This window comes from Takifugu rubripes, chromosome 14, assembly GCF_901000725.2.
Source record: "Takifugu rubripes chromosome 14, fTakRub1.2, whole genome shotgun sequence".
Taxonomy (NCBI): Eukaryota; Metazoa; Chordata; class Actinopteri; order Tetraodontiformes; family Tetraodontidae; genus Takifugu; species Takifugu rubripes.
In genome coordinates this window covers 14503471-14564418 of record NC_042298.1, presented here as the reverse complement: position 1 = coordinate 14564418, position 60948 = coordinate 14503471, and the positions used below count along the sequence as shown (strand labels likewise).

At 51.3% G+C, this 60948-nt stretch overlaps 2 protein-coding genes and 1 long non-coding RNA gene across 4 annotated transcripts; 1 reads left to right on the top strand and 2 right to left on the bottom strand.

The window, feature by feature from the left end:
• Positions 1 to 5393: 5393 nt before the first annotated feature.
• Positions 5394 to 6337, bottom strand: LOC101072486 (complement C1q-like protein 2). Its single transcript, XM_029846894.1, has 3 exons — positions 6130 to 6337; positions 5873 to 6001; positions 5394 to 5803 (listed from the first exon to the last, which is right to left on the bottom strand). The coding sequence occupies exons 1-3, from the start codon at positions 6320 to 6322 to the stop codon at positions 5532 to 5534; spliced, it is 594 nt and encodes a 197-aa protein (XP_029702754.1). The 5' UTR covers positions 6323 to 6337; the 3' UTR covers positions 5394 to 5531.
• Positions 6338 to 7920: 1583 nt separating this feature from the next.
• ankrd50 (ankyrin repeat domain 50) lies at positions 7921 to 33131 on the top strand. Its single transcript, XM_003970664.3, has 5 exons — positions 7921 to 8148; positions 9751 to 10789; positions 18037 to 18269; positions 28021 to 31565; positions 31655 to 33131. Exons 2-4 carry the CDS (start codon positions 10284 to 10286, stop codon positions 31560 to 31562), a joined length of 4281 nt encoding a protein of 1426 aa, XP_003970713.2. The 5' UTR covers positions 7921 to 8148; positions 9751 to 10283; the 3' UTR covers positions 31563 to 31565; positions 31655 to 33131.
• Positions 33132 to 33240: 109 nt separating this feature from the next.
• On the bottom strand, positions 33241 to 38771 carry LOC115252289 (uncharacterized). Of its 2 annotated transcripts, XR_003890692.1 has the most exons (4): positions 38340 to 38771; positions 34194 to 34373; positions 33765 to 34103; positions 33241 to 33668 (listed from the first exon to the last, which is right to left on the bottom strand). It is a non-coding gene; the product is annotated as an uncharacterized lncRNA (long non-coding RNA). The 2 variants fall into 2 exon arrangements; XR_003890691.1 differs by lacking the exon at positions 38340 to 38771 and having other exon boundaries at positions 34194 to 34492.
• Positions 38772 to 60948: the final 22177 nt, after the last annotated feature.

The window sequence follows — 60948 nt, the reverse complement described above, 5'->3', positions numbered from 1 at the left end:
ATGTAAGCTCGCTTCATACGTGTCACCCACCCACGGGTCTAAAACCCATCAGCAGATGGTGTACGGAACACCGAGGACGCCCGACGTGTGAGCCAAAACGGCCCGGTCTGACTTCCGTCACAAGCTTTTCCATCGTAACGCGCCCTAACGAGTTCAGAGCTTCATTACTGGATGAGCATCTGATCCGACTTCTGCCACAAAAAAAGAAAAATTGGAGGGAAAAATGGCCCGCTATAAAGATCCGGTATTGAATACTGGGAGGGCTCTTTTTTTCCAAAAAAAAATTGCCCCGTCTTCATTTTCTTAATGAGCGGAAGAAGCGAGAATGACTAATTATTTTGTGCCAGGGCTCAAGCCGACTCTTGTTCATGATGCTTGGTTATTGTTATTGTGAAAACTGCTGTTGGCTACATCTCTGCACACAATTAGCACCCGATAATGACGTGTTTAACACGTCAGGACTGCACCTGCCCCGGGGGTTAGCCTTAGGTCCAACTGAACTGACTCATTTAGTATCAAAATCTGAATTTGTCAAAAGCATCACGCACACAGAACTTCGTGAATATTTAGCTCTTAATGTTTTGTTCAAAATCCACTTAATCTTGTGTTTGGCTAGCCGACTGTCATATATTTGAAAGCCTGAAGAGAATGTAGCATAAGTAAGCTGTGCTACGCTAACCCCTGTACTGCTGTGGTATCTTTTCAACGTAGCTGGTTGGCGTTTCTGGGGCTAGCTTTTGCGATACGTGTTGTGACACCGCTTCGTTTAGGGTTGCCACGATGTGTACAAGGAGCGGTAATGCTAACACGGAACTGCTAATGATTTCTCCATTTGCCTGTTTCGTTTCGTCTAATTTGAAACCAAATGCAGCAGTTTTTCATGGCGTCGCCTCCACCCACGACCCAACACGCCTGTCAAAACTGCTGCCTCAGTTCAGAGCCCAGTTTAGGTGGTAACTGCATATTGGTTGTGCAGAGGAAGTGAGCGTCACGCTGGGAATCGCTGCCTAAAGAGGTTGACGGAGCAATTTTCTCTGAAAGCTCAGAGCTTTCTCTGCGTTGGAGGAGTGTTGAGGCATACTCGGAGAGAGAGGGAGCGAGAGAGGGAGGGAGAGAGACGGAGAGAGGGAGGGAGGGAGAGAGGGAGCGAGAGAGAGAGGGAGGGAGAGAGGGAGGGAGGGAGAGAGGGAGGGAGAGAGAGAGGGAGGGAGGGAGAGAGGGAGCGAGAGAGAGAGGGAGGGAGAGAGAGAGAGGGAGAGAGAGAGGGAGGGAGAGAGAGAGGGAGAGAGAGAGGGAGGGAGAGGGAGGGAGAGAGGGAGGGAGAGAGGGAGGGAGAGGGAGGGAGAGAGGGAGAGAGAGGGAGGGAGGGAGGGAGGGAGGGAGAGAGAGAGGGAGGGAGAGGGAGGGAGAGAGGGAGGGAGAGAGAGGGAGGGAGAGGGAGGGAGAGAGAGAGGGAGGGAGAGAGGGAGGGAGAGAGAGGAAGAGGGAGGGGGGAGAGAGGGAGGGAGAGAGAGAGAGGGAGCGAGCAAGGGAGGGAGCGAGAGAGAGGGAGGGAGAGAGGGAGAGAGAGGGAGAGGGAGGGAGGAAGAGGGAGGGGGGAGAGAGGGAGGAGAGAGAGAGGGAGAGAGAGGGAGGGAGAGAGAGAGGGAGGGAGGGAGAGAGAGGAAGAGGGAGGGGGGAGAGAGGGAGGAAGAGGGAGAGGGAGGGAGAGAGGGAGGGAGCGAGAGAGAGAGAGGGATGTGTTGGAACAGGAAGTTCAACAACTGTCCTGAGATGGGAGTAACATGGCAACGACCCACCTGATGGGCCTATTTCTTCAGTTCAACGAGGGTAATTGAGGCCCCCCCCCACCCCTGACCCCTCCCACCCCCACCACCAAAGCAGGACAAGGGCAGCTCGTCTCTCGCTGCCACGTGTCTCTATAACTGATGTCGAGCGTATCGATCCGGCAGCAGCGAAGCCTTTAGCTAATGAGTTCAGCCTGGAATTAACGGGCAAATGAGCCAAATACAGCCAAAGCAAATCTAACGGATCCCTCCGCCTTCATGAGGAGATTGAGTTCTAACTGTAAAGGTATCGTCACTGGGTTGGTTTTACGTGATCTCTTTGTCGGATTGCGAGTGTAAGTCACTTTTAAACGCTTTAATTTGCGTGAAAGATTTCGACTTCTCTGGCGGAAAGGCAACAAAGACGTCTTTGTCGAATCCGAACGGAGTCTTTATGGAGCATTTTACAGCTCTGATACACTTTGGTGAGTATTTACGAGGGATTTTACTGCGCAGCTACCCCTCAGCTACCCTCAGCTACCCCTCAGCCACCCCTCAGCTACCCCTCAGCTAACCCCCCACCCCCCCCAGCACCCACCCTCGCATTAAAATGCCAAATCAATCCGAGTGGAAAAGAGAGAGGAAAAGTTAAGACCCTGTGCTCTAGGTGCAGTGACCCCTAACCCCATCAGACTCTGTGTGTGTGTGTGTGTGTGTGTGTGTGTGTGTGTGTGTGTGTGTGTGAGGCAACAAGCGGTTAAATAAAGAATGTATGGAGAACATTGGTACCTCATAATTGAGCCATTTGTTCCAAGGCCTTAGCAGTGCAGCCCCCCCCGACACACACACACACACACACACAGCAGAAGAGCAAATTCTGCGAACAGAATGACAGAAAATACTGTTTTTGACAGAAAAGTTCTGTCTTTGCATCAGAAACAGGAAGAACAGGAACAGCGAATCAATCACACATTTGTTCCACTAATCACTAATTTTCAATGATTTCCTACATTTCAGACGATGATGACGACGCTGGGAGCATCATTTAGGGGTTTGTTTGTTTATAAAAAATAAGCCATTCGCCCACCTTTTTCCTTGGTAACCGTGGTAATTCAGTGGAAGTCCAGAGGAAGTGAAATTATCAGCATGCTGATGCGGCAAAAGTTAAAAAAAATTATAAAAATTCCAACATTTAAATCCAGTTACAGTGCCCCTCCGATTAGCTTTATTGCCCCCCCTGGAAACACAAAGTGCAGCTTCGGCCGAGCGCCTTCCCCTGAAACACGACGTCCTTCTCCACACAGGGAGGATCATTAGAACAAGGTCAGCAAATGTCCTAAACACAGGACAAATACGCCTCCTCTTAAGGGTGATGTCTTAAAAATGGATTATGCTAGCTCAGGTTTCCATAGCAATTCTGCTGAACAAAAAGGATTTAACAATATTTTTGAGCTTTTACAAAATTTTATTTGAATCTCTAAAACCGTATCTTCCCCTAATGATGACAAACTAGTTTATTTTGGCTTTTTCTGTTCCATACTAACGAGTTTAAGCACAAAGATTGCAGTTGGGCAGCTAGCGCTCGTTAGCGTTGAGGCTCATACACCACTGCGAGAGAGGTCTTGTGTTGTTTTAGCATCAATCATTCAAAATGTGGGTTATGAATTTATAATAGCGACTTTGTGAAAGTAAAACCACAGGGAGAAGCATTAACCGACAGCCACACTGACACTTAGTCCAGCCGATGTCTCCATTTGTTTGACTTCAAACCAATAAAATTCGCAGCTGTGCTAGCTGTACCTAGCTGTACCTAGCTTAAAGCTACAGTCAACGTTTGTTCGATTCCATTGATTGTTTGAATCGGCGAGCCTGCTGATTGTAACTCGCAGATTGTCTATTAAATTTACATAGAGTTTAATTTTAGAACAATCAAATCTTAACAAACGTTGTCGATATGTGAGCCGAACACCCCCCCCCCCCCCCCCTCGCTTTGTCTCCCTCCCTCTGGGGACATAAATATTTCAGGGGGCTGTTGTTAGTTCCAGTCTGCTGGGTTGGATCTGCCTGGAGAGACGGAGCGAACACCAGTTTAGAGAGGAGTTCATGACCAGTTTATGATCCATACAGAAGAAATAAAGCGGGTCGACATCTGGCTTGATGACTTTATATTTTCAGGAAAACTTTGGGGAAAAGAAAGTTTTGGAAAGTAATACTGACATTGAAAAAAATATTTCTGAGCTTTGCCTGGAATGAACTTAACCTTTGACCCCTGTACAAGACACGATTGTTGGTGTGCCCGTGTTTGTTTCTCTTAAACTTACAAAACATTAACAGTGTGCAAACTGTTTACTTTTAATGGCTCCGCCCCTTTTATCAAGGACTCAGACGTGCCCTGTGTAGACTTGGGACAGCTACGTATCCCACAATGCATTTCACCTCAGCTAGCGCCAATGGCCGAATGTACATACTTTTTAAAAACAAATCTCGATGCACGAACCCCAGAAGTTCACAAGTCAGCACCTGTGCACGTGGCGTTCAGGACCTTCTAAGGTTCCCAGGCTCAGAGAGGAGCGAACAACTGAAAATGTCGGCCGGTCTTTAAACGCCACGTGTGTAAAATGTGGCGACATCTGCCGGTGAGATCACAGATTAATTAAAGACAGCACATAAAACAATCAAACATTTAAATGAAAATGTAGATGAAAAGTGTGTGTGTGTGTGTGTATACAGATGCTGTTTTTCCTAAAAGGTTGGGGGGGAGGGGGGAGGAACCCTTCTAAAGATGCGGCTGCACGCCCCTGCATCCTATTCAGGCCCCCGCCACCAACGCGATGACCCAGAAAATCAATATTTCACCGAGCCGGAATGATAATGTGGCGATAATAAAAAAGGAAGAAGCTGACCACGATGACAGGCCGCCGCTCGCCCTCCGAATGCAGGCGCACCAACACATAATGGGCAATCACGGAGGCCCAGGCCACGCTTGTGTTGTAATTTGTAATCACAGGCTGAGTGTGTGTGCTTTAAATCTAATCTAAAGATGAACAGCCAATCAGAGCTCTGTCTCTGGCCCACAGGCGCCATCGCTAATTCATGTTAAAGTCAGTGATGACAGGGCACCAACACAGCTGAGGTCCGAGGCGGTAACAATCCGAGCTGATTACTGGCGGCGTTCATTTAGCCAATAATGTCTCACGCGGGCGCCGCCTCATTGGTACTGTTATGTTTAGATTCCATTTTGTAATTGTAACTTTATCCACAGATTTTTTTAATTGTTTGTTTTACCCCTTTTCTGATTACCAATCCATCACACACGTGTTCGTATTTGTACCTTTATGTGGACCCTGACTGAAATTATACATCCCGGGGACTCAACATCTTCTGAACCACTGATCCGAACCTTAACCCAATTCTAAACTGAACCTTAAATCCAACTCTAAAACCATAAAGAGATGTTTAAAGATGTGAGGACCAGTTGCACGGTACTCACTTATCAAAGGTCCTCACGTTCAAATACCTAATGTGGTCCTCACTATGTCATGTAGACAAGAATGCAGACACACACACAGTATCATTTTTTTCTCTCGTTATTTTCAGCTCTTAAATTATCCAGTCACACCCTCATCATTGTAATGCAGGTTTTTTTTTTATTTTAATTTTGAACATCACACGCTCAACACAGTTATTGTCGACTTCAGACTGTGTGGTTCTCCGACATGATGCGGCAGGACGCGACGAATCAAAGCTAACATTTGTTTACATCAGCTAGAGAAGGGAGCCGCTGATGGTGCTGTAGTTATTTAAATCGTCGTAGAGACACGCGCCTGGTGGCACATAGAAGTGAACGGTGTCTCCTTCGTTCAGCTCTGAAATGAAGGAGTTGGTGATGTACGTGGCAACGTTTTCTTGGTTATGCTTCCAGTTATTCATGATCCTTTCGTTGTTCTTGTACACGTGAAAACGAATGGTACATGAGTTGTACCCAAAGGCCGTGAATTGGAAACGGTAGACCCCTTTGACCGGTGCTGTGAAGACACCTACAAGATAAAGTGGAAACCAGTTAGAGGCGATGGGCGGCGACGTGACCGGGCGCCGCGGCGACTCACCTGTCGTGTTGTCGTAGGCGTTGCCGACGTTTGTGAAAACTTTGCTGTATTTCAGTTTCAATCCCTCCTTGGGCGCCACGAGTTTTCCTGAGTCGGTCAGAGCTGCGTAAAAGGCCACCTTCGTCCTCTCTGTTAATACACAAAAGTAGCACAATGGTTACTGGAAGAACTGTGGAGGAACTCAAAAACCAACCACCTTAGTGTCATTTTGACATATTTTGGTCAGCAGATGAACCAGCTACTGTGATTTTGCTTACCAAGAGTCAGCTCATCCTTCAGGTTGTTCACCTCTGTCTCCAGGATCGTTTGCTTCACCAAGAGCTCTCCCAAAAGCTCTTTGAGCGCCTTGACTTCGGGCCAGATGTTGGAAGGCTCGGTGCCACCTCCATCATGAGCCTGGGACCCAGACAGGCTGATCAGCAACAGCAGCAACCCAGTGATAGCCCTCATTTTGTGACCAAAGTACCGTGGTAGAGTTAGCCCTCACTTATATAGGCTGTCCAGACTGAGGTTGAATGACCATCTGGGTAAATCTACATGGACTTTTTGCATGTGATGTTTGAGAATACAGAAGATCATTTTACATAATCAGACTGTTAATGTCTAACAGAGTCACTTATTATAACAGGGATGCTCATTATGTCGATCGCGATCTACCGGTCGATCGAGGCGTGACATTAAAAAATATCAGCCTATCATTCACCCCGTCACTTGATTGATATACAGGGCAGCCAGTTAGATGACAACTGAATTTTGACCTTTAGGTCACCGCTCATGCGCAAACAACGGCGCTAAACGCTAAGCTAGTCAGCGAATTACTTCTGATTTTAAGCCAATTAGTTCATTATTATGTGTGTTTTGCAATATTGGCTCATTCGGTTATGCAAGGTACATCAACACACATTGTAATTTGAGTAAGGTAATGACCAAAAACATTTTGCACAGATTTGTATTGAGCAATATGGATTCATGTAGCTATGGGCGGTCCACCAACATATATGGATCATATAAAGAATTCTCGATATATTTATGAATAAATGTATGTTTTGCAAATTTATAGTAGGTAGATCTTCTTGACTTGGTCATTTGAAAAGTAGCTCGCATGCTAAAAAAGTGTGGGCACCCCCGAATTATAACATTCAGGCCTTCAGAAGTGCAAAAATGAAGGGACAAGCTGACAAAAACCAGCGTGATAAATGAATCCACCCTCAACTCTTTACATTTCCATAAACAGTCACATTTCATGGTCAAGCCTTACTGAATACTTTCACCTTGTCCATCAGGTTGATCTTGGACAGACTTAGGAGAACTTCACCCTTGCTGCTCTTCAGGCCTGGAGGCCCCAAGTTTGGGAATAACGGAGAATTCTTCAGCTCGGTCTTTGGGTCGTCCACCGCCCTCCGAGGCTCCGACAGTCTGATCTCCATGACCATCAGCTCCTACGACCACGTCCCAGAGCGTCCCCACCTCGCCCGGGATGTAAATGGTGGGCTAGCAAAGGCGGATACACCGAGCCAAAAACATGTTTTCCTGTCGTGTTGATTGTTTTGTTAGGTCTTTTTCACCCCTAGGGAAACACTCAACAGAGAGAAAACATACTTTAATTTATCTAAATGGTCACATCGTTATTTAATTAACACATACTTTATGTTAATGCTTATGCAAAAAGTGTGTCCATGCAGACTAATGCTTATATTATCTGTAACGGTGATAACATTTAAAGCTGTGTTTCCTTTCTTTAAATCACTTTGCGCAGTTTACCTGATTCTGAGATCTTTATGCTACGTCATTAGCGTGTTTAATTACTTCTCAAAATCAAACATTGCCCCAGATCGTACTTTTTAGCATCGTTCATTCTTTTTTGAATAGTATGAATCCCGTTAGAAACACATGAAAACACTGTTTCCATAGAAAGCTTTGTCGCGGTTTTTTTTTGTGAGTCATCGTAAAACTCCAAGTCCCAGATGGCCTTGCGCCGCTCGTGCGTGTGCGTCGCATGCGGCGCAGGGAGGACCGGAGAGTGCTCGGAGGCGGAGAGTCAGTCGGCTCGCTGTGGAGCTGTTGTCGGGCTGCAGGAGGAGCCGACGCCGCCAGAGGAAAAGAGACCGACCAGGAGACGCCAGCGCCGCTCGGATGCGCACCGTCGGCGGCTGAATTCTGTCGCTTTGCCCCGCCTCAGCGTGGACGGAGCCGGGACCGAGTCCACGGACGCGGCAGCAGCCCCGAATTGAACAAACAGCCAAAAAGAGAGAGAGAGAGAGAGCGAGCGTCAGGAGGTAAGGATGGAAACCCCGACACAAAACTGCAGCGGAAACCGTGAATTGGCTAAAAAATGCGCTTTAACGGACAACCGGTAGACGGCAACAACTGGCTTTATTTTAGGTGTAGTTGCGAGTGTTCGCTGCTCCGGACGGGGGGGCTGCACCCCCCCCCCCCCCCCCCCCCCCCCCCCTGCTCTCTGGAGGTGTAAACGGTATCCCATCTGAAATGGGTGAGGTTTGCTCATACAAAAGACTTGTGCTGCCTTTACGCGCAGCGGGGTCGGTGAATACTTGTAGCTTCCGCCTCCGCGCACGAGCGGCGAATGGAGCGTTCCTGGAGCTCCGGGCCGGTGCGAAAGTGCGTGCGCGTCGATCGCTGCGTTTGGCTGCGTGACAAAGTGCGTGCCGCTCGGTCGTGTTTGCATTTATTTGCAGAGCAGCATGCGGACGGAGGAAGGACGAGCTTAAACTCTTCCCCCCCTCGGTTTGGAGCTTGTGATTGAACGCGGTTGCACGCTGTCGCGGAGCCGTGCGTGCGGATCGACACCGTAAAAAGCCGTTAAAGCCCCTTTAAGGTGAGGTTACCTTCCGCGCAAATGACCTGCTGTAAGTGCAGGATAAAGAGGGGGGTTGGTCCTGATTTGAACCCAGCCACCCCCCCCCCCCCCACACACACATGCAGAGTTCAGGACGGATGTGGACTGTTTGGGATTTAAAGCCTCATAGGAAGGAAGGGGGGGAATCAGTGGATGGACTGGAGAAACTGGATGAACCCCCTGCCAAGAATGTAGTTGCAGGGCTGCAGGCAGTGGTGTGTGGAGGATGGCAGCCTGGCATGCACACCTCCCACCCCAGGAAGAGACTTAAGGGACTAACGGGAAATGATTCCCTGTGGGGGGAAAAGTTACGTTCTGCACAAATTTGGCCTGAACTGAAGGGATCTGGTCAGGGGTCCCGAGTCAGACGGTGATGCTTCCATTATCACCTCGTTCTACTTAAATTTGGTGGTTATTGTGCCAGGATATGCATGAATAAATTACAACACGTGTAGCTAAGCAACAGGAACAGCAAATTTTCTCATCTTATGCGTCGTTTTCACGGTGTAACATCGAGACGGACGGCGAGTAAATGATGATTGCGCGAGATTGTTGCGCGGAATTGTGCTATTGTGAGGCTATAAATGGATAATTAAGAGAAATGCGGCAGGTTATATAATGTAATAAACGCCTCTGATGTCATAATATCCTCTCGCTGTGTTGATTTTCCTTAGTTTAAAGTCCAGTTTCCGGTTCCGGGCTTAATGACACAACGGTGATCACATCGCGTGACACCTTTCCTGTGGTGACGCCGGAGCGAGCCGTCACCTGCTCCCGTTCTCTTATCTGGTGGCTGAGCGGGTTAATGAGTTCTGGTTGTTACTGAATCATGATGGGGACTAGATTGAAATAAAGAGCGCCATAAAACACGGATGAATTACTTCCGGCCGGGCGGAGAATCCCTGCTGTGGAGGTGTTTTGTGTCTCCAGATCCTTGTTATGATCCGATTAAAAATGGGTGAAAGTGATCGGCCGCTCCCTCGTTCCAGCCTTTAAATGTGAATCTCTGTGTGTTTAACAGGGAGGAGCCCAGACCGGAGTGTTATTGGAGAAAATGAGCCCGCGCTGGCAGCCTCTTCCCTGGTAATGTAATGGAAAGGCACCCCGGCCCGTCCTGGTAGCGCCTGACATGCATCAGCAGAACCCCTTCGGCTGCTCCCATGGCTAATTGCACGAGACGGTGGCGCGCTCAGGAGCCGGGTGCCCCGCCATGCCCCGCCATGCCCCGCTGAAGCAGCACGCTCACAATGACACGGAGCCCTCGACCAGTGGGAAAGCTGTGGAAAAAGTTGGTGGAAAACCTTCGTTTTGGGCCTGGATTCTGATTCCCCCCCCTCTTCCTTTTTTGAATGTTGACCTAGATATTCCATCTGCAGCAGCCGTCTGAGCGTTCCCCGGCGACTTCCGCGCGAACGCAAACACCGGGGACGTCACTGACATTTCAAACTGTGGAAATGGGCGCTGAGATTGTTCCTCTTGGAGTTGAGATCGCCAGAGGCGGCGCGGCGGGACCCCTATGAGGAGGAGGAGCAGGGACAGCAGCTCTAGATCAAGATGGCTCAAACCAGTTTGCTGCAGGGGAAGCGCTTTTACTGCCGGGAGTGGGTCTTCCACAAGATCCAGCACTGCCTCCAGGAGAAAACCAGCAACCTCAGCGGAACCGGCGCCTCTCCCAGCAAGCAGCCCCCGCTGGCGCCCGCCGGGGGCGTGTCCAATCCCGGCACCCTGACGTCTGGCTCGGCGAAGCCGGGTAGCTCCTGGGGGGTTCTGCTGGTGGGGGGGCCGGGCAGCGGGAAGACGGCGGTGTGCACGGAGCTCCTGTGGCCCACGTCGGCACAGGGGACGCAGCGGGGCCTCCAGCAGCAGGGCCTGGCCTACCACTTCTGCCGGGCGGACGACGCCGACACGCTGTCCGTCGGCGGGTTCGTCCAGAGCCTGGTGGCGCAGATCTGCCGCAGCGGGCTGGTGCCGGGGTACGAGGAGAAGGTGCGCGATCCGGCCGTGCACGGCACTCTGCAGCCTGGGGAGTGCGAGAGGAACCCCACGGAAGCCTTCAAACGGTAAGGGAGCCGAAGGATGATCGGTGATCTCAGCTAAAACCCCAAACCCCTCCCCCCTCCTGACCCCTGGCGCTCCCCTCCCCCCTCCTCACACAGCCCCGCCCCTGCAGCTTATGTTGCGGTTACACTCCCCCCCCCCCCCCCCCCGCTGGTGGGAGTGTCCCTGCTTGGCCTCGGATTCAGGCGTCGTTACGTTTGCTCAGCTGATTTCCAGCTCTGATATTGACGGCGTCTCTAAACGAGCCAACAGAACCTTTATTGGGCCACGACTCGGCGACGTCTTACCCGCCCTCATAAACGAGTCGTTGGGTCTGTAAGTGGTGCAGAGCGTCCGCTCAACATCCACGCGTCCTTTGGGGACCCAACGTATAAAGCAGTTCATGCCGTTGATGCTCTTAATGGCTAAAGCAATATTGCACAATTAAAGCCACAGATGGTTGAAATTAATATTTCTGGCACGAAGGAAGCAGCTGGTTTGCCAACAGCCAAAGACTAAAGTAGATTTTATGCTTTTAACTGCTTCAGAGCTCAAGAAAAGATTTATTTTTATGGTGGGAATTCCTTTTGAGGGACTTAAAAGTCTTTTTTTATTAAAGAATGTCACTGATGTTAATGGAATAACTGGGGGGAAAAAACCAAAAATCCAAAAAATTGGGACGATACGGCTGAAATAATAAGTTTAAAATGTCAGGATCCATGAGAATAGTTCGAAATTCCAGCATGATAACAACGTGCACAGGGAGCCGTGCACGTGTGAAAGTGCAGTACAGTAGAGTCAGACTCCGGGTGCCCTGCCCGGGCATGTAACCCGACCAAGATGGACTGTTGTAGTCTGAGGCTTTAAAGGGACTGGGTGTGTGTGAGGGTGTGTGTGTGTGAGGGTGTGTGTGTGTGAGGGTGTGTGTGGGAGGGAGGGAAGGATAAGTAGGTCAAACGTTCAGCAAGGCAAATCTTTTTTGAGCACGCACCTTTTGAGCCCAGCGGTGGCGGAAGCGAGCGCCGCCGCCGTCGTCCGCTCGTCCTCGCACGGCGCCGCCGACCCGCTCGGGTCACCGCCGGGTCACGAAGCGGCGGCGCGTCCGTTGTTTTGCTGACGTCAGCTTTCCCTCGGGGCCCCGCCAGACACCACCGCTGCATCAAAAGTGTATTTTCGTCTTCACGTTCCGTTGTGAGCCCGACATTTGCACAGGGAATCTTCGATATTCCGTCTAGTCGGAGATCTGGTTGGGGGTGGGGGGGTGGGGGAGGTGGGTGGTGGTGGAGGGGGGGGGGGGGGGGGTGATGCTGGTCTTCTTCACCATCAAAGGCAAACAAGCGGTTTGTTAGCAGTAAAAACACACCGGTGACGTCAGGACTAGTTGGGACGCGTGTTTTCACGTCCTTGAATCCACAGAATTCCGAGCAGTTTGGGTCGTTTGGCCGATATTCTTCAATGATTAACTGCCCGGTGGAGACCCTTAAAAATGCTTCCGAGTGTGAATTCTTTGTATTTTTCTTATCTGCCTTCTTGGAGTTACAAATAAACATCAAAAGTTTTCTCTCCCACAGAGACAGCAGAGGTCAGATCCAGTTTCCCTCCAACATTAACTGGGATTTAACTCAGTTAATCTGGTTAAACATTCCCACAAACCCCCCAGATGTCATAAATAGAAATAAAACGCTGGCCAAACACATTTAGATGGGACATTTCTACAATTTAACATTCTGCATATTCAGCAGTTTGAGTTTACATAATTTAACTGACTCGTGGGGAATTAAATGTAATGAAAGGAGAAGCAAACCGGACAGTAACGATGGATCACGGAGAGGAACAAACGATCCAAAAGTGGCGTTAAAACGCACCTAAACGACAGCGGCATCAATTATTTATCCCTACATTGATTTAATCTATAAATCATCTGCAAAGAAACATGTTTTGGTTATGAAGGTGCCTGAAGGAGCGTCTTTAAATCTTAAGCTGTTTCAATGGAAAATCAATATCTTATGGATTTTCTTTTTTTCCACACCTCTCCAACTTTCCTAGCGTTCATTTTAATTCCGCATCTTCCCGTTGATTCCTGCGGTGATGTGCTAGCAAAGCAAAAGCCTGTCAGCAAAGGTGGCGGCCCACAGTCGGGCCGATCCAGGAGGCCTCCGCCTCGCTCGGATAACCGCCTCCGTCACTGGGAATTGGGCTGCCTGAACGGGTCAAAGTCATTTCCATCTCTGACTCCGGGGTCGCAGCCTTGTTGTCATTGTGTTGGCAGGTTCGTTAGCGAGCGGATGGAGCCGCAGAGCGTCCAGCATCTTTGTTCTCCCGGTTTTAAATCAGCCCTTTTGAGTTTTCAGCCAACGAGTCGGCCTCCTGCCCTTCGGCATTCCACACCCTCCGGACAAAGAGCTGCTTCAGATAGGTGGAGTTAACCCAGTCATGTGAGTCTAACCAAAGGCAACAGGTCTCTTTGTTGCTGATGGGACGGACCTTTTATTTTACTGATGACCTTTAATAAAGTCCAGTTTAGCCCCGTTCGTTTACTGGTGGAAAATTCCATTTGAGACTGGCGCGTGTGCGGTTTGGGAATGCCAGTTTTCCATTGAGACTGCCAGGACGAACAATCAGCGGCCCGTTTGGAGATGAGACTCTCCCTTCCAGCTCGCCCTTCCTGTGGCGCTTTGGACAGCAGCAGTCACATTTATTTGTTATTTTACTTTTTTTTTTCCAATTTATTTCGCCCGTCTCTCCCCGGATTGTTGCGTTTGCCTTCGGTGTCTTGCAAGACAAACAAAAAGGTTAAAACGCCCTTTAGCAGCTTTAATCCAAAAATAACCAGGAGCTTTGTAGCTTTTTCTGCTCTTTTGTGTTGACTTTTCGGCCGTGTGGGCGCCCCCCCCCCCCCCTCCCTTATTGGGGTTAAAGGACGCTAAATGAAAACGACCCTGCGCCTTTCATGTGGCGCACGGCGGCGGAAAAACCCGCAGCTGATTAAAAACTGGAGAAGAGTCTCCGCCGCTCAGCCGGAGTCGGTGTGTCACGGCCAGAGGAGCAACGCCGGCGCGGCTGCAGCCATGACTCAGCAGAACCGGGGCAGCGGCTGGTTCATGGCGCCATCGCCGCGCGTGGGTTTGTTTGTGTGCGTCCGTAAATGGGCCCATAACTCGGTCGTATTGCTGCCATCCCGCGCCATAAACCAGGCTCCCATGCGGCGCCGCTCCGGTTGGGTGACATAAGAGGACAGTAAGGGTCCGTACGGGAGGCAAAAGCACGGCATGTTTGCCGACGCGCGCGCCCTAACGTAAAGCTAACGCTCCTCAAATAATGTCAAGAACTGTACAAGCATCAGTTGGTCCTGGAAAATGCAGGATGGCGGCAGGTTTGAGTTGGCGCGCAGCCGTTTGCTTTGGTGTGGTTCCGCGGCGGTCCAGCAAACGCCTCCGCGGGGTCGTTCCGACGTCGCCCCGCTTGGATTGGTGCGTTCGAATCTGTGACATCACAGATTCCCACCCCCCAAAACCATAAAAGCGGCCAGTAAAAGCGTCCATGTCGTTGATGTTGGACCCTAAACGGGCGTTTGTCCTGACTCTTTTTCCGATCTCCAAGGTCTGAGCCTCCGTAGGCGAGTACGGAGCGTGAGGGCGGGAGGGGTTGTTTTTGGAAGGGAAAAAGCAGCGGGGAGGGGAGGGATGAAATTTCAGACTCCTCTGACAGTGTTGGGTGGCGGGCCAGGAATGCACAGCTCGCCCGGGCTGGGAAGAGCCCGGGGATCCGAGGAATGCACGTCGGTCGTTAAAGAAGTGCTCTGTGTGTTTACACCAGGGCTCCAAGTCATAAATGACTTGATGTTGCAACTAGAGCCCCGAAACGAAGGACGAGTGGAGACGTAAAGCTCAGGCCGAGGTCGCAGCGACACGCACGTCACCGTCCTCCGGGGGCCGGATTTAACACTGACCAGGGTTGAGTGTTCGGTGTGGGGGCATTGGGGGAAATTAGCGCCAAATGTAACATTAAGCATGTTGGATGGACCCTCGGGTGCCGTCACAGGAGTGCGAGTGTTTAATGTTAAAGGTCATTATTGGCTCATGCTCCTCGGACAGCTGGAATCATTCGTCCGCTTTGGATCCAGAGAATCGATCCCAAAAAAAAAAAAAATCCATGAAGCTGTAAACGGCCTTAGTTGTTTTGCTGATGAGGTTGTGGTTCAAAAGGTTTGATGTGGAACCTTTAAGAGGCAGAACAGAACCAGATCTGCACACTCGGAGGTCCTTGAACGCACCATCAACTGCCATTTCCTGCTGTTTGACAACAGGAAGAGCAAACTGGTTTCATTACATACGCATTTACATATGCAGCGGAGCTAGAGGCTCGATTCTCATCTCCTTTTTTGGGGGGTGGAGGGGGGGTAGCTGCTTCTGCAATAACAGGAGATGGAGGAGATGTTCTTCAGCGACCTCTCACTGGGATGTCTGATGAGTATTTTAATGTCAGCAGGGATGCGTGGCTTTCCGAGACTCGTTGACATGATCCACTGGACACATTCTGAGACCCAGTTCTGTGTTTTTTGATGTTTGCGGGGGGGGGGGGGGGTCCTCAGAGGGTCGGGTGATTAAAGGCACCCGTGGGTGTAAACATCTGTCATCAGCTTCCTGATTTGATTCGGAGCTGTAGGAACACTAATGGAAATCAGATTTGGAGTTTTCTTGATGGAGGGATGCTCCAGAACCCCCCCACCCCCCCCACCTACTCTTCGTGTCCTCCTCAGAGTAACGAGTGCGAACACGTTGATGGTGCTGATGTTCGCTCTGATGCAGGACTCACAGAGGGAAACACACCAGGACAGGAGGGACGGCGTCCCCGTTCGCTCCAGATCTTTCCAGCAAAGCTGAGCAGCCGTCCTGCAGAGCTCCTCCCCCCAGGAGAGCGGGGGCGGGGCGGAGGCCCGGGGCGGAGGCCCGGAGCGGAGCGGAGCGCGTATTCCCCCCTCCTTCCTAACGAGCGGAGCGCCGGTGCCGCGGTGGAGTTCGGGGTTTGTGCTGACTCCATAAAGCCAGCGGTGTAAATTTCCCCGGCCTCTGGCTCCGCGCCCAGCGCTGCCCCGTTGGCACGGACACGCCGGCTAAATGCCTCACTTTTGCGCGTTGCACGGCGGGAGCAGCGGGCGCCGCCGCCGCGAACACGACACGACAGATGGCGGGTGCATTAGGTGCATCCTTCCCTCCTCTTCCTCTCTCTCTCTCTCCCGTACCCCTGGCCGTGAGGGCTGGAGCGAGCACCAGAAGAGCTGGTGCAACTGTCCAGCACCTCCGTGTGTGGGCTTAAGCACTTTCATTCCTGGCTCAGGTACGCTCCACGTTCGTCTGGCCCACTAAATCAGCTTTTCCCCCGGCTTAGCTTCCCTCCACCGTCACGCCGAGTTTTCTTTGTCCGCGTCCGTCGTCTTTTCAGCCTGTGACAGGCTGAGAGTCGCTGAATTGTGGGAGAAGAATGACTCTTTGTTTTGCCCACTTGCTGTCACTGTGGATTTGATTGTCTCAGTGGGCGACACGGTCTCTGATGCAACCATGCACACACACACACACACACACACACACACTGCACCCCCGTGGATGGACATTCCTTTTGGCTAGGCTCCCAGATGGTGCTGCAGGTTCTCTTTGCACCACAGTGGCCAGAATGAGTGATTGACTGTGTTTCTCAAAGGCTCGGGACCATTTCAGCTCTGATTTCTGTCCTGTCAAGTATTCAGACATGGGGAGAGACAAAGGTCTAAAGGCAGAGTTTTATAGAAGCTTTGGTTCAGCCGCCCATTGTCCGCACGCCGGAGGAATGAGTGGAATTTTAGAGATTTTTTTTAATGTGTAATTAACTTTTGTTTGTTCTTCTCTAGAATAGCAACAACTTTTACTGCCACCAAGGAGGTTTTTCCATTGTAAATCATAAAGTTTTGCACGGGTTTAAATGTGTTTGAGTCAAAATAACACGAACAGGCAGCCTTTTTTTTGTGTCTTTCTCTGGTTCTAATTCTATTGTAAATGATGGAGGAAAGTTAGGGATGAACTCAACAAGTGTGGACGGACAGAACGCTGGGGAGGCCTCGGCCGTCTCTGCTTCGGGGTGTGTGAGGATCGTTTAAAAGCTGGCCTGAATCTGTGGACGCTTTAAAGAAAATGGCTTTTAGGGCCACAGGCTCGTTGACAGGCTGTAGAACAGCCACGAGAAGCCACTTTAAAACATTATTCTGGACTTTTATGGCCAAGTTCTCAACCAGCGTCGATTCCATTAATCCCCCTCTTGAGGGAGGTGAACGATTTTATTTGCGTGACATCCACCTCAGATGCCCCGACGCTGCCGTCGCCTCTTAAATTAGGCCCTTGCACTGATTACATGATTCGCTCAGCCCTTCTCTAAATGTTTAATTAACCTAGACCCAGATTAAAATGTCACTACCATCGACTCCTCTGATCCCTCATCACGGCCTGTTGAGCCGGACGTAATGCTCTAAGTCTTGGGAAATGACATTTTCCAAAACGGATGCCTGACCGGCGGCGGAAAACAGCTGCAACTGAACATTTGGGCCCGCACAGATTCAGAGGCCCGCACGGGGGTCGTGTTTACAGTTAATGAGGGTATAGTTGGGGTTTCAGTTAGGGGCTCACAAAGACCTGCTTAGGGTTGGGGCCTCACAAAGGTAGGATTACTAGTATGTGTGTGTGTGTGTGATTGGCTGCGTCTCTTCTTGTCAGAACTGATTCAGAGCCGTTTATCAGGCACGAATATTCGCGCTGTGGGTTTGACATCTTTTCTGCGGCATCATCGGAGTCATTGAAAAACTTTTCTTTGGCCTGAATTCAGTAAAATCCTACAGTGAAGTCTCCAGACGCTCCGGGGCCGGTTTTTCTAGCAGACAAAAAGGCCGCGCTGAATTATAAATGACTTTCTGCTCTGCTTGTTTTTGCAAGCTTAAATCCTCCACACACAGTCTGTTAATGGATATAATTGGGGTTGGGTTGAGGCACATTTAAACGCCTACGGTTCTGACCGTTTGAGACGGATGAACCGGGAACGGGAGGAAAAGCCTCTCTTGCTCGCTGGGGAGGTGAAAACAAGTTCCTCCACGACTGTTCTCCAATGTTGACTCAAGATCTCCGAGAACTTCGGTTTCTTCCTTGTTTTTTTAAACGTATTTACGTAAACAGTTGAGGCCTTTGCCGATTTGTCCAACGCTGGTCGGTAACAGGATGTCAGGTGACATCTGCCCCTCCTCTGTCCACAGATGTGTCCTCCTGCCTCTCCTGGGCGTGAAGCCCCCCCAGCAGTCACTCTTCCTGCTGGTGGACTCCATCGACGAAGGCTGTCAGCTGGGGGAGGGAGAGCAGAGGTCCTCCCCGGGCTCCCCCAGGACCATCGCCGAGCTCCTGGCCAGCCACCACGAGTTCCTGCCCCCGTGGCTCCTCCTCGTCTGCTCGGCGCGTCGTCAGAACAAGGCCATCACCAAACTCTTCACGGGTAAGCACCCCCCCCCCCCCTCGGTCCTTGCTCAGACTCCATATTTGGAGCCATCAGTGCTGCTTCACACTCGTTTCCATCAGCCGGACAGTTAAACTCGGGACCAGGGTCCCCCGTTCCCAACCAGCGGCCCGCAGCACTTCCTGCCGCGCTCCCCCAGCGGCCGGTAACTTCCTGGCTGCCTCCTCTGCGGTGATGAGCTGGCACAGCTTTAATCAAGGACCTAAGTGTGTGGGAGGAATTCTCCCCCACAGAGCCGCGGCGCCGAGTGTACCCATGTTACCTCTCCCAGAAACCACTGCATGTGGGAGCTTCTGGACCTGGTTACGTAACGCCCACAGCGGTCCAGATGAGACGGGAGGAGCCCGTCGCTGGCCCATATGTTCCATAGTGTTGCCTAAACTGGCCACCCTGCGTTAAATCCTCATTAGATGCTGGTGCCGGGACGGTTTTCCCGAATGCTTCCGTGTTTTATTCCTGTGGAATCTGGACAGAACCAGACGACAGAACCAGCACCCAGGATTTGTGACGTTCCGCTGCCTTTGTGCTTCCTCACCGGTCGCTAACAATGCGGAAATACAAGGGGGAAAATAGCTTAGCGGCAGCAGCGGCGCTGGGAATGTGAAGGGCCTGAGAGAAACAGGCGGCCAGTTTACCGTCCTCCTGGTCTTTTCTGCTTGGTCGGAACACGGCGAGATGAAGTCAGTCTGTGTATTTTTGGGTTTTTTTCCCCAAAGGGCCGTTTGTGGGCGTGAGTTCACGCTCTGGCTCAGTTCCAGAAGGACGCTGGTGGAGGTGCGTAGGCATATTTTACACTAGCTGGCAACAAACATGGATTTGAAACGGATCACGCGGCCAAGACGGCTGGAATAAAGCTCCGATAAGTTCGTCTTGTTTCTCGTTTCACCGACGTCATCGCAGATAAACCAGGAAGAGCTCCATCGGTCTCGCCAATTAGGATTTGAGCTGCTTCATGGGGTTTTAATCAGCACTGTTAGCACAGTAGCTTCATAGCACGAAGGTTAAGGGTTCCAGTCCCGGTCGGTCTTCTCTGTGTGGAGGCGAATCCTCGTACACGTGTGGGTTTTCTCCCGGTTCTGGTAATAAGAGGCATTTAACTGGGATGGAAAATACAACCGTTTAGGTTTTTTTTGTGAAGTCTGATGGATTCAGGGATTCCTGTGGCTTTAATGTCGGAATAGTCAGCTGTTTAATGTTATTTTGGAAGTTTGAGCCCAGGGATTCCAGCTGCAAAGGAAGCGAAAAATGACTTTGGCCCAGTTAGAAGAGCTGCACACATTTAGGTCGCTGAGTTCTGTTTACCAGCATGTTTATGTGAAGGTCACCTGGGTCCTCTGGTAAAACCCTCCGTGCCAGGGTTGTTGTGGAATTACTGACTCCATACGATGACCTCGGATTCAGAGATTGAGCCGAATATTCCCGAATGTCGGAACGTCAAGGACGGATTCCAGAGAAGCAGCCAGAACACGACGGATCCGTCCCGGTGGACCCGGACTGGCTGATCACGCTTTGGTGGCGTGGACCGTAAATGGCGGTGAAACGTTAGCTGAGAAGCTCGATGGGGAGGGGGCGTTGGGGGCGCTCCGGCTCACCCGTAACACCCCCCCAAACCCCCCCCCCCCCCCCAAAAAAACAACCCACCGCCATCACCATCAAAGCGCCAGCGTAGGCGCTCGATGAAATCCAGGACCGGTTCTCACATCATCCCCAACCTTCACGCACGACACAGATGGAAAAGTTTTATGTTTGATTTCCTCTCAGCAGCAATTTGCATGAAATCGTGTTTCACGATGTGCGCACGCTCGCGCGCACGTGTGTGTGTGTGTGTGTGTGTGTGTGTGTGTGTGTGTTAACGCCGCCGCTGTATCGGACCCAAATCTTGGGATTGTGTTTTTAGAGTCACTCCGGGGTGACAGCAGAGGAACGTATGTGTATAAATAGCCGTAAATGCTAATTCAGCCACTTCTGAGCGGTTGTTGCTAGACAACCAGCCGTTGATATTGTTTGAAAGGAATTTTTTCTTGGAACAATCTGATAAACATTATCATCTCCTCTCCTCCAGACTGGTTCTCTCCTCTCTTTCATTGCCACTTTGATGACGGCCGAGCGTTTGGGAAGCTTTTATTCCAATTGCCCGGCAATCAAGCTAGAAATGGAAACCTGTGGAGTGGAATCAGAGCCAAGCTGAGATTCCTCCATCTTAAAGCTCTGAAGGACACGCGAGGGCCCCGTTTCTCCATTTTAATTATTTAAAGGCTCCTTTTAAACTTAACGTCAGTTCTCGGAATCGTGAACTTTTCTCTTCCAACTCGTCAGGCAACCGGGGAAAAAAATCCAGTGTTGGATTTGGAGGGAAATGCTGGACGGCAGCAGGATTAAAGGTCGGCGTGTGTACGTGCACAAAGTTGACGAACGTGGACGCTGTCGATGCAGCGTAATTAAAGAGAGATTTCAGATTACCCCCCAGCTCATTAGTCGTTGCCCTTTTCCAGGGACGGTTCCAACCAAACGGTTCCCCAACAATAGAAACTGCTCCACAAACCTCAACGTCTTGTGCTTTCATGGGCCTCCTCCTCGCTTCTGTTATGCTTTTCCGCCGTTGGGGTCAAAGTTCAGACGGCAGGCTGCGCTCACGTGCAGGTCGGAGTCTATTTTTGAGCCTGCCGAGTGCGTGCACGAGCAGCTCAACCCAGCCGGATCATCGGAGTTTTCGGTGATGTTACTTAGCTGAAGTTGAGTTGATGTTTTCATCAATGCGGAGCCCCGGGGCTGCGACCACGTGACCTTCGGCCATTTTGCCTCTGCATTATTTCAGAATGAAGCTGGATCCTGTTGAGTTTGTGCATCCTGCCACAACCTTTGTCCTCTGCTTTTAGCTGCTCTATTTGTTTTGTCTACACTCCGTCTTCCGCTTTTACTTCAGCGGTGGAAATTCTTTTGCGTGACCGGTGTGTATGGAGAGATAAACACATTCCTCCACTTAACCTTGTCCTCCTTTTGCCTTGTGAATCATTTCCATTCATGCAGGACTTCAGCATATGAAACAGAGGCCGGGAGGCGGCTAAAAATACCCGTCATACTGTTTAGAGGTGCAGGAATGTGTTCTTGTGGAGGCCGTGTGGAGTTTCCAGTTTAACCTGGTCGGATGGGGGCTGGATGACTGCAGGTGTGTGGAATGACCCACGCTGACCCACAGGATCTGAATCAGCCAGTTTCTCCTTTATTGGTTCTACTCTGAGATGAGTGTCCCCGCACCACACAAAGCTCTGAATTCCAGGATCCTTGCTCAGTGGTAATTCCCCGCGTCTGTCCGAGAGGAATGTGCTTTCTACACCTCTGAGACCCGGCAGGAAGGAGGAGGCGCTCGGGATCCTCGCATCCGCCCGACCAAAGCTCCACAAACAAAGACGGTTCTGTTTGCCGGGGAGGAGGAGGAGGAATTCTGCAGTGTCCCAGCGCTCCGATCACATGACGACTCCGATTCTGCCTCACCATTTATATATTAGATTTGACTGGTATCGATGGAAGATCCAAACCTTCTTTAGGATGTGGGTCAAACTCAGAATTGAGGTCAGTGACGGCAGACCTATGTAGGGGGGGGGGCATTTGCTCCGCCCCCCTCCCCCCCGTCCTGGCTCTGCCACTGTAAGGCCACGATAGGGTAGCAGAGTGGAAACACTGAGGCAGCGGTTTTCAGCGCGGAGTCGTGCAGATTCCGTGCCAATAAAAGGAGGCCCGCGGCGAGACGGAGAAGCAGAGGAGAGGGGAAAGAGAGGGCGGAGCGGAGGTGGGAAACACGGGGACGGGATTTGAAATAGAAGCGTCCTCTCAGGCACGCCGACGTCTCAGCCTCTCGGCGCTGTCAGACTCGCTGCAGACGTTCTTGGAGTTTTGTTTGCATTGTTTTCCGCAGATATTCCCAGCGCTCCCGGCCTTGTTAAAGCAGCTCCAGTCTAATTTTAATCCCAACCACCCTCGCAGCATCTGCTCCGGCCCAGCGTGTGATCATCTTATATTGCAGGGACGTCACCAACGGTAATGGCTGCCATCTGCCCCCTTCTGTGGAGCCGGCGTGCCAGTCAAAGGCGGCGCCGCTCGCATATGCGGAGGCGACCGGGAGCATTAATGAGGCGGAAGATGCGGGATTATTTACCCGCGTCTGTTGTCATCAGTTTAGTATTGGGGCATCTGCGCTGCGGAGGTGAAAAGGGATGGGCAGGATGGCGGTGCAGGTCTTCCCTGAGGGGCCGGGGGCGGTCTGAGCTCTCGGAGACGGCGCGTCGCTCCTGCCGATGCGCTCGTAAAACACCGGGATGTTTCTCTTCTTTGCCGGGGTTCTTCTCTCAGCAGGGAACTCTGGGATCGGCCACACAGGCTCCCAGAGCCGCGGCTCCCTGTGAATCACAGCTGTAATTAAGACAGTTACTGTTTTGGCTCCGCGCGAGGAATGTTACGGCGCCTCCCGGGAGGCATTTGGACCCGGGCTCACTCATTCTCTCATCTCCTGAGTCTTCCTAAGTAACCCAACGGTCTTCCTCCATCGCCCACCACCGACCTTTAGGTGGGCGGAGCTTTTCTTTGAGGCTTCCCGTCCACGTCGCCTCCCGGTGGTTGAACCTTTCCCCACCCAACGGCCAGATCTGATTTAGCGCCACTGATCCCCGCCACACCTCCCCGAGCAGCCCAGAGCGTGACGGAGGGAGCGGACGCGCGTTACGCGTGCGCGTTATACGTGCGCCGTATGCGAGGCGCTGCTGGAGGGAGCGCGGGCTGTTCTGGCTGACTGACAACACCGACACAGTTGTGAAGCAAGGAGCACGGTTTATTTCTCCAGCACTGTGGAATGCTCCCCGGAGGAAGACAAAGGCGGTTCGGCTCACTGACTCCCCACTAAATGACATTTCACAGCATCATTTAGAGGCCTGGATGTGTGTGTTTATGCGGAGGCGGCAGATTAGCTCTTAAATTTGAAGTAAAATCTATCAGGGATGAGATGCCAGGGACAATTTGTAGCCGTTACAGTGGAAAGAGCTCCACGCTCCGGGCAGAGGTCACATCCAGTTAAGTCCAGGTTAAAAGAGCAGCACATTTAATTAACTAACCTCAAAAAAAGAGAGGCATCGGGAGAGCCGAGTCAAGTTGGGGTTTTCATCGGTGAGGCTGCATGTTGAGCCTCTCTCTGGAGGAGCTGAAGACCATAATCCCGGCCTGAATACTGTAATTTAGCAGCGTGCAGTCTGACAGCCTGGTAAATTACAGGTCTGCAGCGTCTGCGTCTGAAACCGCCTGCAGAAGCCCTGCAGAACCTTCTTCTCCTGCTCCTCCAGAGGTGATGCCCTTTGGTTTGTGGCGTGCCCCTGCTCTCCATCTCTGGAGACTCTTTGCTGCTTCAAAGACTCAGGTGAGACCGTGACTCCGCGGTATTTGCTGTAATTTAAAGGCATTGGAATTACAGCTTAATTCAACTTTAAGAGGCATAAATGCTGTGCAATTCCAGGGTTTTCCAGGGTTGCTTCGGGGGTAAAAGGGGGGTTAAATTGCTAAAATACCACGTTACCTTTTAACCTACATGCCAGGAATAACTTTGCAAGTACCTGATTCCACACCAGGCTGCCACAGTTCTCCTCCTGTCCACTGGCTTTTTTCCCCAGCCAAAGCCTTCCCAAACTGGTTCCAGACCTTCCCGGCACCGGCTGATAGCAGATAATGGCTCGTTTGAATTGACGGCCAATAAAACCTGGCGCGCTGAACTGAAGCGGCTGCCGCACAGGTGAATAGAAACATGTGCTCTCAGAGCCTAACTGAGGTCACCGGCAGGTCAAATAAAGAAAAATTGAGGACATTTGATCCGGGGGGGGGCAGCGGACCCCAGTCACGGAGCTGTTTGGCCTTCGCGCCGTGTATATTCATCAGTTTGGGCAGAAAAAACTGTCAAAATAGCGGATTCGTTGCTGCAGCTGTACTGACAAATGCCCAAAGAGACCGTTGGAATAAGTTTAGTCTATTTATACTCTGTTGCTTCCATTTTGGTCCGTGCGCTCCTGGTGAAACGTGCACTTTTCACTTTCCCAGTCGTGCGTCCAGCTGCATGCTGGGACGCTGCGGTGGCCCAGGTGTGCAGCCTCACCATGGGCTCCTTTGTGACTGTTTCAATGAGCTGCTGTCATTCAAAAGCACCCCTCCCTCCCCCTCCCCCTCCACCACGCTGAGGTCGGCGTGCCCCCACCCCCCCCCCCCCACCTGACGGGCCTCCGTGCAGTTGCACCACAACAGGTTTGACTGGAAACCATTTCACACGCAGTCAGAAGCTGCGGGCGTGTGCAGGCAGGCGCGTTTGCTCTCTGCCTCCAGTGCAACATAAATGTAACTGTTTAATCGTTTGGGCGGCCCAAAAAAAAAAAAAAAAAGTAGCGCGCGCATAAAAGGCCTCATCCCGTGGACCTCCAGCAGGATCGCCGTCGTCTCCCCTCGCTCGCGAATGCGCCACGTTTATCGCAAGATAACGCAGAGAGCGTCGTCTGCACTCACCCGCCGGAGCAGAAATTAGAGGGTGCGTGTTGTCAAACAAGGAAGCCGCCTGTGCTTCTCCCAGTTTAAACAGCAGCAGCCCGTTTCAAAGGGCCGTTGTTTGCAGACCCTTGGAGCCCGCTCTCGTCCACATACTTGCGTTGGGGAGGCTGGCGCGGCCGGGGTGTTTTTGGAGCGGGGAGCAGCGCAGCTGTCGAGCAGACGTTTGTCGAGCGGGGTTTACTGGAGAGCTCGGGGAGGAGGGCGGGCAGGTTCAGGTTTCTCTTTTCTTTTAGATCCGAGATGACGCGGCTTCGCGCCGACGCGGCGATTCGCCCTCCAACGCCGCCCCGGCCCGGGCTCGGACCTCTGGTCTCTCAGCTGACGTTCACATGCTCCCTCATTTGTCATCTGAAATATTAATCTGGAAGGCGAACAGTCCCTCTTTTGTGCGTGGAGCTCTGTCTCCGCTGGCCCGGGTCCAGTCCTGTAACGAGCAGCAGCTGGCTCCGAGGCCTGTACTCGGGAGCTGCATCCCTCACTCTGATGAATGTGTCATTTGTTGCTTGTTTAGCACTCGCTTTTGTTCCGCCTCGAACCGTCCCCGCACACATACTCGGCCTGTTTGTGTAACCCACTTAGCAATGGCGCACAGCTCCCGCCTTCAAGAGAAAAAGGTCTGAGTGTTGGTAACCGACGGATCGTGCGTGCGCTGCTCACTTCCTGTTACGCCGCAGCTGCTCTCCGCGTTTGTGGTGGAGTTCGGAGCGGTAACGCTGCAGAAGCTTCGCGACCTCGGCGCCATCCGCCATCTTGAATGGTTCTGACTGCGTGTTCTCTGCTCTCGGTAGCTTCCTGCCGTCAGATTCCGGCCTCTTCTGGTCCCTGTATCTTCAGAACGTGTGCTGGGAGTAGTGGAATGTAGAGAGTGTTTATTCGTTAGGTCCCCGGAGAGAATCCTCGTGATCCATCAGCACCTCCACCGGGCCTTTATGCACACATGATGCTGTTCTTGGTCTCTGAATTGGACAAAATACTGCAGGTCAGAGTCCTTTTTTTAGCTTCTTGCTAACCTCACAACTTGCTCCCCCCCGTCGGTGGCCTCTTCCGCTCTTGCTAAGTGGGTTTCCTGTTCTCCGCTGGACCAAACTCAGGATGTCCATCGGGTGTCGATGCACCACTGAGATGCACTCGTTCTGTTTTTCTTTAAAAAACGTAGAACGTGAGAGGACGTAGCGCGGCTAGTCCGACCTTCGGGCGGAACAAAAGAACATTAAGGGTCTGAAACAAAAGGAGACGAAGAGGAATTGAATGATGGGCTGAAATTCGACCTCAGCTGCTTGAAGTTGGCGCCGGAGGACAAAACCGCCGCTCGCATTAGGATTACGAGGATCCTTCCAGCAGATCTCCGATTACGTTAACGTTTGCGCCGAGGTTTATTTGAAATCGGGTTTTCTGTGCCAGCATTTCTTTCTTTTTTTTGGTCCCTTCAGCTGCTTTCTTGCTCCCTGTGCACCGGGTGAGAGCCAATGGTGCGCAGGGAGGGAGGGAGGAAGACGCACTCAGTCACTGAAAACAATGACAGGCTGAAAGTGGGTTAGGGTCATTGGGTTTTTGTAATGACTGTGCAATTACGTGGTATAAGGCTGGGGAGCGCCGCTTTATAGCTCGTATTAATCTGAACAGCTGCCTCCTCCCCGCGCGGCTCCTTCCGCCTCCAGACCTGAACGTGCTGACTAAGCTTTTTTTTGATGCCAGAGTGTAATAGCGTGGACTCATCAGGTGACTTGACTAACCTTTGCTGAACTGGAGAACAGCACCACCTGGTGGCCACATCTGCTGCTGAGAATCACTCACCTATGAAGGAGATCCAGATGTTATGGGAACCCAGTCGCATTCCGCAGTTTCTGCTTTCATTCCACGCGATGTGAAGCTTACAGACGCCTGTTTGGTGGGAGGTGTCAACACGGTTCATGACTTTAGCAACGATGGATGCTAAAGTGAAAGCAGGGCCAGAAGTAGCTAAATAGTTCTGTCTGTTTGTGTGCAAACACGCAGAGAGAAAGGGGATTATTGAGATGTACAGTTGTTGTCGGGCTTATCTTGAACAAACCCAGAAGCAGAAGATAAGGTGTCCGCTGCTCCCAGATCTGCCCAAACAGTCGGCAGCGGCATGGGAACTCTGCTTATCAAGCTTCCAGGTGTGTTGGACTCTGGCCCCCTGGGGAGACACATCCCACAGCACATTCACGTCATGGGTTCTATAATCACAGCAGTCGAGGCTAATTGTCAAAGATAAAAGGCTGTTTTCACAGGAAAGCCCCCAGAAGTACTTCCTGTTAACCATGAGATGAGGCAAAGATTTAAATGTGTTTAAAGGGTCAGTGTTGGTTCATGGTCTATCCAGCACAATTTAAAGGAAGGAGACTTTTCCCACAGTTGGAAGTCATAGTAGTGCCGTGTGGGAGCACCAGTGAAAGAGCCTTTTTTTATCCTGCCCCAGTCACCCTGAGAACCACGGGAAGTGCAAATATAACTGGCAAAAATGCTGCAAGAGCGCAGAACCATGACCAGTTTGTTTATACATGGAAGCACGTTGACTTCATGCCCATTAGTCCCAGATGTTGTGAAGAGGAATTCCCACTAAAGATCTTTCCATTTCCAGCATCGGTGTGACAATTCCCTGTTTTTGAAGGTTTTAAAGGTGCTCACTGGGAGCACTGAGAGGTATTTTAGACCACGGATGTTCTCCAGGCATGGAAATCAAATCTGTCCTGCTTCTCCTGAACAGCAGCACAGCTTTTATTATTTGATGTAATTATCCCAATTTGTCCGTTTTTCTCGTGTATGTTTTTTCCCTTTTCCTGTCTGGTTCACCAGACGCAGCACCGTCCACTAATTGCCACTATTTTGTTTTCTTCAGTTCTTCTCTGGCATTGAGTGAACGTGAACTCCTGCTGCTCACGTCTGCCTCCAGCAGCCGGAATTCCGCCGACAGCTTTTTTTAAATAAACAGCTTTACTGTTGATAATTGCATTCCGAAAATTGAAGGTTGGTTTAAAGTGATTACCCAACGGAGCACGATAAGTGGATATGATCAAGGTCAAACGTCCAGGGAATGACTGACGAGGAGACGGAACAGTGCTCTTCTTACACGCTTGTGTTTCTACACATGGCTAAAAATTCCTCTTCTCTAAATTTTTTTTTTTTTTTGCCCCTCCAGGATTCCGTAAAATTAGCCTCGATGATCTCCGCAAGGCCTACATCGTCAAGGATGTGCAGCAGTACATCCTTCACAGACTGGACCAGGAGGAGGCTCTGAGGCAGCACCTTACGAAGGAGACCGCCGAGATGCTCAACCAGCTCCACATCAAGAGCAGCGGCTGCTTCCTCTACCTGGAGCGGGTGCTGGACGGTGTGGTGGAGAACTTCATCATGCTCCGCGAGATCCGCGACATCCCCGGGACCCTGAACGGCCTCTATCTGTGGCTCTGCCAGAGACTATTTGTCAGGAAACAGTTTGCCAAAGTCCAGCCCATCCTCAACGTAATCCTGGCCACATGTAGGCCCCTCACGGTCAAGGAGCTGTACCACGCCGTCTGGACCAAAAACATGACTCTGACCATGGAGGAGTTTCAGAAGAAGATGGACATTCTCTCCAAGCTGCTGGTGGATGGCCTTGGGAATACTAAAATCCTTTTTCACTACAGTTTTGCCGAGTGGCTCCTGGATGTAAAACACTGCACCCAAAAGTACTTGTGCAACGCGGCAGAAGGACACAGGATGCTGGCCATGAGCTACACGTGTCGGGCCAAGCAGCTCAAGCCTGGGGAGGTGCAGGAATTTGCCCTCCACCTCGTCAATTCCAATTTGCAGATCGAGACCTTCAACTTGGCTCTTTGGATGGTCTGGAATGGAACTCCCACTAAAGACTCTCTGAACAGCTCCATCCCTAAAGAACAGGAGGTCCTGCAGCTTCTGGTGAAAGCCGGAGCTCACGTGAACAACGAGGACGACCACGCGTCTTGCATCGTGCAACAGGCCCTGGAGCGAGAAGACTCCATACGGACGCTGCTTGACAACGGGGCGTCGGTGAACCAGTGCGACTCCAGCGGAAGAACGCTGCTGGCCAACGCCGCCTACAGCGGAAACCTGGACGTGGTGAACCTGCTCATATCTAGAGGAGCAAACATGGAGCTGGAAGACAACCACGGACAGACAGCACTTACTCTGGCTGCACGGCAGGGTCACACCAAAGTGGTCAACTGCCTGATCGGCTGCGAGGCCAACATCAACCACACGGACCACGACGGGTGGACCGCCCTGCGCTCCGCGGCGTGGGGCGGACACTCGGAGGTCGTGTCGGCTCTGCTTTACGCTGGCGCCAAAGTGGACTGCGCCGATGCCGACGGGAGGACTGCTTTGAGGGCCGCGGCGTGGGGAGGACATGAAGACATCGTGCTGAACCTTCTCCAGCACGGGGCCGAGGTGAACAAAGCTGACAATGAAGGAAGGACGGCCCTCATCGCCGCCGCGTACATGGGCCACAGGGAGATCGTGGAGCATCTCCTAGACCACGGAGCCGAGGTTAACCACGAGGACGTGGACGGCAGGACCGCCCTCTCTGTCGCTGCGCTCTGCGTTCCTGCCAGTAAAGGTCACGCGTCCGTGGTGAGCCTTCTGATTGACCGGGGGGCCGAGGTTGACCACTGTGACAAAGATTGCATGACCCCCCTTCTCGTGGCTGGCTATGAAGGCCACGTGGACGTAGTGGATCTCCTTTTGGAAGGGGGTGCCGATGTGGATCACACCGATAACAACGGTCGCACTCCGCTCCTCGCTGCCGCCTCAATGGGCCACGCCTCCGTGGTCAACACCTTACTTTTCTGGGGGGCCGCCGTGGACAGCATTGACAGCGAGGGCAGAACCGTGCTGAGCATATCGTCGGCTCAGGGTAACGTGGAGGTGGTCAGGACTCTGCTGGACAGAGGTCTGGACGAGAACCACAGGGACGACGCCGGCTGGACGCCGTTGCACATGGCTTCGTTCGAAGGCCACCGCCAAGTGTGCGACGCGCTCATCGAGCAAGGCGCCCGTTGCACGGAGGTCGATAACGACGGTAGGATCCCGCTGATATTAGCTGCACAAGAGGGACATTATGACTGCGTGCACATTCTTCTGGAAAACAAGTCCTGCATCGACCAGCGGGGGTATGATGGGAGGAATGGACTGAGGGTGGCGGCACTGGAGGGGCACAGGGACATCGTTGAACTGCTGCTGAGCCACGGCGCCGACATTGATTACAAAGATGCAGACGGACGCCCGACGCTCTACATCCTGGCACTTGAGAACCATTTAGCCATGGCGGAATATTTCCTCGAGAACGGAGCAAACGTGGAAGCTTCCGACACCGAGGGCAGGACGGCGCTCCACGTGTCTTGCTGGCAGGGGCACATCGAAATGGTGAGGCTGCTGATTAACTACCACGCCGACGTCAACGCTTGCGACAATGAGAAGCGCTCCGCCCTCCAATCGGCCGCGTGGCAGGGACACACAAAAGTCGTGCAGTTTTTGATCGAAAGCAGCACACACGTGGATCACACGTGCAATCAGGGGGCGACGGCGCTGGGCATCGCAGCGCAGGAGGGACACATCGACGTCGTCCAGATCCTCCTGGAAAACGGCGCCGACCCCAACCACGCCGACCAGTTTGGCCGCACGGCCATGAGAGTGGCGGCCAAAGGCGGCCACTCCATGATCATCAAACTGCTGGAAAAGTACGGGGCCTCGACCCTGAACGGCTGCAACCCCTCTCCAGTCCACACCATGGAGCAGAAAACGCCGCTGGCCGTGACGGGCAAGATGCAGTCCCTCACCATCAAATCAAGCAGCTCTGGTAGCACGGGCGCAGGAGACGTGCAGTTGTCCGGGCGCGGCGTGCCCAACGGGCCCGTTCATGCTTTCAGTTCGCCCTCGGAGTCTCCGGATTCGACGGTAGACCGGCAGAAATCCTCCCTGTCCAACAACTCCCTCAAAAGTTCCAAGAACTCCTCTTTGAGGACCACGTCGTCCACGGCAACGGCCCAGACCGTCCCCATCGACAGCTTCCACGGACTGACCTTCACGGAGCAAATCCAGCAGCACTCGCTGCCTCGCAGCCGGAGCAGACAGTCTCTCGTGTCCCCTTCCTCCACCACCAGGTCCACCGGTCAGCAGCCGTCGTCTCCGGCCAACGACTTCGACTGGTCCCAGTTAAAACCAGCCCACAAATCAACAAAAGCAAGCAAGATCGGGAACGGGACGACAAACAGCAAAGGAGCCTCGGGAGACAAGAAAAAAGGCAAGAACGGGCCGCCGAGCCAAGGGCAGGTCCTGGAATATGAGATGACGCAGTTCGACAAGAGAGTCGCCCTCAACAAGTCAGTCGCAAACATCGGCGTGAAAGACCCTCACTACAAGATCATGATCGGCGGGTCGGTTCGACCGGACAGGGTCCAAGCCCAGGACCAGTTCTTCATCCAGCAGCAGAGCTGTTCTGAGAAGAAGAGGAACGGCATCATGACCAACCCTAACTATCACCTCCAGGGTAACCAGGTCTTTCTCAGCAGAGTGTCAATGCCGCGGTCCGCTCCGAACCGAGGCCATCAGGAGGTTCTGGAGAACTATCCCATCGGGGAGACCGAGCTAAGCCTTAAACAAGCCCTGAAACTGCAGATTGACGGATCGGACCCCGGCTTTAACTACAAAAAGGAGACCCCGTTGTAGCTGGTAAGACATGACACCCTTCTGATGAGGGTCATCTGACATTTTTCTTCTTCTGCTGAAACAAACAGGTTTTTTTTCCCCCCCCGTTTCAGATGTCCTGGTTCCGTTTGTCCTGCAGACATCGTAGGGGACGTGCCAAAGCAACTGTCATCTGCGTAGAGCGGTTCCTTCATCAGTGAGAGACCTCGGAGGGACTCTGACCTCTGACCTTACTGATGCCTCAAGGCTTAGCTGGACTGATGCATCGATGTGCCTGCGTCTGTTCGCCTCCGTGCAAACATTTTAATTTAAAGTAATGCTATTTAATAAACAGTGTATGCACTTTGAGTAATATGACAGACATACATTTGTTCTATCCATTCTGTATCCCATCCAATAAGAAACATACCAATGCCTTTTTTTTTTTTACTTTGTTCCGTCTCTTTTTCACACTGACAGCAATGTGCCGCGAGTACGTTGTCACCGATCGCAGGATGTAACAGCGGTTTGCCTCTAGCGCGTCGATAGTCCGCCTTCCTAGAGACCCCCAATAATCCGTGTTAACCCTCATCAGTGTGCTAAACCTATGTTGTGCGTAATGTGTTTATAATTATTTTACAAGTGTATTTATTTTTGGAACAAAAAGCCACTTTTTTCGCTGCGTTTTGTGTTGCGCGACGCTCTACCATGGTGCTGTGTTCAGAAGCTGCCTCCCGAGTTCTGTTGGCTTTGTGCATCATTATGAATAAATACAAAGAAAGCGGAAGGTTTGTTGATTTTGTTTTTTAAATTTTGTCCCTATGGGATTTTTGATTTTTTTTTTTTTTTTTTTCGTCAGTGTGTTTAAAAACCCGCTAGCCGTCAAAAGATGCTAAATTGCAGGTGTTGGAGTGACGGGTTGGTCTTCATGTTATCTGCTTCAGAACAGGAAACGGGTCCGTTCCACCACGTGTGCTAACAGTTACTGGCTAAAAATGGCGGGTCATGCCGATTTCTCGCTCGACGCACATTAATCTTCGCAGCTAATGACGCTCTGGATCGTCCCGTCTAGCTCCGCCCACACAGCCTCTAGTACCACGTCAATAATCTGCCTGAATCGGACGGAAACCATCTGGTGTAAAATGTGGGTTCGTTTCCAATTATCGCTGCTGGATTGTTTGGGGCGTGGCTACAGGAGGCGTGGCTCCGGGGGCGTGGCCCCAGAGGCCCTGCTATAAAGACCAATCGCAGCTGTGGAAGGTAGAAATCGCAGAACCGTGAAGCCAAAGTTGACTTGTAAAAATACGCTTGTCTACTTTTCTCCTTCCGTGAGAAACCGAGGGAACCGAAACATCTGGTTCTCGTGAGTGCCGTTAGCATCTGGTTCTGGCGAAGGACCAGGACGTTCTCAGCTGTGTGGAGGTTCGTTAGGGACGAAGGTTCTGGTTCCTCGTTTCCGTCTGTCAGCGCTGATCTGACGGCCTGGTTGGTTGTAAATAGCTTAACATGTACATTCGACTTTCATTTACAGAATTCCTGTATTATACGAGGTGGAATTTTCTGATGTATATTAAAGTGCTGAATAAACATATTTGCTTTACTGCTGAGAAACGTCTGCTGAACTTCTTCAAGAAAATCTGAGTCGGAACTTTAACATTTGGATGGAACAAAAAGTTCTGACGTTCAAGTTTTACGTTTTTTTTAAAAAATTTCTTCACATTTATTTAGGATTTCTCTCTGTTTTCCTGTTCGCCAAATTCTAACAAACGGGAAAAAACACATTTCGCTGGTAAAACTTGGACTTTTTTTTTTTTTACGTGTCGTTTTTCCAATTTGAATTTGGAATCTCTGCAAAACATTTTTTACATCATTTTTCCGACACTCAAACCTGGAGTCGATTCCTCGCTGGAGTCAGATTAGATCAAAAAATAATCTGATCTATTTCTTCCTCTGAAAACTTTCAAGTCACTTTAAAAAAAATTCTGGTTTAAAATAAGAGAAATTCATCAAATAAAGAGGAAGACAAGAAAAAGGTTCCATCTCACAGATATTCCTAATTTCCTCTTCATCCAGATTATTCCCTGCCTTTGTGGACTCTTACCTCACCGTTGTGCTGTTCCGTCACCTCCAGAACTTCCAACTTTGGAGCTGCAACACAGAATAATACTGAGGAATTAAAGATCTGAGAAGATTCCTCACATTGTTTTAGAATTAAAAAAAAAAAAAGAAAAAGATTTTAAGCACTTTTTTCAGGAGATTTTGGCAGGGAGTTCTGCAGGGTTCCAAAGTCTTAATTCCGATCATTGATCCGTAAACCATCTGGCACTGACGTCATGTGGTAACATTCCACCCGAACTCGGAGGAACTCCTGGAGAATTTGCTGCCAGTGGCAACATCTGGTTCTCCTCCAGCTGTGCCCTTGTTTTGGATACGGCGCTAACAAGCTCCCACACAGCATCCGCACAAGATGGCGACGGTTCCATTCCCGACTGCTTCCAGATGCATCCTAAACCCGATGGCCTCCATCTGCACCACCCGGCACCAAATGGAGGGAATCTGTCCAGCAACCTTTCTTTTTTCTCCCTGTGGAGTGAAAATTGTTTTGACAATTATTTGATTTTCCAGAATCTGACTCTTCCAGAAACTTCAGGATTGTGGGTTCCTTGAACGCACCGTCGTGTTTGTGTGGAACGGTTCTCCGGCTCCCTTCAGGAATGAGGAACATGAAGATCTGCCGGCAGCCTCACATCTGCCTCCAACTCGCCGTCATCACACGCGTCTCAGAGCTCGTGGTCACTCCAGATGTTGCCTCCCGAGGAACGTTGGCCTCTGGTTGCGGCAGCACTCTGAGAACTGAAGAGTTCCAAGAGTTGGGAGGTCAGAACTGAGCTCATCCTGAAAATCCGGAGATTTACGTCCGTGATTGTGGTGGTTCTCACGAGACATGAAACGTTTCTGGTTTTCACTCGCTAAATAACTGCATTAAAAAAATAAAAAAGAATTCATTTGCCTCGAGATCATCGCGGTGAGAGCGGCAACAGGCTGGGAGGGAGTTCGGAAAATGCTCAAATTCCGTTGTCGACGTGAATGTTGGGAGTTGATTGTTGAATTGCGCAACAGCAAATGGCCGACGGTGACGTCACAACGGTAGTTTACGAGATAAACTACGATTGTGGTGGATTCGTGGCCCCAAAACAAGCTAATGTTACTTTTGGGGGGGTTTATTCTCCTAATTAGATTTTTTCTGGAAAGCAGGAGGTTAAACATCGTCCCTGTGCTACACAGGTGCAGCGACTCCGGAGGTGAACAAAGGCACCAAACGCGGCGAACTGTCTGTCTCTGTTGTCCGATTACCCATAATCCCCTGCACCCCCTCACCGAGCTGCCTGGATGAAAAGACAAATGTCTCCTTTGAAGCTCCACACAGGTGTTCCACGTTCACTGTGAAGCACCTGACAGTAAAAGAAGAGCTGGGAGGCAGGAAGTGGTCTCCAGAGTCCTGATGGTTAATCACCGGGGCACAGCTGGAGGAGCTCCACGTGTTTCCGTTTGGGACCGGAGCAGCTGGATCGCAGCCTTTCCCACACATTCCTTCCGTCAGATGCTAACATTTGTCCGCCGAGTTGGAATATGAACATAATTCTGGGAGATTAAAACCCTGAGAGATGAAAATATTTCTCAGTAACTACGGAGCGTCTCGGCTTCTTACCAGAGTCATCCGGTTTGCGGCTATCGCTAATCGCTAGCCGACCACGACAGGAGAGCGGCGAGATGAGCTGTCGCTCTGTTTCACGCTGATTTTTTTTTTTTGCCCAAAGCGATGCTAATGTAGCGGTTAGCTGGGCAGATATGCAGTGTTTCCGATGAAATTGGATGATTTGAAGCCATCAGCGCCGTCTTTCATGGTTTCCACAGAACAGGAAGTTGGAGCCGCGGCCGCGTGGAGGCGATAGCGCGTTTTCAGAAGAGCGAATCTCGCTGCCAAGACTCAGCAGCCCTCTGAAATTAACATTCCTGGATGCGCTCCTTTATCCGGATCGCTCGGAAGCGTTTGGGGTTTTCCTTGGCTCCGTCTCAATCCTCCCGCCGTCTGATCGTGGCTCGGACGCAACCGACAGCGAGCGGAGATTCGGGTTCCCTCGAAGTGGCAGAACGTTTGAGCCGACAAGACGGTTCGATTCCACGGAAGACCGAGTCGGGGGTTCGGGAGGCGTCGTCTCATCTGCGCAAAACTTTACGGACAAAACCAACGATTTAAAATCGGCGTTAAAAGCAGCGAATAACGTGGCTCAGGTCTGAAATCAGCCAAATCCTTTAGCACCTCCAGAACAGTCCGAGGCAGATTAGAACCCAGCTGAGGAACCACCTGCTTGGTTTACTGGTTCTGGGCCGTGTTACGGGTTTAGCATTCTGAGCTATTATCACCTATTATCACAGCGTTGGCAGCGGCTCAGCGCCTCTACGCCTTTTACGCCTTGGCAGCGTTGCACCTATTTTCTTCCCCCTCCCCCTTTCCTGCATTCCTCTCCACCTTTCTTCTAGTTCCACCTTTGTTCCACCGTCACCCCGAATCCTCTCGTCGGGTTCTGCTCTCACCTTCACCTCTCAACGTGCTACCGGTTAGCCACTAGCTAACGCGTCTGCTGGCTGCGCGGCTCCGTCGACCTCGACAGCAGTTAGCCTCCAGCGCCAAGTTCAGTTTTGCCGTTTTTCCTCCGACAATCAGCGCTTAACTCGCCGCCTTTGTGGGATTTTTGATTTCCCCGTTTTCATCGAGCCTAATTTTCTACCTCTGTTCGTCTGTCCCACGTCCAACCACCGCCACGCTCTCCCCTCCGTCAGCAGCGAGCAGCTTTTGCCACGACTGCTGCAGAGTTCAGCCCAGGACAGCACACACACACACACACACACACACACACACACACACACACACGCAGTTTGTGGACTGAATCAATGTGTTGGCTGTTAGGGGGCCCGGGGACGGATGGAGAACAGTGACGGTGGAACAATGGCGTTCTCGGAGTTCGACGCACGCTGCAGGAGGAGAATCACCGAGGGTGAAGACGTCACATGACCTCACTGGTGGACGCTCCCCTTGTGAGATCTGCTCCGCTTCAGCCAGCGTTGGATTTTTTGTCTTTTTTTTTTTTTTTCCTTTTAACGATTTGACCTCATTCGAGACTCGTAGCAGATGTCAATCAGCTGGGTAAATATTTGAACACCACTCGGGGACACGAACGCTTCGGCGACGCAGTGAAGGGAAGCGTGCTAACACTGAGCTCAATTTCTGGGATTAGCCACACTAGCAGCGCTCCTCCTGGACCAGACAGAGACGGCTAATGCCAAATTAGCATTAAAATAGGCGTGATTACCTCATGTCAGTCCTCAGGTGTGAAGTGTCAGTCAACAAAAAAATCGACTGGGTGCCAGAACAAGGTTAGCTCCCGCTGAATTTTGTGTTTTTTGTTCAACTGCTGCATCTCGAACTTTCCTCCAACCTCAAGCTTCTCATCAAAACGTGATCGCTGTCTCGTAAAAAATGGCAGCAGGTTTTGTCGACTTTGGTAAATTTAAGCTTCCAATTTGTGAAATACAGTCGAAAAAGAGGGAAGAAAAAAAAACAGCGGAAATATTTCATTATTGCATCTGCTGGGGTCTAATTATCTTCGTTCGCCATTATTGTCACGATTAGCTTACCTAGCAATGGAGCTAGCATACGCCAGCGGATGTTTGTTTGCAGGCTAGTGATTCGCTGAGATCAGATACCCAACAATGCATTTTGTCGTAGTCACAGACAGCAGGAAGTCCGTTCCTCAAAGTACGGACCTCCAAGTATGAACTCCTGAAGTCCACAAGACGTCTAATGTCTCCGAGGTGTCCCCAGGCGTCCTGGACGCGTCCTGACCAGCATGTGGGGGAGTAGCGCCTCTATTTTTAGATATCTCAAGGATCGCCTCAGAACTCCAGCGACATAAATCGGTCAAATGAACGTCCATACGTTGATTCCTGACGGGGACAGATGGCTGACGGGGACAGGCGCGGCTAGCTTAGTACATGTAAACACGCTAACAGGGAAACAGAAAAGAGTGAATTTCTTTGACGCTTTTTTTTTTGGTTCTATATTTTTAAAAAACGGTTTCATCACCTTTGAGCTTTGAGCCCTCACAGGCCTTTCTTGTCGCGGTTGCCGTGGCTACAAACGCAGTAATAACCGGCAGGTGTAAACCAAACAGAATCTGAATCAGACGGACCACAGAACAGAAATCAAAGGAAATAGAAGAAACGGCTGTTGACATGGCAACGCAAGGAATGGAAATCACCCTCCACAGAGCCGCTGAGCAGAAAGGAGCTCGGGTTCGAGCCGTTTGACGCCGCCAATCACGTTAAATTTCACGTTAGAGGAGGAGGGTCCTCAGCTCCAGACGAGCGCCTCAAAACAGGAGCGACTGAGCCGGTGTGAAGGGTCACTGAGGGGCAGCAGGTGGGGGGCAGCAGAGCGCAGACCACCCACTCATGTAGCCATTTAGCGCTCAGATGGTGAATGATGGAGAGCTGCTAATGAGACCGGGGGCGATGAAGAGTCGTTACTGGACACCGAAGGACAAGAGGAAATAAAAACATCTTTAATTACGGCTGAACTCCCGGCGCCTTTTTCCCTCCGCCGCTCTTGATTTGCTGCCGTCTTTAGCTTTCCTTTTTTCGGGGAGATTAAACTGGATTGTCTGGTTTTATCCAGCTCACCGACTTTCGATAAAAGAACCAACTCGTCATTAGCGGAGCCGGCGGAAACTGCTCCTCGAGAAGCTCGAGAAGCGTCACCTCTTCTGACGTGTTGGGCGTAGAGAAGCCGCTGTAGCGCAGCCGCACGCTTCATTTATCCCCGGCAACCGTTGCAGGAGCCTCACGACTGTCGTTTGATATATTCCCGCCGCCGCTGGGTCTCCGAGCACGAGCAGAAGCGGGAGAATTTGGGTCCCCGGGTACTGGAGGAGCAGGATACGCTTCCAGGACATGAGCTGACCTCTGTTAGCCGAGCAGCTAAGAAAAAAACAGACATTTCCCCTTCAACTGTGGCTCTGATGCTACTGTGCTCACACGACATGAAGCTAACGCCGGTTCCACCTTAGCAACCATTACTTTTGTGCTTTTACTGTCTAGTTCCTGTAAAAGTCGGCTGGTAACCGATGATCGATGTGGAAATTTCTATCAAAAATGCAACCGATGGATTAAGCTAATAAATCCCCCGTCACTAATGAGCGAGCGTTAAGTGATAGCAGGTAGAAAAGTTCATCTCAACTTGTTGTAAAAGAGTCTCGAGCCCGTTTTGAAGAACATACGACGAGTTTAATTTCATAAGATCGGGTTAGCCATCATAGCCACGTTAGCATTAGCAGTGCGGAAGCTCAGGTTGAGATGAAGTTTAAAACAGAGGTGGCGTAGCGGCGTAGAGGGGACGGGTTCACTGGGTCATCATCAAAGGAATTTCTCGACATAATCAGAGCTTCTGAATTAGCACAGCGGGAGGCGTGATTACGGCGCGGAGCGGCGCGGCGCTCAGAGGCTGTCCGAGAAATCTGATTAGCAGACAAAAGGAGCCAAAACCCCAGAGGTTAATTGTTGTTCCTGCTGTGTAAACATAGCGGTTAGCATGTTGCTAACACCCCTGGATCTTGGCTCAGAACAGGATTATTTGGTTTTTTCCTTGTTCTACGTCGGGGCCGAGGCTCAGAACCCTGCAGCGGAGCGACAGCCTCTCTAGGGTCCGCCCCTCCCCCGCTGAACCACCTTCCTTGATGTGTTTTATTTATAACAAAACGATGACATCATGTTTGCAGCTCGGTGCACCTGTGGGTGCGTGGGCGCCCTTTGACCCCTGCGGGGCGTCACCCTGCCCCCTGGCCAGATCACCTCTGGTGCCCCTGCGGTTGACAGGAAACAGACAAAGCTGATTGGTGCAGGTAATTCTGGGATGGAGTCCTTAGACCTGCCTGGGATCTCTGTCGGGATTCACCGATCAACAACGTCAAGCTGAACATCCCTTCAGGGCGTCTCCTCGTTTGCGTCTCAGCAGTCAGACTTCGGACAGACGACTGACAGCTAAAGAGTGCGTAGCGTAGCCTAGCCTGAGTCTGTTGCCGTCTCCGACAGGAACGTTTGCAGACTGAATTTCCCGGAAGACGAAAGCTGGTGTTGTATCATGTGTAGGAGCGACAGGAGGAACGGGGGCGTGCGCGCTCCGGCACGCATCGATTCCCACTGCTGGATCCCCGAGAGCCGTTGGGTTGTTGCGATCATTTAACTGGTCCCTGTGAAATAACCCCTGACGCCACGACGGGAGGATGGGTCCATCGTATCGGAACAGTTAACGTCGGTGATTGTTTACGATTGTTGTGGGGACATTTCTGATGAAACGGTCGTCAGCAGATTCTGGCGGTAACATAACGACATCGGTGCAACGTGCTAATGTACAACTACATGCTCTCATTGTGCCGCCGTGAACGTCACGGTGAGCGTTAAACCACCATTAGCAAGAATATTTACCCCCCTCTGGCTCGCAGGAATCACGCTAACCAAGCTAGCCGGTGAAATGCTAACGACAGAGCTCTAAAAATGATTACTTTTGTGTCAGCTGTGCTTCGGGGCGTCTCTCATTAATCTCTTTCTTCCTCTGATCATGGCAGCTTGTTCTAAAAACATGGTGGGGGATGGGTGTCCACAGGTGCAGTCAGTCGGGTGGGGGGGTGGGGGTGGGGGTGGTGTCACGCTTAATTGTGTCCTCAGACCGGTGATGGCCCGGCTGAGGCGCGGCGTCTATACATATTTCATGACCGAGACTTGCTGCTTAAAAGTCAACTCCCCCAAGACCCAGATAAAAGGGAGGCTCAGCCCGGTAGCACCCAGCATCAGATAGTGCTGGTAGGCAGGTGGGGTGGGGCCCACAGCGGGGGGGGGGGGGGGGGGTCCAACTCAAACGACATCACTGTGGACGGCAGCCATTTTGGTTGCAGGGTGCAAAGGGCCCAGTAATTACTGCAGGAGGCGGATGGGTGGGGTGGGAGGGGTCTGTGCTGGAGGGGGTTGGCCAGGAGCCGCTCGCTAACTCTTTGAGGTCTGTTCCCACCCAGGAGCAGAACATGTTCGACATTCGATGTATTAAAACTTCACATTCAATCGAGGGCTCCACTTTATTTCTGTCCGGGATTTGGCGCCACCTAGCGGACGGGACCGCTGGATGAAAATAGTTAAAAAGGAGTTTTTCTGACCGCGACGACGATCCACAGCTGCGCGTCACAGAAAAGATCAACATCCCGTCAGTTGTCACGGTAACGGTTCTGATATTTGTGTCAAAACCACCGAAACCACTTCGGCCCCCCACAATTTGCGACATCTTTCCCATTTTGACGGACATATCTGCGATGGGCTAGCAATTGCCCACCAAAATAAATAGCATGCTAAGCTACAGAGCCTGCAGTTTGTATTTGTTGACTCTTCCCTCGGGCATTCGCCACATCAGAAATCTCACCGGCCAGTCTCTCCGCACACCCCGACGATGATTAAAAGTTTACCGTCATCGCGCGGCCGCAGCTAACAAGCAGCTCCTGGCGAAGATCAGAGCACTCGACCAAAAACAAACTTCCAATTAAATGAAGTGCGCAGTCAAGGTTTTCCAGTCAAAGTCACAATAATCAGTTCCAGCAAATCCAGTCGCTGGTGAGCTTGTGGCCGCGGAGCTCTCGTCAGTGAAAAGCCCAAAATCTAATTTGGCCCGATGACACACGCGAGCTAAATGAGGAAGCCTCGATTATTCTGTGCCGGCTGCATAATTGACTTCATGAATGGCAGATGGCAGATTTGGATTGTGGACTTTTTAAAACACTTGACGTCAGAATTTGCATAAAAAGAAAAGCTCTTTACGTAAGATGTGTTTCTATAAACGACGACGACGGCGGCGAGGGTTTAAAAAGGTTCCGGATCGCTAAGACGGGACGAGGTTTTTCCGTAGGCGCTGCTCTCTTGGCCTCCTCTCCGGGGAGCCTCTCCACGACTCCCCGAGCGGCTTGTTTACTTGTAAGTCGCCGCGGCTTCCCCTCGGCAGCCCCCCACAAAGCCGACATCTGACTGGATCACGGTGTCGCCTTCAGGTCCTCTTATCGCGCCTAAGTGGAGCTGTCGGCTAAGACCCGAGACACGTTCCCTCCTGAGTCGGAGGGAGAAACAGATGAATTCAGAATGAGAAGAAAACAGCAAAACAGATCCGAGGAGGTGCGAAGAGCAACGGCGGCAGAGTTGGGAATACGAACAAGAAGATGCGTGTTGGAAGAAGAGCGAACGACTCTGTTGGAAGGAGGTCAGGAGGTGTGGAGCAGGTTCAAGTCCTGTCCGATATCCAACACTGATAGCTAAAATGACGGTCTATAGACCATAGACGGTCCGACACACCGATGTTCCCAAATATTAAGCTAACATGAGGGATTGTTGGAGCCATGAACTCCAAACATTCCCCTCCAATGAGATCCATCCGATCTCATTGGAGCTGAACAGGAAGTCGGAAGTCCACGCAAAACTAGACTTGAGACAACCGAGCTGCCCCCCTGTTCCGCTCTGAGCGCGATGCTAACGCGCCATTTTGCTGACAGTTCGGTTTACTCGCATGAATTTAATGGTGCCAAATGATGAAGAATGAAAGGGAATCGGGAGAAAATCGGATGGGTCCAAACGCGTTGATGTTTACGTCTTGGTCCTCTCTGGGCCGGAGAGACCCGCCTGCTCTTCAGCAGTGTGGGGGAGGGGAGCCCCGGTTGCCCATCAATCAGAAGGACGTTGTTTGGTTCGAGGGGGTCAGAGGACGAGGTTGATTCCACCTGCCTGGAAAATCCATGCATGTCTTTTCCGAAGCCTTTGGATATTCATGACACCAGAGAAGTTGTGCAGGTCCAGGCGCCGCTCGCCCGCGGTCCTGCATTTATTCACACTGTGACCTCGGAGCAGCTGCACTTGAGCAGCTGCTGGATGAGTGTTGCTGCACTCCGGTTTACTTTTCATGGAAGTAATAAACAGATTAGTTTGACTAAAGCACCAATCACCTAAAGACCTGCTCAAGGGTCAACGCTGGGCCAGGGAGCCGGGGAGATCCAGTCTTGCTCAAACTTCTAATAAAATATGGACAATTTTCAGCTGGTCCGCTTCAAACAGGCTGTAAATAATAGATTAGAAAGATTCCCGCCTGGAAATTCCCTCATTGATCAGGTGGAAAAAGGCAAAACCCAACGAATCTCTCATGTATTAAAGATCTTAGAGCGTCAGCAGAATCACACCCGAGGCCGATGTGAAGACGCCGGTGGCTCATTTTCAGGGAGCCGCGGAGCTCCCCGGATTTCCCTCCTCATAGGGAGCCATATAGGAAGGTCGGGAATCGTCCGTGCGAGCCGTGATGACCCGGTAAAGAGTCGGAGCAGCGAGGAAGAAAGTATTGACCGGAAAGTGGAAAATCAGCCGCTGCTATTAAACTCCGACATGGAGGAGCAGGCAGGGGAGCAGATATCTTTGAGGAACGACGCCATTGTGCAGCTCCCTCCAGGCTTCTGTGACGGCGCTCCGTCATAAAGGTTCTTAACAGACCGAAGAACAAGAAAAAGCAATAAAGCCAAGATGGCACGGAGAGGCAACGACACCCCCGAGGGAGCCAACGGAGCAATTACCCCAGAAAGTTCACCCTAAGTGACAAATTACAAGTTTTAGATGCTGCAGAGGGACTCAAACTCACAACGTTTCAGCCAATCGGGAAGCAGAAACTGTGCTTCCCGTCAGACGTCCAGAGACGCCTCAGCCGCAGGAAGTCCTCCTCAGACTTCTAAAGAAACCTCCATCGAGTCACCGTTTCAAAGGGTTGCCGGCTGAATTCCACAGATCATCAACTGCTGGTCAAGGAAGCATTTTTGGGACAGACGATGGAGGACGAACCAACTCTGGTTTGTCATTAGAGACACAAGAAGGCAGAAGAAGATAAAAGCTCGCAAATCCATCAAATTCCATCCCGGCTCCCCGGAGTTCCGATGCTGCACTGACGTCCAGAGAAAGATCAAAGGCAGTTAGTCGCAGCTTTGAGGTCGCGGTTGGATCCTCTGAAACCCGATCCCGGCTCCATTATTCTCCCCATCAGTCGCTTAGATAGAGGAGAAGGAAAAATGTTGGTTGGTGTGATTGACAGGTGATCTTTGGAGAGAGCAGAAGGTGGAAACGTCGGGCTTCCCCGTTCACATGGACCAGTTGTGGCTTCTCACGTTGGGGATCACCTGTGGACCCATCAGAACTTGGAGAAGCACCTGGATGAATCACGATGGGGGCGAGAGAAAAGCAAAAGCACAGATCTTCACTGAAGTTCAGTCTGAAGTCAGGCCAGATTCCTTTAATGAGCCCCATTAATATTTTACATTCAAGAAAGTTTTCCTTCACGCTTTCTCCATAAATATATTTGTGACCGGATTAAGAAGCTTTTCTTCCTTCAGAGGAGAAAATCCAGGCCGACCTTGGAGGCTTTGTGGTGGAGCAGCTGCGTGTTGTGTTATTTATTCAACCCTTCAGCGCTCCTTTAAAAGCTGGATCAAACTGTCCACGGCCTCGTTCAGAGGGGCGTCTTTGTCTTCCCGTCCTCTCCTCACTCACTTGTGGAAGTTTTTGCATCCAAATCGGAGCCTGAAACTCTTGATGGGACACACGTCCTGCAGCTGCTGGGTTCAACATCAGCTTACATGAATAAATTAATCTAAACTCATTTGTTTGAAGATTTGGATTCAGCCTCGGAGCCGCGGAGCGACTTTAATCATGCTAGCTCGGCTGGGCCAAACATCTGACACCGGCTCCATATGCAGCTCCAGATGTTTCCAGGGTGTCCTGCTGAGAGACAGAGGTCATCCAGGGCTCTGGAACCTGATCCACCATGATACCCAGACTTAGTTCCTCATCACCTCCAGCAGCATCACGGACGTGGGAGGTCTCCCAGTTGAAATACGGAGTTGGGAAGACTGGGTGGTTGTTATGTGGAAGTCTGACAGAAACATTGGAGGGATGGACACCAGAGGATATGATCTCACAGAGGATCTAATTCCTGAGGTGGAAGGATCGGCTTGTGCTTTTACCCAGAAGAAATATTTGCTGTAAATGTGGATGTTGCCTCCTGACAGAAGCCCTCCCGATGGTTCCTCACCGGAGCGTCGCTGTTGACCTCATCTGAGTGGCAGCTTCCCATTTTCCCAGCAGGCAACATGCTAATAAAGCCGGGAAGCAATTAGGCCGCACACACAACAGGCTCCGCGTCCATTCCAAAGGTCCAATCGGCCTCCTGAGCCGCTCCTAACGCATCATCGGCTGTCCGATGATATGAGGACATTCATTAAGGGGCCATTAACACCAGGAACACCAGGAATAAACTGCACTGTGAGACAGTTCGGTCTTCAGGAACATTAACCAGGAACAGACGGTGGATGCTGTCAAAGATGCCTCCAGATCTTCCCCCCTCAGCCGAGCACCTTCACACCTTCGGTTAAAAATCACAGCAACCTCAGCACCTCTGGAGAAAGGAGCCAAAGCAACCAGCTGGTTCCTCTGTGGGCCCGACGGCGGCTCTCCAGCCCCCGTCTGAAGCGTCGTCTCTTCAGATGTTCAGATTCATTAAAGTCCTGTGTCATCATCCGACCTTTTAGGGATGGGATACAAGCAATTATCGACTGTAAACGAGGACCTCCGAAGGTCAACAGGTCAACACCGGCTCTTCCTCTGATTCCAGATTTAATAAATCCAGGAGGATTCCCTCAGATGGCTGCCTGGGTCGTAGCCCGGCCCCCATCTTCGGCCCTCCGGTTGCCGCAGTAACGCAGGCCGTTGGGTGTTTCATGCGTTCTCCCTCTCGTGACGCAAACACGCTGATTGTAGATGTTTTCACAAGCAGTTTTCACTCCCCCGCAGCCAATTTACCGCTGCGTCGGGTTTCTGCTGGAGGTTCAGGGTGAGCTGGGATGTCTCACCTCGTTACCACGGAAGCAGACAGCTGATTACAGCTGAAGTGAAGTGGACGGGTGTTCAGTTCACCGTTGGAGGTCAGAAGAGCTTCAGAAGAGCACAGCAGGACCATCTCAGGTGGGCTGGTTAACCTCCCCAATGCTCTGTATTCCATGTTAAAGGTCGAAGGTCAAACCTGAAGATTCTGTTGGAGCGTTTTGGTCCGTTTGGTGCTCTGGAACAACAAAACCAGGACAGGGCAGGACAAACCACACCACACAACCCTGAGACACTGGGTTGGAGAGCTAGACCACAGCCCAACCTGGACCTGGACCACAAACGTCTCCTGAGCCCTGAACCCACCGGAGAATCCAGGAGGTCTGGAACGTTGCTCCGATGAAGGAAGGAAGATGTTAATGACCTCCAAGATCAAAAAACTCTCAACGTAACACGTTCTTTTAACGTGGTCTTTAATGTAGTTATGAGCTTTAAACCTTCTGGACTCTGAAGAGCATCGGCAGGATGATGCCAGCACCAAATATGTTAATGAGCTCCATTAGTATTCCGGAGCAGATTTGCTGGAAGAGTTCAAAGACGGAAGCGCGATCCATCAGTAAGAGCTACTGCTCCGCAGAGCTGCTGGATGAAGACGCAGCTCGGCCGGATTATTTATGAATCTTTCAATATCGCTTCGTAACACCGTGAATATTCTCTGAACCGGGCCGGCGCCGTCAGGACGGACGAGTGGGGAATGACCACGCTCCGTAAACTACGTCTGCAAGCACTTCCTGAAATGGCGGCAAATCGGTGGTAGCAAACCCAGACGGAGGCAGGTGCAGGTTCCCCAGTCGGTCCCGACCGGACCCCGACCGGACCCTGAGGCCTGCTCCTGAGCTGTGGGCAGCGTTTCCACTGGCGAGGAGAGCTGCTGCTCCTCCGTGTAGGAAGGAGTCAGCGGAGGTGGGATACAGCTGGAATGTCTCCGAGAGGTATTCCATTCATGGGAGGAGCAGACCTCGGACCCGTCTATCTCAGGAATGCCTGGACGTTCTCCAGGAGGAGCTGGATGAGGGATGGTCATGGGGTCCCCACTCCAGACCCAGTTATTCCCATTCCAGAGATTCAGGAATTTGTCTTTGGGTGTTCCACAGTGAGAAGACAGCGGAAGGTCTTCATCCTCTTCAGCCGCTCATCTAAACTCTCCTCCTCCTCTTCCTCCCCCTCTTCCTCATCCTCTTCCTCCTCCTTCTCCTCCCGCTCCTCCTTCTCCTCCTCTTCCTGCTCGTCTTTCTCCTCCTCCTCCTCTTCTCCTCCTCCTCCTCCCCCTCTTCCTCATCCTTTTCCTCTTCCTCCTCCTTCTCTTCCTCATCTTTCTCCTCCTGCTTCTCCTTCTCCTCCCGCTCCTCCTTCTCCTCCTCTTCCTGCTCGTCTTTCTCCTCCTCCTCCTCTTCCTGCTCGTCTTTCTCCTCCTCCTCCTCCTCCTCTTCCTGCTCGTCTTTCTCCTCCTCCTCCTCCTCTTTCTCCTCCTCCTCTTCCTACTCCTCTTTCTCCTCCTCCTCTTCCTGCTCCTCCTCCTCCTGCTCCTCTTTCTCCTCCTGCTCCTCCTCATCTTCCTCTTCTTACTCCTCATCTTCCTCTTCTTACTCCTCATCTTCCTCTTCCCTCCTCCTCCCCCCCGATGTAATGACAGGCTGGCGGTGGGGAGCGACAGGTCGACACCTCGCCTCCCTGCTGAGAGTTGGGGGGAGGTGGGGGAGGTGGTGGCGCTGCTGCCTTCAGGCGTCACCCCCGGCAGGCTGGAACAGTCGGCCAGAACAGCCCGACTTCCTTCACAGGCTGCGTTTTCGGTGGTTACAGCAACACATCGCGTTTATAAACCCCGACGAGACTTCACGACACGCGTACATCAGGTTTCGGTACATCATGACGCTAACCTGAGGGATAAACATCAGAGAAAACTCTGATCCAATTAAAGTTATTGCTTTAATTTTTTAAAGCAATAACTGACATTGAGCTCTGAGCGCTAATTCATGTCCTTTAGCCACAACGTAAAGTTTTACCGGCTGCTAGCCTCAGAATCACAAACTAATAAAAACATGTCGATTGGCGCCGAGGCTACATCGACTCGTTAATGTACTCGTTTGGATATTGTAGGAAAATCCACCTGGAGCTTCCGTGTGCTAGCATTCCCATGCGCTAACGCAGGAATGCCTCCTCCTGCATTGCTAATTTTCCTGAGTTAAGTCTATTTTCCCTCATAAGTTAATCACTGATTCGGCTTTAAGGAGGCGGCTGCACCCCCATGGCCCCGCGACTCGCACCGCTCACTCCTCCGACGACTCGAGGATCTATTTCTCCGTCAAAACATCAGCGCGCTCACTTAAACTTTCATTTCCTTATGCAGATTTCCCCTTTATGAGAGGCAGATGTTCGGGGACCTCCGGGCCGCCGCTCTCACTGCGCAAACCAGAATTTCCCTCAGTGTTTGAGCAGTGATATACGATGTTTTCTCAAATCACCACATCGAATTAGGGTTCTCGGCGGGGAGGAAAAAAGGTTCCGGGAAGCAAACATCGCCGCCATTTTTCGAAATTTAATTTAGTTTTTAAAATGAGCAGCGAACACATTCGGCGCGGTCGCGTTAGCCAGCGATGCTAAATGCGTTTAATATGACAGGGAGTCGATGAAGACAGCACATAGAGCAGAAGAAATGGCGGTTTTAGGAAGATGAGCCGGTTTCCCTGAGGGTTGGTGACCACAAATCTGACACGAGCTTCACTCCATCAGCAGACGAACGCAAGTCTTTAGAAGATGAATGACTGATGCACTGATGCTAATGAGAGGCAGTGCGGGATCGGGGCCTCTGCTCTCCATTATGAGGCCTTTTCCTGCCAAAAGTCTTTTAGAAGAATGAAATATTGGGTGACATCATCCGGACCGGCAGCTGGAGAGCGTCGCGTTTAATGTCCCTCCCGCCCCTCCATGTTGACCGCTTCAGTTTTCACCTTTTGATAGCTTAATTTGGGAATGATGTGGGATTTTGGGGGGCTTTAAGGTGGTGAAATCCCCCAGATTCTTTACGAGCTGGCGAGTTCCTGAACCTGAACGCATCACAGCGGCCCTGAACGATGAAAGTGGAGCTGCCGGAGCTACAATTCCACTTCTTTTTCCAGCGTGATGTGATTTCTGCTAACAGCTTTCCACACACAGCAACCGTGACCTTGTGTTAACGTCTGAGTGTGTCTTCTGTTATCATCTGAGAAACCCGTCTTCAGATGTGCTAATGAGGCCCTCAGAACCGATCCAGTCTGGGGTTTCATTATCTGGGAGACTGGGAGAGCAGCAGTGACTCAGCTGCCTGTGAAATGGAACCAAACTGGCCTCAGTTAATGCCTGAGTCGTCAAATCCACCACAGGAAGTGGGCTCCCCTCACGGCGGCGCACTGCTGCCCCCTGCTGGTCACCGCGCAGAACACACAGGGGGCCTCTGTGGCTCCAGGCCGCTCGGAAATGTCAGGAAAGGTCATCTCGTGCTCTCGGCTCCACGGACAGGTTTGCTCACACTCCCCTCGGAGATCTTACAGGACCACCTGCTGTGTTCGGAAACAACCCGGCGGTGCTGAAGGTCAAGTGTGTGACCCCATCAGAGGAGCGTTTACAGCAGGTTTGGTTTCCAACTCCAGAGGGGCCACAGGAGGGTCCTCACCCCACTGTGGTGAGTCTGAATGAAGCATCCTTTCACAATAAAAGAAAGCAAAAAGATTCTTCTCTGAAGCGCTTTAAACAGCTCCGCAGCGCCCTCTGGCGTCTTCTGCTAGGATTGTTAGTTTAGGAGCCTAAAAACATCGAGATTATAAAATAAACTCTGGTTCAAACTTTACAGATTAAAACTACTGCAGAACCTCCTGATACGTTTTCTTGTTTAAATCATTTAAAGAATATCTAAAATTGTTGCCCAACTTCTCAAAACTGCAGCTAAATTGTGATGATCGCAGTTGTGTGGAAGATAATTCTCCCATTTTGAGTAGATGGGGACAAATGGCACTGTCACGGAGTGAGCCGTGCCACTTACGCACACACTTCATACGCACACACTTCATACGCACACACTTCATACGCGCACACAAACATTTCATTTCCATTCTGTTCTGTCTTATGGTTACCCGGTTTAAGCATTTCATACACACCACTTTTTACCATAGCTCACCAGCAGCACATACTTCCTCGTTTGGGGAAACCGAAGGACTGGTCCATGATTGTATATATGGAGGGGTTTCGCGGGCTGCTACGGCACAATCTATTTTAGCGGGGGTGTTTTATTGGGGTAAATTGAACATGTATTTTACTGTGCACTGGGTGGTTGTTGGTGGTGGAAATTTGTCTTGGAAGTTTTACGCATATTTTGTATTTTCTTTTCGGTTGTAATTTTGTGTTTGTAAATGTATTAGTGAGCGTAATAATTTTGATAATTGGTTTCACCTGTGGGAGGGGCTACAGGTATAAAAGCCCTGTAGTAGGCCCAAGACAGAGCTTCTTGTTGGTTATTGAGTTGGTTGGTCATTGTTTTGGAGGAAAAAGAAAATTGTTGGAAGAAAGTTAAAGTGGTGGTGTGTAAGAGTGTGCAGGGTCTGTACGTATTGTATGGATTTAGCCTGGCATCTTCTGACGCCACTTTATTTTTGGTAAATTAAAATACATTTTTGGAGGAAAGAATCTCCCATCTCCCTCTGTCTCCTCCACCGCCGTTCGTCCTTGCGACAGGCGCCTTATTTCAGAATTAGCGGCCTTCAGCAGGAGGCCGATGACTTGTGGGCGGGGGGGGGTTCGAGTTGGGGTTTGAACTCTGTGGAGGCTGCTCACATTCTGAGGCTCTTCCTTCCTTCCTGTCATTCTCCGGGGAGCAGCAGCTTCTGAAGCCCACTGGGAGTCCTCTGTGGGCTGGGAGGGGGGCGCGTCAGCGGGGACGGGGCCTGGCTCCAGCAACCCCCAGGGGGACCAGTTGATTAATTGAGCTGGCAGATTTATGACAGGGTTGGCAGAGACCTGGCTCCTGTGTGTGTGTGTGTGTGTGTGTGTGTGTGTGTGTGTGTGTGTGTGTTTCATTCCATTTTGGTGCCAGTGTGGCCGTTTGGCGCCTCCTTTTCTCCGCCTCCCCATAATTACAGCCCTCAGTGAGGGGTAACCCGGGTGTCGGGGCCGGACCCCCAGCATTCCCTTCGGGGTGAGTCTGGGGTCCGCAGAGCCGCCCGCAGGATTGATGCGTGTGGCGAGTCGGACCGCCGACAGCCAAAACATCATCGGGACCTTTCTGTGGCTCCACATTCTTTACCCAGCAGACTGAAGCTGGGTCCCATCACAGGAACTGGGATCGGCAACCAGCAGCTGCGCTAACCTGGTTCCAGTCCTCCAGGGCCCAAATCCAGCCGGGGTCACTATGGCAACCACACACCCAGACTGGACAGCAATAACTAATGTGAGGCATCACTACCCAGACCTCCACCTGTGCTTGGGCATCCTCCTGCCTCGGCATCGACCCGGCAGGAGACGTCATTGACCTCCAGACAAAAGACAGCAGGCGTCGTCCACACGGGATGAGGGAGCGCTCCCGCTTTGGGAAGTCCAGGATGCAGATACGGAGGAAAGGTGGGGGTGCGCGCGCGCACGCACACGCGTGGAGCCCTGAGAGGAATTCCTCAGATTTTTGCTGGGATTTGGGAGCGTGATAACAGCTCCTGCCGAGCAGAGCTGAGCAGAAGAATGCAGCACAATAACCGAGTTCCACCTTTTTCCTGATGCTTCACCTTCGAGTTCGGGAACCTGAAACGCTCCCTCCCCCGAGACAGTTTGGGAAGGAAGGCCACGTAAAACCTGCAGGACTTTACTGCCGCTCCGTCTCCTCCTCCGCTCCGGCGTCAGACATCATCTTCTAGACTTATTGATTCCGTAAAATAATCCCTCACTGGAACGTCGCATGGACTCGGCAGTAAAAGATTACAAGCATCCTGGAGGAGCCCCTAACTCCCGTCCCTGCACATACTCCACACCATAAATTTTAACTGCAGTATGTAAAACATTTCATCCCCCGTCTGCTGTCTCTGGCGGAATGTGGGGCTCAAGTTAGGAGGCCGATAAACGTCATCGATACGTCCAGTCGCTCGCGTCCTCCCCCCACGAATCAACGTCAAACAGATGTACCGTCCTCAAATTGATGATGTACCCTCCTGGGATTAGAGCAGAGGCAGCAGGAGCCCATGCAAAGGTTATGTGCTGTATATATATGAGGCGTGCACGAGAGAGGATAAGCAGAACCTGGGTGAATATACTGCAGTACCCCGGGACACCAGCAGAGGGCACTGCAGTGACAGCAAACCCGGGGTAAGTTCACGTGCGCTCACTGGTACACGTGATCAGAGTCGTGCACGCACTTTACTGCTGCCGGGCTGCACAGGCCTGCAGCTGAGTCGTAAATAAAACCGATTTGATCAATTAATCAGATCCAGTCGGACTGTTACTGTCATCAGACGGCGCTTGTCCTTTTTTTTCGAGGGTGGCTGAAATCGACTGGAAACGGAATAAAATAGTGGAGTCCTGGGGTCTGTTTCAGAGCATGAAGACGTTGGGAGCCGTGATTTAGAGGCCACGCCGCCGTTTTCAGGGTTAGTCAGTGTCCTGGCACAGATCTGCGGTTCTGTCCGGCACATGAGGGAAACGTGGGAGCTAATGCAGAAAAGGCCTGCGCACCTCCGAGCTTCCTGCTCCTTCGGCTCCACTTCAAAGCTTCCACAGGAGATGCCTTTTCCTTCCTTCAGCTGCGTTATCGTTCACGGTGGAAATCAAACAGGCACCGAGGAGCGGGCCAAGAGGCTCTCAAGCACCAGCGGCCCCCTCAAACTGGACCAGTCAGGAACCAGCGGCCGGATGTAAAGTTTCATGTCTGACACACACCTTCAATGTGGAGACTCAACACAAAAAAGCTGCGCACACATCAGGAAAATACAGATGGTCAGCGTCGTATATACCCCCCAACACACACACACACACACACACACACACACACACACACACACACACAATCTGACAGTTTATCCCCATTACTGGAAAATTCGGTGTCCACACTGCCCCCTAACGGCGACTTTACCGACCTACAACAGGGTGAAGCTAACAGCAGATTTTGAGGCCTTTTAATTCAAAATAAAGCAACAAAAAATTATTTATGTCGAAAGAAACATTTATCTAAATACTGATAACCATCTCATCATTACATGCACTACTTTAGACAGTCAATCCATCTCTAATCTGCCTTCTTTCCACAGCCAGGACGGAAATTAACACCAGAATGTGACGTCACTGGTCACGCTCATTGTGTTCCCTTATTAAAATACAGCAGAACGTCAAGAAACAGACGCTAAAATGGTGTTTGTCAGTCCTCATAAACGCCAAACTTTTAGGTGTGTGCAATGAGTATGTCTGCCACAAGAGGGAGACAGAAATCCTACTTAAATTACAGAAAATTAAAGTATCTGTTTTATAAACCCAAACGGTTATCATTTTTACGTCACTAATTAAATTATTTTACTATTTTACCCAATAAAATTACAAAATCAACCCCTTAAAGAATATTTAATAAGATCCAACTATCGTGTCTATATTGCCTAATGCCCAGTATGTCATTTTAAAAAACTGCCCGTTACTTATTGAGGCTCTTTTCTTTAGATTAAAGGACTCCTTAAAGTCACAGGGACTATTTTTGTTGCTTGTACTTGAAACAAGGCGCTGAGAGTAGAGATTAACGCTCGGTAACGTTCAGGCAGTAAAAGTCAGTACCAGAGTCGACCCGACCCGTTTAAGGCTCGGAAACGTGGTCACCCAAATCATGTTAATCACATCGGGCACGTTTCCTCGCCACAACCTTTGGGGTGATTTTACAGGGCCGTCGGTGCATGTCTGCACTGCAAGAACCTCCCCCGAAGAGCCACTTACAGGAACCTTTAGTGGGTCTAACTGAGCCTGGGTCCAGTACTTCGATCGGCCCTGATAAACTCCTGAGAGGGGCTTAAGGTAATGCTGAACCCAGAAGAGGGGGTGAGAGGAACGGTTCCTGTAAATTCCTGCCACCAGTAAGTACCAGGAACTCCTGGAACGTGTCTATTGATCCCCCTCTTTTGGGAGTCGGCTTGGTCCAACCCAGCATTGAGCAGGAAAACAAACTTGGCTGCTGTTAAACTCCGACTTCCCAGTTCTCCCAGAACTTTAAAGACACTTAAACAAATCTTTTTTCAGGCGACTGTTTACTCTCCAAACAGGGAAACTTTTTTCCACAAACGGGAGTTCCACTCGGCGCGTTGAGGCCTCCATCTTCGTAGGTCCTTTCCTCCTTGTGTAAACTCGGATTAAACCGGGCCCGATGGCGGGACGCTAGGTCTCTAAACGGAAATAGCATTTCCTCAGGATTTCACTCCGGGTCTGTTCAAGGACATCGACTGTTTTGTTTCATGGACCTTTCTCAGATAAAATACTTTTGTTTATCTCCACTTCCTCTCGCCGTTCGGACCAAACGGCGCTCCGACAGCGCCCGGAGCGCCGCTGTCCCCCGCCGCTCGGACTGTTTGTTTTCTGTACCGCTGCCTTTTGTTGCTTATGGATTTAGTTTTTCTCAAGAGGAAACGTGTTCACTTTGTGTCTAAAAGGGTTTTTGAGAGAGTCGGTTTGGAGCGGCGGCTCTGAGGGCAGGAAGTGTCCGACCGGGAGGAAGCGCTGCTGCTGCTGCTGCTGCTGCTCCGGTCTGGTCCAGGAGGTTCTGGTTCCTTTGGAAGACACTGATAAGTGGGAGCAGTGAGAGAATCCCCAGGAGAATGAGGAGACACTGAAGTAGGAGCAGATTTAAATGGTTCCACATCCAGGAATTGACAGGAATTTCACTGAAAGATGGAAAGTTGCTGAGCCAAAGTGTTGCTGAACCCATGAGGGGTCCGATAGCGGTGCCACCTGCTGCCACATACAAGAACCACCAGTAAACCGGGTTCTGATGCCACTGAAATTAAAGTCTTGTCAATATGAGGGGTCTGATCCAAAGGTCAGTAGTTCAATCCCAGATAGACTCGTAACGGCATCTTTGGTGGATCCTTCAGGTCTGGAGACTCATACGCAGGGAGGAGAACCTAATTTGGAGAACCTACAGTGGAACCTCAGAACCTTTCTGGGACCCAGGTATGTTTGTTCCACCTGGGATGTTGCTGCTGTCATCTCTGACACAACGGAGCCAGTGTGGGTTCCCAGCGCTGCGCTTCCGGCTCCGAGTCGCCGCCTTTCCTCGCTGTAACACGTCTGCAGCCGCTCATCTTCCCTTCCTTTGGTTCCCGTTCTTTCAGATTCCCAGCTTATTCCCATTTTATTCCCAGTTTATTCCTGCGCGTGTTTGCAGGAACCGTCTCCGTCCGAGGCTGGAAGTGATTTGCTGAGGGATCCGTTCTGGACTCAGGAGAAAATTCCTGCACCACTAAAATGCCGAAACCATTTGGAATTAGCAGCGAAGGTTGCCGACATATAGTCAAGGTGTCCTGAATGTTGATCCTTATGGCTCTTTAAGGAGGCCGGGATGCAACTGGAAAACCCATCTGGCCTCGCTGGCATTTAGCGCTAATTTGACAAATGACCAGGAGCGGGAACGTCGTCCGAGGCCGAAGTTTACCTTCCTTTATTTCTGCCCATTAAACAGACAAGAAAATATCAGATGTTTCCTCTGTGGTGACTTTGAGGCCCCTATTTTACGTGAACCCCCCCCCCTAAAATCCCGCTTTGCTTTGGAAGCTCTCTGCAAATGCATTCCACCATCAGGAAAGAGCATCTGGAAAAGTGGAGGCCCATATGAGATCCCTCAGCTCCCTAAATATCTCTGTCAGCCTTCCAGCATCCAACATATGGCTTTTGTAAGCAGGCGGAGCGGCCTGCCAAAATAGGAATGATTTATACAGGCGCTCCCATGCCAGATTCCTGCTTTTGGAGTTTATTTGATTTAACCTTTATTTGACCAGTGATGCTGACCGCTAACCGTTTTCCCGTAGACCGGGATGGAACGAGAAGGACGCTTTCATCGGCTTTCACGATCTTGCAGGAAGCGGAGATGCGCACCGTAAACCAGCTGATCCTGGATCCTGGAGCTGGTCCTCCACACCTACAGCAGCTGTTTTAACGGCACGATATTTGGCAGGAAGGTGGGAATTACAACGGCGAGGACGGACCGGATTCCTGATCATTCCTCTGGTGTTTGGGCTCGAAAGGGAACATTCCAGCTGGTGTCGGCTGCTCCCGGTTCCATGGATGAAAACTAATAAAGCTCGGTGGGTGGATCACAAAGGCAGGTGTGGGGTCCGCCGGGTTAATCGTGTCGAGAGGGAACACTTTTCATTATCTGCCGATCAGGAGGACACGACTCAGAAAGACCCCCGACCCGGAGAATGGAGAATCCTTGGAGTGTCGTTGTGTTCGGGATTCATTGTCAGGGTTCAAAGCGAGTGCCGAAGCTAAACCTTACACAAGGACTTAAAAAGACAGCGGGGGAGGGGGAGATGGTCGGGTGGCTGTCATGGTCATTATCCCGGTGGTTCTGAACCACCAGCCTCCCCCCCCACCCCCACCTCTGCGTGGACCAGACCCTGGGGCTGGAGCCAGCCCACCCAGTCCTCCACGCCGACTCTGGAAGTCTTCCCAGCGCACTTAAATATCAGGAGCGGCGGGGAGAAGATTTGAAGGCATGGCGAGAGCAAGGTGGTGGATTAAAAGGTGAGAGAGGCTTTAATTCGAGGAATCCTTGATCTCCCCCCCCCTCCCTCCGTCCGCCAGCAGCGATACTTCATGAAGCAGACGGACAATAGCTCAGTGGAAGAAGTCACCCTTAATTCCCCTTTTGATCACCCAGAAGCCTTTGTGTCCCCGGGCTCTTTACACATTCTTTCCTTTTTGTGCCAGCGCTCTAAGTTGGGAATGATTAGTGTCTGTGGATAAATCCCCTTATTTCATTCTCGCTCTTCAGGGATGCGGCTTATCCATAATGCCCAGTCGCCCCGCAATAGATCCCGGTTACTTTTGATCGGCCTCGCCCGCAGCTCTCTCCCTTTTCTCAGCCGTTCATCATTTGTTAGCCGGCTAATCTAATTACTTTAACTTAGTGTTTAATGGAGTTTCAGAGAAACAACAACAACAAAAAAGAGCTTTTTTTTTTTTCCAGGACTCCGTAATTGACGGCACCACTTTTAGAGTCGGCGTAATCTCGCGCCGAGCGATCGACAGCAGAACAGAGGGAGGTCAGAAGGTCACAGCGTCCGACGCTGTCGGTCTGAACTCGCTCACAAACACAGGAAGTCATGCAGGAAATGGAGTTTGGAGGACTGAAGTGACGCATTTCGGTCCTCCAAACCAATAAGATGACTAAAATAGAGTCAGCTGTGTTTCCTTGTTGCGTTCTACAGTTCTTTTTTGGGACCGATACCAGGGAAGGGGCTGAATTGGCCCCGCCCCCATGCGTCACCTTCCTTTGCTTTATTCTGCTCCCAACGTTCCCAATCCTTCGGCCTCTCGCCTCTAAAGAGTCTCACATTTTTACCATTTCTCAACCTAAAGGAGCAGGAGACAAAATGGGAAAACACAGGTGGAAAAATCCCTCTTTTGTTGAACTGCGTGCAGTAATGTCCAGACTAATTCCACTGTCATTTCCCGGGAGGATGAAGCCCAACAAGCAGACATTATTTCACTCGGAAAAGACACCCTGCTGATGCAGGTGGTAATCATGGGCTGAAGGCGGATTTCAAGATTTCTGTGTCATCTCGGCCTTTAAGTGTGAAATTGGCCCCTGACTGCGTTTCTTACCTGTAATAACTTGAGCGCCAGTCGGAGATCCAGGAAGCTCCAGGATGGAAAATCACCCAAGGAGGTTCCAAGCGTTCCTTCAAAAACAAAAAAACGCGGTGAAATTTTTTGTCAGGAACAAATATTAGCTTCATATTGGAGCTAGCAACTGTGCTAACGGAGAAGCTAACCTCCCACGGGTGTGATATTTATGACTTTCTACCTCCCAAAGTAATTAAACTGTCGTTGTGTTACTGTCAGAGACGCTGTAAATCATTCCGTGAGCCCGGAAGTGGCAAAGGAAATCCAGCTGCACATCTTTGCACGCACGCGAACCCGAGCAGCAAATCGCCGCATTGTTCGCTATCGCGCATCCGACCCTCATGTTCTAAAGATAGCCCGTCAGACGGAGCGGAGGAAGTGTGCGACTGTGGATGTGTGTGTGCTGGATTCCAGGGAGGAACGCCGTTGCCTTTGACCACTTTAACCACTTCCTCCTTTATCTCTGACAGCTCCTCGGCTGAGCCCTGATAACAGCTCTGCTCGGCTTTGATGCCCCCCCCCCCCCCACTCCTGACAGCACCAAACAAAGGGGGAAACCCACATGTTGTGCCCCCCAGCCTTCCGTCTCCAAACTTATCGTCAGCCGTGTGATGTGGGACCGAGATCAGATCATTAATTAACATCCTTTTATTCCCGTTGGGTTTTATTTGAGAGGGACGTCTCCACGGCGACGACCGGCGGAGACGCACCAGCGACGGTCCAGGAGGCACAAACCCCCACCATGTGACATTATGGCGTCTCTTTAGGAGCGAGCATTGTTCGGTCTGTTGGGCTTGTTTTCCTATAATGCACAGAAGCCTCACGGGACCAAACAGAACACACATGCCAAAGCGTGTCCAGGCCTGCGGGGGTTAGCCTGAGTGCTATCCAGTTTGTGTCCAAAATGGCTCCTACAGGAATAACCGGGAGATGCTCCGAGGGCCCCCCGTTTAAAAGATGAGGTAATCTCTTCCTCTCATTAAAGGATAAGAAAACATCAAAGCCAACGTGTCACCAGTCAGAAAAAGGATATCCAATAAGTGTCGTCCTTACCGCCCCCAGGAAAACTCAGAGAAATCATCTAAAAATAATCCACCAGTCAAGTATGGACACAAGTGACACAATAATCAGTGTCCAGGAGCCACAGCGGCGTCTGAGCCCATAAACTTTGTGAACTCCGCCACGACACGTTCCGTATTCACCACGAAAACCAAAATCCCTGCTGAAATGTCGAAGAGGAGACTCGATCCTGGTGGGAATATCGTACCCGAGCGTACGATTTAGCCCCTAGCTCTCACATTTAACGGCACCATTCGTCCTGGATTACTGGCCGTTGCTAGCATTAGCAATGCTCGGGAAGTCCCCCTGCTTCATGTTTCCACGTTGGTCCTACCTAACTACCTTCCACATTAGCATTCATGCTAATTGAGGATTTCCTGCGCACGCTTGTACAGATTAGCTTAGCCTAGTTGCTACAGCTGCTGTGGCAAAGTTTTGACAGGAAGATGGACAGTAGCGGTTTGACGTAGAACAAACATTTCGGGCCGGCGCAAGGGACAGACAGGCGGTCAGGTCGACAGACAGGGAGCAGCTGTGCGGGTGGGTGGGACAGCTGTGTTTTTTACTGGAATGTTCTGTTATTTCCAGATCAAGAGTTCCCTTTCAACCTAAACCAAACTCTGTGTGCGCGGAAAGCTGCCCAAAGGCCCTTCTACCTCCACAGCGGGCTTTTGTGCGCTCCTGCCGTCCCCTGACCCCTTTATGTCCCGGCCATATTGGTTTAGGAACAAAAGCGGCCGGTTAATTCAACAGAGCACCTTCGCCAATAAAGCGGCCGGGGGCTCTTGCTGTGTGTGGTGAGCTGCGCCGCATGTAGCTGTTTTCATTGTGTCACCACCACTGAAGACAAATGAGAGGTTCCCACTAGTGAACATAGAATCACACTCGGGGGAAGGGGGGGGGGGGGGGGGGACCGGTGAGGACTGGAAGTGTTTACCTTGGAGTTTTACCCCAAATGGGGGTGTTACCGCTTCAACTCGGCCGTCTGGGTGCAAATGAGACGGGACTCGGTCACCACGAGGCAGCTAATTGATCGCTTTGTCTTTTCCTGAATCAAACCTGAGCCAAAGCATCGCTACTGCCCCCCGGTGGTGGGAACTGAGATGTGCCGCGATCGGAAAACCAATTGGTACGGTTCCGTACGCACGACGCCCGACCGCTCGTCAGCGTTTTGTCCCCATCAAAACCGGCGCCGTGACCACCGAACTGCTGCCGCTCTTGTGCGTGCGCGGCGTGTTTGCACAGCGTGTCACCGAGGTCATCAGCGCCCCGCGCCGATCCGTCAGCAGCCGCGAGTTAGCGGCGCCGTCGTCCTCCTCTCTTCATTGTCCACCGTGAACCAAAGCGTCACCGTTTAATCAGGCTCGCTCTCCTAATGCACACAGACGCACGACGAGTGGTGCGGAGTAAATTGCTGTTAATCGTCGGGGCTCGTTTAACGACCGTCTGCCTCGCTCTGCTTACACAACACGGCTAATGGGCGGCGTAGCTTCATCCTTTAATGGTTTTAATTTGTAGATTAAAGACTGCAGAGTCTCCGACACATCCCCGCAGCTCAGATGTTATCGGCCGACGGACCCCAAAGCCTCGCTGCCGCTTCAAAACATTAATTAGCATTTTTGGACGTGCGCGGCAGAGTAGTTGGTTTGTCCCCCCCCCCAAGAGTCCTCAACCACAATGCTGAACAGCTCATTCGTCACCTTTGGTCAGATTCTCCACGAGTACAGAATGAAGGCCCATCGAAAGGCCCCTGAATGCCCCCTGGTGGTGGGATGCTGCACACCCCTGCTCAGCTAAGGGGCTTTAATACGTTAGTTAGCCCCCCCCCCGAAATACAAAGATTTACTGTATCAGGCAGAAGCAAAACTGTGACAATCCATATGGCAGCAGCTTAAAGAGGCAGATGTTTATTTTTACGAACAAGAAAAGTACCTCAGTCCAGGTCGGGTTCATGTTATTGTTCTGAAATCAATAAATTAAGCCTGCACCCGCGTACGTGAAGCACAGCGAGTACAAGTGCGCGCTGAAAACACGCCGGTATCTATCTGAAGATCTCTCCTCGGGGCTCCACTTCCTCTCCTCTGCAGAACCTGCTGCACGGCTCCGGGGCAGCACTTGTCATCAGAGGGATCCAGTTTGACGGGCCCTGACACTCCGAGCTCCAAGGAGCCGGATGACAGTTCCCCAACGTGAGCGGGGAGTAAAAACACCGAGAGGTAGAGGGAGTGGGAGGGGGGAGAGCTGCGGGCTGTCACAGGCTGTAAATGGCGATTCTGTTTTGCCTCCCGAGTTTTTTTGTTTTTTTTTTCCTTCCTTCAAAATCAAAGCCCTGTTGAACGCCGTCCAAAACCAGCATGTTTGGCCCTGCCGCGAGGAAAGACGCTCGTGTTATTTATTTCTCAGCTAAAGTTGAACTCAGCGAGGTGTTGATAGCGCTCCGCCAGGCTAGCGGCTCCGCCGGCCTCCGTAGCAGGCAGGGCTAATGAGCACA

What these genes read in the sequence shown, in the direction of transcription:
- LOC101072486 (XM_029846894.1), bottom strand. Translation starts at nt 6,322, where the DNA reads ATGAGGGCTATCACTGGGTTGCTGCTGTTGCTGATCAGCCTGTCTGGG. An exon ending in GAAGGATGAGCTGACTCTTG is followed by an intron (nt 6,002 to 6,129) that starts GTAAGCAAAATC and finishes GTGTATTAACAG; the next exon opens with AGAGGACGAAGGTGGCCTTT. An exon ending in CGCCTACGACAACACGACAG is followed by an intron (nt 5,804 to 5,872) that starts GTGAGTCGCCGC and finishes TTTATCTTGTAG; the next exon opens with GTGTCTTCACAGCACCGGTC.
- ankrd50 (XM_003970664.3), top strand. Translation starts at nt 10,284, where the DNA reads ATGGCTCAAACCAGTTTGCTGCAGGGGAAGCGCTTTTACTGCCGGGAG. An exon ending in CCCACGGAAGCCTTCAAACG is followed by an intron (nt 10,790 to 18,036) that starts GTAAGGGAGCCG and finishes CTCTGTCCACAG; the next exon opens with ATGTGTCCTCCTGCCTCTCC. An exon ending in CATCACCAAACTCTTCACGG is followed by an intron (nt 18,270 to 28,020) that starts GTAAGCACCCCC and finishes TTGCCCCTCCAG; the next exon opens with GATTCCGTAAAATTAGCCTC.